This window comes from Salvelinus namaycush, chromosome 16, assembly GCF_016432855.1.
Source record: "Salvelinus namaycush isolate Seneca chromosome 16, SaNama_1.0, whole genome shotgun sequence".
NCBI classification, from domain to species: Eukaryota; Metazoa; Chordata; class Actinopteri; order Salmoniformes; family Salmonidae; genus Salvelinus; species Salvelinus namaycush.
In genome coordinates, this window is record NC_052322.1 from 29,319,837 (window position 1) to 29,391,925 (window position 72,089).

A 72,089-nucleotide genomic window follows, 5' to 3' on the forward strand; every position below is an offset into this window, starting at 1 on the left:
GGCTGATGCACAACCAAATTTAGAAATTACACCTTGTGTATTCTATTATTCCAACTCAATAGTAAATTGAGACCCCGACTGAAGGGGGGCCACGGACCGCCAGTTTCCCATCCCTGGCCTACGTGGAGACAGGCCATAGCAAAATAGCAACCTCTAAAATCCATTGTAACCTACTCGTGAACAAGCAATAATTATTCACTCCAAATAATTGTGAAACAAAAAGTGAGGCGGAACTATAAGGCATTCGGTCCATGACTACCGACGTGCACCACCCGCGGACACTGGAAATGGAGTGTTCATAGAAGTTGGTCCGTGCGGTAAACATTGTATTCAAGATGGAGACCGCCAGTAAAATGAGCCTAGCAGCTCTACAACAACAAGATCCGTACATCAACAAACTCCTCGATGTTACCGGACAGGTAGCACTGTACACCTTTAATTCCAAAGCAAATGAATGGGTAAGCTCGCCGGTTTCTTCTGTTTATTGAAGGTAGTTAGCGCGATAGCAGCTACGTAACGTTAACTAGCGAGCTAACTTTACCATATCTGATTTAGTTTATTATTAGCAATCTAGTACAGTAACATACTAGTTAGCGAGCTATATCAAGCGTGTCCCTGTGGGATTCTGTAACAAAGATAGTTTGCGAGTCATAAAATAGTATGCGAGCCTTTTGTTGTAACGTTAGTTGGGTTACTAACTTGTCTACTTAGCTAGTTAAGTTGCTAAGTGTTAGCTAGTTATCTGGGCTAGTTCGTTACGTCGTTAGCATGCCACTTCAGCTAGTCATGTTATACTACCAACACTGACCAATAATATAAACGCAACAGGTAAAGTGTTAGTTTCATGAGCTGAAATAAAAGATCCCAGAAATGTTCCATAAGCACAAAAAGCTTATTTCTCAATGTGTGCAGAAATTTGTGAGCATTTCTCTTTTGCCAAGATAATCCATCCACCTGACGGGTGAGATATCAATGAGCTGATTAAACAGCTTGATCATTACACATGTAGAGCTCCTACCAGAAGATAACTGACGTCATGATTTGACCTCATACTTTTCCGAGTTACCAGTTGTCTTGAAAGCACCATGTGATCATTGATCTCCTGAAGAAGCTATCCCTTTTCCTTTCTTTCTGTGACCCAAAATGTTTGGATATACTGGTAAAGTTTAAATGCCAAAAAAAAAAAAAAAACATGTTTTATGAATTTAAAATGCTGTCGCGGTGATCCGTTATAGGAAGAAAAAAAAGTGCGCCGGTAATATGGTTCAGATCTGTGTAAAAACGGCTAGCTGGAGCTCGTCTGAGCGGTCGGCTTTGAATGCCCTCACCCGCTAGTACTAAGATCTGCTCGCTATAGTGTTACAAACGTTGGTGGCAACGATTTAAAAGGAGCTATTTTTATTTATCAATCTCGACTGGTAAATTAAGGCGCGCCTCCCATTCGGCTGCATAGGGTTGCACCCTTAGCCTGCCTACCGTTAACTATCAGCACGTCACCCACCACTTGACTACTTTGCAATGTGAGCTTGAGGCAGTAGAAGTGTTTGAAACCTGAACGTTTTACTTTACTTCAAATAATGAGGCATGTCTTACCTTGCTTCAAATTAACTTTGTGAAAATCCATCCATAGAAACTTGGAGGCAATTCTTTTATAAAGACTTCCTCATGCAATTAATCAGCATTTCTCTCCTGTTCTATTGGTTTTCATATCAACTTTGTCCAGAATCCAAAGGCACAATTCTAGTCATATTAGCAACCCAACATAGTTGTTGCTATTAGATTCCCCTTCTTTCTGAGTTTCTAACAGTGTTCATCTCTGTCACATATGGAACTGCTTGTATTAGGTGTGCTGTTTAGAACAGTGTTTACCACAAATTGCATTTTGGCAAATGTTTGAAAATGATGTTTTATTAGCTGCTTCGTTACAGGAGTTGCATGTTCAATAATAGGCTATAGCCTTTTGACTGTAAGAAGATAGGACTGCTTTTGTTGCATGTTTCCATTAAGGACTTAATGAAAAATGTCTGGTCCATGTATGCATGCATAGTATCAGAGAGAAAGAGGTGAAGAGGAAGGTTTCACTCTCACCAAAATCTCTCCGAAATAAGCCCAATGTGTTTCTATAGGCTTATTTTAGGCCTAAGCTTGTCGCCTGCCTTCCCGCCTTGGGAAGACTCCCATTGTTAGGGCGGAAACATAAGTATCTCGTCATTATATAGTATTTTCTGTTGGTCACGTCATTTTACTGTTTGGGAAAAATGTAACAGTTTGTTGACCGGTAAATGAGGGTCAGTTAGTCGGCAACAAAATTGGCCGAAATTTGCATTGCTAATACCAACTAAGGCAGGCGGCTGCAATCCGAACTGGGCAGGAGACTGCAGACTTGCAAACGGGGCAGCTAACAACCCAGGATAGTCTGGACCTTCCAGAAATGCAGGGAACTCTAGACATACCGCGGAGGCCGGATACACTGGACCTACTTGAGGGGCAGGACACTCAAAGCCTGGACACTCAAAGGGGACTCTGACCTTACCGGGAAGGGGACGGGACTCTGACCCAGAACTAGCACGGTACTGGCAGGCAGGGCTGGAGAAGCCCCAACGTCCTGGCTGCACTTGACATCCGCGTTATCTGCAGGCTGATGCTCCATCCTAGGAGTGGTCGAAGAATCAACTGCTGCCTTGGTGGTAGAAGGTTCCAGGGCAGCAGACAGTCGGGGATCCCCACTGGTAGGACAGGATGACCCCGCCACCAGAACGGGCCCCATGGCAGCAGCTGGCTGTGGCTCCACGATTGGAGTGGGGGTCTCCTTAACAATGGCTAGTCAAAGCTCTTGCTGAGGGGGGTGCAGACCTTTGTGTGCTGGTCTGTGCTCTCTGGAGTTGTCTTCGTCTGATGGGGAGCTGGGCCTCTCTGGAGAGCAGAAGCGGACCTGGCGCTCCTGTGCCTATTGCCGGGTGGGCCTAGAGTACGCCCTCCTGATCTCTTCCCTTTCATAGAGCAGCTCCTCGTAGTCCCTCTGCAGCTCCCAACTAGAGAGGGTGTGGTCACTCCATGGCCACTGAGGAAGCCTGGAGCAGGGCTTGAAATATCTTGGATGAGAGAGGGGTGTAAGGCCTCGCAGCTCATCCTCAGGTGCGTGGCGGCTTTGTGTGGAGTTGTGGGCTGAGGTGGGGTACCTCAACATCTCAGCTATAGCAGGCCAGAATCCGGGAGATACGAAGGACCATGTAAAAATGTCTATCCGGAACTTGTCTGAGTGGTCAGCTTTGAATGCCCTCACCCGCTAGTACTGAATGCTGATTCACTAAAATCTGCACACTATAGTGTTGTCCTATCAGAACTTCACTACACTTTGTCACCACCTTGTCAGCTCAGGGATTTGATCTAGCAACCTTTCGGTTACTGGCCCAACGCTCTAACCACTAGGCTGCCTGTCGCCAATCATTAAGATTCAGAGTACACTAAATAAATATACATGCAATACAACAATAAGCAGATAAGAAAACGGTCATAATATAAACATATCAATGAATACAATAGTATAGCATCTACATGAAGAATATACAGCCAGAGAGGGAGAACTAACTTCTTACTTGGTTGGGGTACATTTAAATAAACAGTAGAGCTAACATTAGCCGAGCACTAGCAAACAATACTAACTTCTTACTTGCAAACGTATCTACACAGTTACTTTGCACAATAAGGTAACCATAACTCACTACTATTGCACCCCCTATTAGCACATTAACTTTCCCAACACTCAATTGTCAATGGATGAAGAGCACTTCAGTAGAAAGGCAGCATGTGAAGTCTGTCAGCATCAAACAGTTCTTCTTTCTAAAGACGGAAAAACACGCTTTAAAATAAGGTGTGTAGGGTTGGAGCGTGTCCAAGTTCCCTGATTGGTTGGAATTAGTGATTGATAGGTCTGAAAGCCAGTCCAATTGAAAGGAACAGAGTTTTTTACAACCTGGTTGGGCTACAATCAAGACGTTTTCGCTGTAGTAATGGTGCAACCATGACATTATCGAATCTGCACTCGTTTTTTTCTCTAGGGCACTCAAACAACGGTACAGCAAAGCCTTATCAACATGACAACGATTATTATCTCGGAGGTTGTTATCCTAGTTGCACAGTGCCCCCAAAATAAAACTCCTGGGTGCATAGCAACATCTTTTAGAGCCCTGGGTACCACTAGTACTAACGCTGTAAACTAGCCAGCTAGACATCAGGGCCACGTTCAGAAGGCCACAACGGTGTGCAAAGTTTGATTCCACGGAAACTGTGCTGTTCTGAACAACCAGTTTGTGTGGTCTCAAATACAAACGGTCACAACCCAAGAGCAGGGGCACGTTCCTCTGCCCAGGCGTTGCTGATGCCTGCCGGATCTTACAACGCCTGGATAGGTATTTAACGCATCAGCTAACCACATATGTTATAGCAATCTGTCAGTCAATGACGTGGCACGCAACCATTGGTTGATGCATGTAATGTCTGAGCAAGGGGACACGACCAATGATAGTGCCCAAAAGCCTGTTTTAGCATGGGCAGCGCCAATGAGGACTTCACCTTTTTGAAGTAATCAACTGGGTGGGACTTCTTATTGGTTAAGGAAGGATCACATAATTCCATCCAGGTCATCTGGAGGGATCAGCCAATGAAATATACGCCTGAGCAAACATTCCATAATTGCATGTGGCAGTAAATCGGCAAACTTTTCTTTATACCTGTTTTAACAACACCTTCCTGGTGGCAGCTTGCACCCTTTCAGCTCATAGAACGTTTAATGAACTGAAAGCACCCAGACCAAATATCAACTAAATTTTGCTTGTTGTGATTCTTCTTCTTTTACATGATGATCGATTCGTGTTCAGCAAGTTCAAGTTGTAATTTTTCTGCATTATTTCCATTTCAGGAAAAGACCGAAATTGAAGGCACCTTATTTGTTTATGCCAGGTAATTTATTTTTATGGTGACCTTTTTTGAAGGGGACACTTGCAACGATACTTAGCTAGCTAACTAGAGCCTATCCCCCTTCTTAACCTGTGGTTGTTGTCTCACCACCTGTTCTCATGTCTAAGCTTCCCTAATTGAGCTCTTCCTCTCACCTCCACCCTCCCTGTTGCTCTTTTCAACTTCAACACTCTTTTGCTTTTATTTCTTTCTTTTTTGTGACAAACACATTTAGCCTAATAGTCTTTCTCCATTGCTCTCCAATAACCTGTCCACAGGTGTGCATCCCCTCATCATGGCTTCACCATCATGAATCGCCTGAGCACAGAGAATCTGGTGGAGCCCATCAACAAAGACCTTGAGTTTCAGCTCCAAGACCCCTTCCTGCTGTACAGGAATGCTAACTGTGAGTAGGCTATTCCATAATAGTCCACTAGTCAGTCTGAGATTTCTACCCCATTGGCTGCTTTGCAATAACTTAATGATAGAGCATTTTTTTTTTCTTGTTACTGTCCATACCATGTAGCCTGCAGTAGTGATGTGCGGGTTGACTCATAATCCGCAGCCCACGTGGTTATATCGTGTGGCTGGAGGGCGGGTGGGTGGCAATAATAAATGTATAATTATTGTGAAATTTATATAGGCTACATTTTTTTAGGCTATCTGGTATTACTGCATGAACCTAAACTTTAGGGTTTAACTGTACATGTGCCAAATAGCCTGCAAAGCCAATCGCCAAATAATGCTTTTGGGAAGGGCATAAAAAATGTACGCAAAAACGATATTGTCGAACTTTAATTCATTAAGACAAAATCTGTGAATGGAGAGATGAAAATAAAGACAAGGGAGGGCCAGTAAAGTCATGTGTAGGAAAGATTTGTTGAAGTGGTAAAAGAGGATGATAGCAGTGTCAGCGATGTTATGTGTGATGTTATGTGTGATGATTGTGAGGCCCTATGCAAATTTGACAAGACGGGACTTCAAATAGGCCTATGGCATGTCAAGGGAACTGTAGCCTACTGTTTCAATGAGTTAAAGCGAAACTGAAGTCTGGACATTGACTAACCAGAATAACCTACTGTTTTTTTGGCAAAGTCCTCTGTTAATACTAGTCCCGTGCGAATCGACATCCCTGTGTTTTGAGAGAAATGTCTGAGTTTGACAGGTGTTGCTCGCAGCTTGAGCAATAAAACAATAACTGATTCGATAAATTGAACGAAGTCCTGCGCATAGCTTACAGTGCATTCAGAAAGTATTCAGACCCCTTGACTTTTTCCACATTTTGTTACAATGCAGACTTATTCTACAATTGATTAAATTGTTTTTTCCCCCTCATCAATCTACACACAATACCCCATAATGACAAAGCTAAACCAGGATTTTAGAATTTTGGCACACCTGTATTTGGGGATTTTCTCCCATTCTTCTCTGCAGATCCACTCACGCTCTGTCAGGTTGGTTGGGTAGCGTTAATGCACAGCTATTTTCAGATCTCGCCAGAGATGTTCGATCGGATTCAAGTCTGGGCTCTGGCTGGGCCACTCAAGGACATTCCAGAGACTTGTCTCGAAGCCATTCCTGTGTTGACTTGGCTGTGTGCTTAGGGTCGTTGTTGGAAGGTGAACCTTCGCCCCAGTCTGAGGACCTGAGCGCTCTGGAGCAGGTTTTCATCAAGGATCTCTCTGTACTTTTCTCCGTTCATATTTCCCTCGATCCTGACTAGTCTCCCAGTCCCTGCCGCTGAAAAACATCCCCAAAGCATGTTGCTGCCACCACCATGCTTTTTCTGTGGGGATGGTTCCAGGTTTCCTCTAGTCATGACTCTTGACATTCAGGCAAAAGAGTTCAATCTTGGTTTCATCAGACCAGAGAATCTTGTTTCTCATGGTCAGAGAGTCTTTAGGTGCCTTTTGGCGAACTCCAAGTGGGCTGTCATGTGCCTTTTTAATGAGGAGGCTTCGTATTTACAGATGGCGTACAAGTTTGTTATTAAGACACATGAAAGTTCACATGTTCCAGAAGGCATTTCTGCCAAAAAACGCATTTTGATAAAAAATATTTTTTTTACGTTCAAATGGCTCTTGTGAAGGGTGACATACACCTAGTTTCCTGAAATGAGTAACAAATGTATATATGAAGGGCCTACTTGTATTGACTTTCCCAGTGGATGCTTTTATTTATACGTTTTGAACATCGGTAAATGCATCATGAAAAAATATTGCTCATCTGGAATAACAGCATTTCTTGCAGTCAATTTATATACCAAATGTAGGCTAAATTTGGACTTGGGAACAGGAGTGGAGAAATGTGATTTATTTATTTCTGCATCTTGAGAGAATGCAATGCTCAGTTAGATACCATCTGTGGAGGTGCTGTCTTCATCATAAAATCTTATAGTGTTTCAACCACATCAAATATATGCACCGAAGCCAAACTGAAATCTTATCAGAAACACGTTGGGTCGTTTTCACAGCTTTCTTTTGGACATTTTGAACAATTTCTTTTTGTTTGTTTTTGTTGCTTTATTTTATTTTTTCCCCAGTCCGTAAAATGGCTTTGCTCCGTGAAAGATGAAAGAGAGAACTTCACCGATGTCAACTATATTGAAGCATTCATTCTGTCGATCAATTACATTATTTGGTTGAGTAAGGGTTTATTTAGTCTTCTTGGGTAACATATAATGACAAAAGAGAAGCTACATGTATCTAATTATAGACAAGTTGACTTACAAATGGATTACCAAAATGTCAGAAATTATAAGACGAAACATATCTAAATCAGACAACAACAAAAAATCCATGACCACCTGTCCAAAAATTGGGCTAGGGTTGGGTACAGGCCTCAGATGTTCACTTTATCACATACACTACCTGGTCAAAAGTTAACACCTACTCATTCAAGGGTTTTTCTTTATTTTACTATTTTCTACATTGTAGAATAATAGTGAAGACCTCAAAACTATGAAATAACACATATGGAATCATGTAGTAACCCAAAGAGGGTTAAACTAATCAACATACATTTTATATTTGAGATTCTTCAAATAGCCACCCTTTGCCTTGATGACAGCTTTGGACACTCTTGGCATTCTCTCAATCAGCTTCACCTGGAATTATTTTCCAACAGTCTTGAAGGAGTTCCCACATATGCTGAGCACTGGCTGCTTTTCCTTCACTTGCGGTCTGACTCATCCCAAACCATCTCAATTTGGTTGAGGTCGGGGGATTGTGGAGGCCAGGTTATCTGATGCAGTACTCCATCACTCTCCTTGGTAAAAAAGCCCTTACACAGCCTGGAGGTGTGTTGGGTCATTGTCCTGTTGAAAAACACATGATAGTCCCACTAAGCCCAAACCAGATGGAATGGCGTATCGCTGCGGAATGCCTTGAATTCTAAATAAATCAGTGTCACCAGCAAAGCACCCCACACCATATCACCACCTCCTCCATGATTTACAGTTGGAAATACACATGTGGAGATCATCCGTTCACCCACACCGCGTCTCACAAAGACACGGCGGTTGGAACCAAAAATCTCCAATTTGGACTCCAGACCAAAGGTCAAATTTCCACCGGTCTATTGTCCATTGCTCACGTTTCTTGGCCCAAGCATGTGTCTTATTATTGGTGTCCTTTAGTAGTTGTTTCTTTGCAGCATTTCGACCCTGAAGGCCTGATTCACAGTCTCCTCTGAACTAGAAGTCGACTGATTAGGATTTTTCAATGCCGATCCCGATTTATTGGAGGACCAAAAAAAGCAATAATAATGACAATTACAACAATACTGAATGAACACTTATTTTAACTTAATATAATACATCAATAAAATCAATTTAGCCTCAAACATGTTCAATTTGGTTTAAATAATGCAAAAACAAACTGTTGGAGAAAGTAAAAGTGCAATATGTGCCATGTAAAAAAGCTAACGTTTAAGTTCCTTGCTCAGAACATGAGAACATATGAAAGCTGGTTCCTTTTAACATGAGTCTTCAATATTCCCAGGTAAGAAGTTTTAGGTTGTAGTTATTATAGGAATTATAGGACTATTTCTCTCTATACCATTTGCATTTCATATACCTTTGACTATTGGATGTTCTTATAGGCACTTTAGTATTGCCAGTGTAACAGTATAGCTTCCGTCCCTCTCGTCGCCCCTACCTGGGCTCGAACCAGGAACACATCGACAGCAGCCACCCTCGACGCATCGTTACCCATCGCTCCACAAAAGCCGCGGCCCTTGCAGAGCAAGGGGAACAGCTACTCCAAGTCTCAGAGCGAGTGACGTCACCGATTGAAACGCTATTAGCACGCACCCCACTAAGTAGCTAGCCATTTCACATCGGTTACACCAGCCTAATCTCGGGAGTTGATAGGCTTGAAGTCATAAACAGCTCAATGCTTGAAGCATTGCGAAGAGCTGCTGGCAAACGCACGAAAGTGCTGTTTGAATGAATGCTTACGAGCCTGCTGCCTACCATCGCTCAGTCAGACTGCTCTATCAAATCATAGACTTAATTATAACATAATAACACACAGAAATACGAGCCTTTGGTCATTAATATGGTCGAATCCGGAAACTATAATTTCGAAAACAAAACGTTTATTCTTTCAGTGAAATACGGAACCGTTCCGTATTTTATCTAACGGGTGGCATCCCTAAGTCTAAATATTGCTGTTACATTGTACAACCTTCAATGTTATGTCATAATTATGTACAATTCTGGCAAATTAATTACGGTCTGTGTTAGGAATAAATGGATTTCACACAGTTCGCAACGAGCCAGGCGGCCCAAACTGCTGCATATACCCTGACTGCTTGCACGGAACGAAAGAGAAGTGACACAATTTCCCTAATTATAAGAAATTCATGTTAGCAGGCAATATTAACTAAATATGCAGGTATAAAAATATATACTTGTGTATTGATTTAAAGAAAGGCATTGATGTTTATCGTTAGGTTTGGTGCAACGACAGTGCTAAATCATCACCCGTTTGGCGAAGTAGGCTGTGATTCGATGAGAAATGAACAGGTACCGCATCGATTATATGCAACGCAGGACACGCTAGATAAATTAGTAATATCATCAACCATGTGTAGTTAACTAGTGATTAGGTGAAGATTGATTGATTTGTTTTTTATAAGTTTAATGCTAGCTAGCAACTTACCGTGGCTTCTTGCTGCCCTCGCGTAACAGGTAGTCAGCCTGCCTCGCAGGCTCCTCATGGAGTGCAATGTAAGGCAGGTGGTTAGAGCGTTGGACTAGTAACCGGAAGGTTGCAAAAACGAGTCCCCGAGCTGACAAGGTATAAGTCTGTCGTTCTGCCCCTGAACAAGGCAGTTAACCCACCGTTCCTAGGCCGTCATTGAAAATAAGAATGTGTTCTTAACTGACTTGCCTAGTTAAATAAAGGTGTAAAAAAAAAAAACGGCCAAATCAGTGTCCAAAAATACCGATTTCCGATTGTTATGAAAACTTGAAATCGGCCCTAATTAATCGGCCATTCCGATTAATCAGTCGACCTCTATTCTGAACAGTTGATGTTGAAATGTGTCTGTTACTTGAACTCTGAAGCATTTATTTGGGCTGCAATTTCTGAGGCTAGTAACTCTAATGAACTTATCCTCTGCAGCAGAGGTAACTCTGGGTCTTCCTTTCCTGTGGCGGTCATCATGAAAGACAGTTTCATCATAGCGCTTGATGATTTTTGCGACTGCACTTGAAGAAGCGTTCAGAGTTCTTCATGTTCTGTATTGACTGACCTTCATGTCTTAAAGTAATGATGGACTGTTGTTTCCCTTAGCTTATTTGAGCTGTTCTTGCCATAATATGGACTTAGCCCTATTTGTTAAGACCATCTTCTGTATACCCCCCCTATCTTGTCACAACATAATTGATTGGCTCAAACGCATTAAGAAGGAAAGAAATTCCACAAAATTAACTTTTAAGAAGGCACACCTGTTCATTGAAATGTGTTCTAGGTGTCCACCTCATGAAGCTGATTGAGAGAATGCCAAGAGTATGCAAAGCTGTCATTAAGGCAAAGGATGGCTATTTGAAGAATATCAAATATAAGAAATATTTTGTTTTGTTTAATACTTTTTTGGTTACTACATGATTCCATATGTGTTATTTCATAGTTTTGATGTCTTCACTATTATTCTACAATGTAGAAAATAGTAAAAACTAAGAGAAATCCTTGAATGAGTAGGCGTTCTTAAACTTTTGACCGGTAGTGTATATATCGGGAAGTTGCGGATGGGTTATTAACAATTGCGGGCTGGTTCGAATGAACAAAGCTGACCCGCCACTAGCTGACCCGCGCGCCACTAGCTGACCCGCGCGCCACTAGCTGACCCGCGCGCCACTAGCTGACCCGCGCGCCACTAGCTTGCACATCTAGAAGATTAAATTCTATATCCAGCATTTAATCTACAGGAATGATGAGAAGAAAGTGTTGGAATAAGAAGGGTCATGTTAAAATTCCTTTTTAGATTAGTAGTTAACCAACATTTTATGTTTTTATGGGTTATCTAAACATAAGGGCAATTCCATTGTGACAGAAGAATGCTGAGACTCACATTTTTCACTTTAAAATGTGCACCAAACAAAAGCCATTGATTTCAAAGTTTAGCAAACCATACAACTCTATGCACAAGGAATATTTTTAACAATTTCCACTGAAACTTAAAAAAAAAAAAAAAAAAACATTTACAGGAAGAACTGTACACATACAAAGTTTGATAGGAATGAAACTAAAATCCTGCACATTTTTTCCAGGGATTTTTATTTTATTTTTACTGAGTGAATTGTTCAAAGTAGTCATTGTATGGTTTGTTAAACGTATAAATAAATGTTTTTTGTTTGGAATACATTTTAAAGTGAGACATCAGAGATTTCTGTTTTTGTGGAACTGCCCATAACTATATTTCCATTAAAAGAGCTGCGGGTGTACATCTTATGTATTACTAGGCTAAATTTAGCATTGAATGTGCTATTTATGTAACTTTCCCCCAGATAAATAAGGAAGGTTGTCAACGTTTTCTAAACACATTTTTGGAATTAAGTTGCAAAGCACTGCTTGCACACAAGCATTAAAGATCTGTCAGGCCTCCCGAAGTGGCACATCTCCTCTGATAGGTCTCCTCCGCCCATGGCCTCACGCTAATGCAATTCTACCCAGCACAGGAGCTCTGCATCGCAGTGCTAGAGGCGTCAATACAGATCCGGGTTCGAGACCCATGAGGCGGCACAGGGTTAGGGGCACATCCGGGTTAGGGGAGGGTTTGCCCGGCCGGGATGTCCTTGTCCCATCACGCTCTATCGACTCCTGTGGCGGGCCGGGCGCATGCACGCTGACACGGTCGCCAGTTGTACAGTGTTTCCTCCGACACATTTGTGCGGCTGCCATCCGGGTTAAGTGAGCAGTGTGTCAAGAAGAAGGCAGGGTCGTGTTTCGGAGGACGCATGGCTCTCAACCTTCGCCTCTCCTGAGTCCGTACGGGAGTTGCAGCGATGGGACAAGACTGTAACCACCAATTGGCTATCACGAAATTGGGGATAAAAGGGGGTAAATAGAACCCCCCCCACAAAAATGTATAAAAATCTGTCAAACTGTGTGGAATTCAAAAAAGAACTTGAAAGCTTCCAGACCCTTTGACCATTGGGTTACGTATTTTACTGCAATCCCACCATACTATCTACTATTTAGTTTGTCTGTTTATTCCTATGGAAAAGAACACTACCCTGTCTGTGCAGCAGACACACACACATCAACGCATGCAGACATACAGGAAAATAACATACATTTACACATGCCCCCTAAACCATAATTCCACCACTTCAATCCCCTTCCAGGCTGACCCCTGCAAAGATATACATGCATACAAATTTACCAAACAGACATTGACACACACACTAAACACACTACCCCTCCAGTCAGACTTGCCTCTGAATGCACTCGGCAGACAACATCCCAGGGTTCTCTGGAAGATGGCCTTCCCCTTGTGCCGGAGGTCACGCTGAGGCTGATGGTGCGCAGTGAGCAGGAACATCTCCTCTGATAGGTCTCCTCCGCCCATGGCCTCACGCTAACGCGGTTCTACCCAGCACAGGAGCTCAGTCTGAGGGAAAGTATGTCTCCCATGCCCAAGGGTCTCTGGCCCAGAGCTGCCTGGAAACCACCTCATGGATGGGATGGATACAGCACGTCTGCTCTCAGTGGTAGTTCTGTAGGTGTCTGATCCAGTCATCCAGAGGAGCAGCGTTATCTGGAACCCTGTGACTCCTCCTCAGTCGTCTAGTGCCTGCAGGCCCCTGGGGGGGAATGCAAGACTATCCTGGAAAATGGCGTTCTTGGCTGTCTTTGAGACTCGTGAAGGGATGGTGACTTATTCTGTTTACCATGATTCCAAGGTTTGTGTCCTGCCTTCCCTTAGTGGAGGGTTGTATCAGTGCTTCAACAGGTTAGAGAATGTGAATGTGGCCTGTTTAGAGAGAGATACCTGTTTATACGTCCCAGGGATCCCCAGGTAGAGCACGAAACACTACTGTTGCTAGGTTACCAGCCTCTGAGGGAAACTCCTGTCACACACTGTTTCTTCAGAAAGTGTTGAACCCGCCAGGGTGGTGGGTTCAATTCCCACAGTGGACCAGTTTGAAAAAAGTCTGAAAATGTATGCACTCACTACTGTAAGTCGCTCTGGATAAGAGTGTCTGCTAAATGACAACATAATACATAGAAAATAGTTGCTGAACTTTTTCTTCAACTAAATATCCCTCTTCCTAAGGAATGCTGCTCCAGTGATCCCTTCTACCGCCCATTATCTCTTCTAGTCAGTCATATTTCCCTCTCGTCTTGGTGTCCCTCCTACAGTGGGCATATACAGCATCTGGTTTTACGATAAGAAGGACTGCCAGCGCATCGCTCAGCTCATGGTGAAGTGAGTATGTCCCGGTGACACACAACCTATAACCCAGATAGGAAAACTATTATCACCCACACCACTGGGGGAGCCATTTATCACTTTACAGACATGAGATTGTATTGTGTATTTGTGTTTTCCCACTATTTTCTAGTGTGTTTGTATCTTCATTATGTGTTTCTTTTGGTGTGTCTCTGTCCTCCAGGATTGTGAAGCAGGAAGCCTTGCAGACCCACCGGGGCTCCCCAGAGAGGGCTGACGTCCCTGGGAGGACCAATGGCTGCTCCATTGACATCCTGGAGCTCCTCAGCAAGGCCAAGGATGAGTTCCACAGGGTGAGAGACGGGAGCAGTCTTCACAGTCAAGTCATCGACCAGGAAATCTGGCCACACACGGACACGTGACCACAGTCCAGAGAAAAAACCACACACACATAAGGGACAAGAGTGTTTCTCTTACTCGGTTAACATCTCACTGTCTGTCTTAGTTACTCTCTATTTATGTCACTCTCTTTCCTTAGATCTTAGTCCTGCTGCACAGTGATTTTACTTGGTTTTAATTGCTGAGATTGCACACACCCCTCCCAAATTCCATTCATCTGAACACACTAGTAGGAATGTCAAAATAATAAATATGTCTGTGTTAACTAGACTCAGGCGGGGGAAACGGAGATGTCCGTTACTGCTGAGCAGAGGGTGAACACCGAGACGCTGAAATCAGCCGGCGACACTACAGAGCACGCTCACAGCGTCTCACAGCCAGAACAGGTACGTACCACTCTAGTTGAAATGACTGCACTGTCTGATAACACGCTGCCTGTAACAAGTGTTCTCTCACATGACTGAAATGGCTGTTACTTGTCATTGAATGTTTACTGTATAAGTATGTTTCATATTGACTGTGGTAACTGTATTTGCAGAGCTCCCACTCTGGCCAGAGGCAGATCACTGTGGAGGAGCTGTTTGGAAGTTCTCTACCGAAGGAGGCCAGCCTGCTGCCAGCCATGCCCACCCAGAGTTCCACAGACCCTGCTGCCACGGCCCCCGTCAGCTTCCTCCAGGCCCAGAGCTACGCTCCACCCATCCCCTTCCAGCCCTTACTGACCCCCTGCCTCACAGCAGACCCAGGGGGAAACAACCGGCACGTCACCCCTGGTCTGATCTCCCTTATGGAGGCCAGAGGGGGCCCTGGTCCAGGCTACGCCCTCTACCCCGTGTTCCCCGGTGGACCTTCAGGGGACCCCCAACCCCAGCACTCTGTGTCCCCGCTGTTGGTGACGCCATCTGGGGTTGAGGCTTGCGGTCCTCCCCCTGGCCCTCTGTCGGCCTACTTGGGGAAGGAACCGGCCTACCTGAAACCCAGCCCCTCTGATCTCCACAAACCCGCCCTCGCACCTAGCGTCTTGCCCAGCCCGCTGGCCACACCCCAGAGCTTCAGAGAGCCAATCACCAAGCCCGCTGCCCTCGGCAGCATGCCCACAGGCCGTGTGCAGGTAACCAGCTGTTCTTTTTTTCTGTTCTTTTTTTGTGATGCGTATTTAGTGTAATCTGTCATGTCTGAAGGACTCCCTTCTTTCTCAGCTGCAGAGTAAAGAAATGGATGTGTTCGCTCAATCTCAGAAACTGTCAAAAACCCAGCCAGTAAGTATGATTTTGTTATCACGATATAGATGGCTTTGATAGTTGAAATGAAATCTTACTATGTCATCTTCCTGCCCTCTCTCTTTCTCTCGACCATCCAAGGCTGTCCCTATGAAGGCGGGTCTTGTGGTACCGGGGGCGGGCACTTCACTTACGGGGGCAAAGCACTCCATTCTGCTCTCACCAAGCGCCTTTCAGCATTCTGTTGCCAAGACAACGGAACTGCAGAGGAAAGCTGCCCCTCCCTCCCCTCCGCCCGCAGCCACAGGGGTGGTGGAGCTCCCCCAACCCTCCTACAACAAGATCCAGTTACAAGACACACTCATCAACCTCATCAAGGTAGAGAGAGAGCTGAAGCCTTTTCGCCCCAGACCCTAGCCTTGTGTTTGAAGTCTTCGTCAAGTTCAGGGTTTTATACTGCAGACTTCAACTTGCGGTTGTTGACATTTTATAAAATGCTCATGAACTGGTTATGAAGTCCTTCTCTATGTGCCCTTCAAATTAAATGTTACCCAAACGTATTTACTTAAAAGAGATCTGCAATGAACTGAAGAAATTGTGTGAAGTCTGGAAACTTGTTTGCTACTGTTATCCAAAATTACTGGAAGATAACTCCTCTCTCTCCTGTGTTTGTGCAGAATGACCCAGCGTTTCTCAGTGCCATCCATGAGGCCTACCTCCACAGTCTTTCCAAGGACCTGAGCCACGTCAAGCTATAGTCTCAGTCCAAACCTGAGGCTGGTCCTGGACACGCCTGGACAGGGGCACCAGCCAACCTAACCTACAGGTACTGGACCACTGGGGGTTACTGCTGGCCATGTGCAGAGACACAAACACTCCTAACTTGAGGCTCTGTACCTCTGGAGCAGCTATGGGACTGCAGGAGGAGGACAGGACTCGAATGTAGGAGGCTCACATGGTTCTCCTACCATGTGTGGAGGAGAAGGTGAATGGGGAGATGTTACACGTCACAGTAGTGTCAAATCAAGTACGCACTCTAAGAAATATTGTTGATTAGAAATAAACCCCTGGGGAAGGATGATTAGGGTAAACCATAAACCCTCATATGTCTTGGGAAAGAGCCTCCGGCCCTCTCTGGTGGGGTCAGTGCTTAGGGACTTGCTGTGCAAGCCAAACTTCATTCAACTCCAGGTCCACTTCCTTGTTCTTCCTCAGTACAGCTGGGATTCTACACACATGCTCTCTATCGTACCCCCTCTCTCTTTCTCAATCTCTCTTGATCCTTTTTTCTGTCATTCCCTCACCCCATTCATGACCACCAGCCTCTGTCACTATGCCTGTTGAGGGATGTGTGCAATAGATTGCAATGCCTTTTGGGAGATTATAGTTTTTTTATATAACCAGGCTTTAGTGTGTATTTCCCAAGGGTTTAGACAGAGAATTGTTGTATTCATTTAGGCCCTATTATGTGGGGTGAGGCAGTAAAAGCTACTGCAAGACTGTACCTGAGCTAACTGCATTCATCAAAAGCATAATCTTGTTTAATAAGGTTGATGTCCGCGCCCCCGTGGAAATCCAATTGAATTTTAAAAAACCATAGAAATCAGTCAGTTTAAGCTAGAGATCCACTGCATCGGCCTAGATCGCACTTCCGCGTCTGGTGAATGGTGACAGAGATAGAGCGGTGTTTGTCAGATCATGAGACATCCCGAAAATCGGTCTTCTCACAAAATGGTCTGCAGTGTCCGAACAGTGACCCCTCTATGAAGGAAGGATTCTCTCACCAACACCATAGTGTTCTCCGTTTTGCCCGCCACACGTGTCAGGAGACTTGTCTGAAGTCGGTACAGATGATCTGCCAACTTCTGTCTGTAGCGTCCCAACAGTTTGGGCTACACACTAATATGACCCCTCTATGCAAAGGTGAGACTGTCACGAACATATACAGTACCAGTCAAAGATTTGGACACACCTACTTATTCAAGGATTTTTCTTTATTTTTACTATTTTCTACATTGTAGAATAATAGTGAAGACATCAAATCTATGAAATATCACATATGGAATCATGTAGTAACCAAAAGTGTTAAACAAATCAAAATATATTTTATATTTGAGTTTCTGCAAAGTATGCACCCTTTGCCTTGATGACAGCTTTGCACATTCTTGGCATTCTCTCAACCAGCTTCACCTGGTCATATTAGTGTGAATGGAAGTATATATGGAGACTGTTTAACCAAATATATGGCGTTAAATAAGATATTTCTTATATCTCTCAGATATAGGAGAGACACTTCAAAACAAACTTCCTTTTGATATTTTGGGGGCCTATCTGTTCCGTGTCGTGAATCTGTTATTCAATGTGTTTGTATGGGCTAATAGCAGTAAGACCCCAAAAAATGTTCATCAAAGAATTTGGGTATTTATTTAGTTTTTGATACTTCAAGGGGTCTTTAAATTCTAATCAAATAGCTAAATTATCCTTGGTATGACCTTCTTAAAACAATTCCATATAGCTTAGTAGATCCCTCCCCCAGCTTAGGGACCTGTATATTAGACACAGTATACTCTCTCACGTTCTCTGTTCTCCACTCTGCAACCAACAGCTGAAAGGGACTAGTATGTCATGACAGGTTGAGTCAATGTGTATATATCTTTGATCTTGTAGGTCAGTCAGTCAGTTTTTAATATTTTTGATAACGTCACCCTCCCATCTGACCATGTGCCACACTGCCAATCTACACTGAGTGTACATAACATTAAGGACAGCTTCCTAATATTGAGTTGCACCCCCCCTTTTGCCCTCAGAACAGCCTCAATTAGTCAGGGCATGGAAAGCGTTCCACAGGGATGCTAGCCCATGTTGACTCCAGTACTTCCTACAGTTGTGTCAAGTTGGCTGGATGCCCTTTGGGTGGTGGACCATTCTGGATACAGATGGGAAATTTTTGTGTGTGAAAAACACAGCAGCATTGCAGTTCTTGACACAAACCGGTGTGACTGGCACCTACTACCATACCCGGTTCAAAGGCACTTAAATCTTTTGTCTTGCCCATTCAGGGAAAGTGTATGGAGTAAAAAGTACATTATTTTCTTTAGGAATGTAGTAAAGTAAAAGTAGAAATTGTCAAAAATATATATGGTAAGGTACAGATACCCCCAAAAAAACAGTACTTTAAAGTATTTTTGCTTAAGTACTTTACACCACTGATGGACGAGCAGGTGTCAATATTTTGTGTTCTCAGTGCATGTTCACATGATTTGATCACGCACAGTATGTATTTCAGTTTGGCTACACTCAATCACACATTTAATTTCGATTGACAGACTTCAAGAATGGTGGAGTTCAGCTATAGACAACGGAGGAAATTGAGAACCTCATCTAAACAAGTAACTGATCAACACATTGTTGTCAAAGGAATTTTAGTTTTTGGCCTCGTCTCTTGATTTCTTTCAGCCAGAAAGTATATGTAAGTTTCTTCGTAGTGTAAGAAGAGAACCTCTTACTTCATGCACATTGTTTTCACGTAAAACCCCAGTCAGTAAACCCCAGTCAGTAAACCCCAGTCAGTAAACCCCAGTCAGTAAACCCCAGTCAGTAAACCCCAGTCAGTAAACCCCAGTCAGTAAACCCCAGTCAGTAAACCCCAGTCAGTAAACCCCAGTCAGTAAACCCCAGTCAGTAAACCCCAGTCACTAAAATCCAGTCAGTAAAACCCAGTCAGTAAAAAGCAGGTCATGAGTAGTTTGTGTCAATTTGGTTCCTCAATAATATTTTTTCTTCTTCTATAACACTGTTTAATTGGCTCAATGATACATGTTGTTTGATAGGTGTGTTTTCAGACAGGATATCAACGTTTACTCCCCTGTGTACATATTATTTAGTCACAGGCTCAATACTGGAGGAGAGAATAGATGAGGCCCAGAGATAAAAAAATAAAAATAAAAAAAGAATGTCTTTAAGGTTATTTTACACTGTGTTAAAGTATGCCTCTTATTTGTCAGTGTCAGTTTAATGAGTTAACTTGTCTAATGAACCACGTCATTTTTAAAGTTTTTTTCTGTCACTGTGCTTTTGTTTATTATATATATTTTGTGATATTAAAGATTAAGTGAAGTTTTCTCTCAAACGATTTCAATTTCTTGCTGAAATAAGTTACTTTTCTTAAATTATTTTCTGTTTTGGCTATTGCAGTCATTACACCCAGCAATGTCAAACTGAAAGGCAAACGCTATTACACCAGGGGTGCATTTCAGTATTCCAAGGTGGTTTCTTCTCCTCGTTTCCTCTCCATCCACTTTAACCTAACCAGTTTTTCATGTCAGTGAGAATGAAGGAAAGGAAACGAGAAGAAACCACCTTGGACTATTGAGATGCACCCCGGGTGTCATAGCATTTGAAGAGGTGGAGACAAGGAGGGGTGGCCATTTTTCATGATTGAGATGCAGCTCAAGGCATATCTTGAATAAGCCACTAGAGGGCAGCAAGGTTACTTTTGTTTTTCTTCAGAAAATTACATTTCTACTGCAATGTCTGTCCCAGTCGCCAGATGCCAGTGTTCTTTACCGCACTACACAGGGTACGCCCCATTCTTCCAGCCTTTGTTTTATACTGTATAGTAGTGGCCACATTTTCAATCAGCATATGGTGCCACTTTTGTTGACAGGTTCTTCCCCATTTCGCATAGCAGAAAGACTGAAGAGAGTGAGCATGGACATCCGGGGTGCCAGTTGGCAGATTTTGGTTATGGCTGGTGCAGTTGTGTAGTGTATTTGAATGAGTCAGGTCAATGCTGTGGGAGCATAGATTATAATTATTTTAGATTAGTACAGTGTAATTTGTGAACCCTCCCCTATCCATCCTTAACAGCCTCAGCACTGCAGTTCTACAATCCCATGATAGACTACACCTAATGGACTTTATATACCACACAGCCCTGGGAAAAAAATACAAAAATATTCAATTTTAAAAAAACACCCCCTTCTCCCCAGATGGTATCAAACATGTCATAAAAATAGAATGACAAGAATGTGTAGAATAGCAGGAAATTAGCATTAAAACTGCAGATTTTTTATCTCTCCCTCATTGCTAAATGTGTATAATAGCACGAGGTTAGCTAAATAATGGCACAATTTTCTCTCTGCCAAATGGCAATATGTATACAATTGCAGGAAATTTGCTTTAAACGTGGAACATTTTCTCTCAGCCTCATGGCAAAATGTTTAGAATAGCATGAGATTATAAAATGTTTTTCTTTGCCCCTTGTCAAAATGTGTAGAGTTGTAGGAAGTTGGCTGTTTCCCCTACAACAACAAAATATATCTGACTACTACTGTACCAATGGAGACCATATTATAGGTAATTACCTACAGTAGACCTGTATGCAATCATCCACTTTCCCCTGATCTTTGACTGCACTAGCAGAGAGTAGCCTACATCTCAACATGGCCGGCCCCCTGCTGTCCCCTGGCCCTGCCGTAAGAGCGACATCGTGGGAGGCCTGTGACGCGTAGTGGCGACGGGGGCGTGGCAGTTAAAGTCCAATCCACTTGGCCTTGGCAACTCCGCCTCCCCCATTTCGTCCATGCGTAACTGTTTGGGATGTAGCATACTTTGCACTCCTACATACGCACCCTCCCTCTCTGTGTTCGTTGAGCCCGTGTGCTGTCAATCTTCTTTTTGCTCTAGATTAGCCATATTCAATCATAGGTTTACTAACACGCCCCTCTCTCTGTCATTCTCTCTGCCTCTATCCCCCGCACATATTTCCTAGTCTTGACCCTGACATTGTTTGTACAGTATTTTATTTTTTAAGTGTAATTTTTACATAATTGCGCACAGATGGAGGACTATCACAAACCCGACCAGCAGACTCTGCAGGCACTTCGGAACGTAGCCAACCGGCTCAGGATCAACTCTATAAAGGCTACAACTGCTGCAGGCAGCGGGTAAGCGCCATGCTTCAATGCTTTAAATTCAAAAGAAAAATACATTTGTAATATGAGGTGTCCATCCGTGCAGGCTATGTGATGGGTTTACATGCGTAATAGCCATGGCTCGGACATTGTATGCCCATTTTATGCGCATATTACGCATTGTTCCAGAACAGGCTACTACTATTCTTAATTCTACCCTTTCAATGCCATCCATTTGGCATTAATCATTGACACGTCTTAAATGTGGGATGTAAACCATGCAGATACCATATAGATAAAATATGCAGAGATAACATTGTGAACTTTTGTTAATAATGTCGTAGCCTCTTACGTTCTAATAGACTAGGCTACTCGAAGCAGGTGCATTATTTTCGATTGTACAGTATCTTAATGCCCATTTATTTTTGAATGCATTTTTTGAGAGCAAACCCATTCATTATGATTCCGTAGAGAATGGGTCGTTACGCGTGGTGGCGACGTGGGCTTTTGAGTATGTGGAATGGCTCCGCGTTCGCCGCAACTAAAGAGACCGCGCTCGTTCCTGGTGCTCCTGAGTAAATTCAGCCTCCAGTGCCCATCCTCTTCGCAGAGCGAAACGATTTGCGACGGGCTGATGATACGTCAGGCCACCGCGACCAGGACAATCACTCCCCGGCCAATGCGCTCCCCTTTTTATTAATATTTTTCAGGCTTGTCCTTGGTATAGGGGTAGAATAAATGTTCTTTATATTTTGAGAGATTAATTTATTTCTTTTTCTTATTTCTTTTTTATTACAGTATAGTTAACAGCTCAAATAAAATATGCTATTGACGCATAATAACTACAATGTCTGAGGATACAACCTTTTAATAAATGTGTATACTTCCACCTCAACAAATAAGTCCAAGGCACAATTAAACTATACCTTTTTATGTGTTCATTCTTTCATCTGTTCATTGTTTATTTCATCCAATCAACATTTCATTTATTTTTTTTGTCTTTTTTGACCACCTTTCCGTTTCAGGTTGATTTAAAACGTTTCCGTTTCTGGTGGGTACCAGGCACCTGTGTTATAGTGACATATTACAACAGGCATGCTCTGTTTGGAATCTCATATGTTATAGATTCTTTAAAAAACTGTTTAAATATTGATGTCTTTTGCATTTAACATCAAGCATGGAGTTTTGGCAATAAAGAAGAAAGGAGTGTATTTGTGGTCTGCTATAATACAACTTTAAAGTGCAATGGAATGATCACAATGCTGTTCTCCAGCTCATTGCTTGAGGAACTGTCTAACCCTGACTGAATGTATGGAAGAGGGTCTGCCTTATCTAACAGACAGCAGATTGATTGTTGTGAATTAATTCACTAATGTGAAGTCAAAGGCAAAAGAGCGAAAATAACACGTTTCACATGCATTGAGTGTTAAAGCTTTATCACAACATAAAGGTTACAGTTGGCAGACAGACTAATATAGGCTAGCCCCTGCACTAAATGAAGAATGAATATCAGCGTTCAGGTCTGTATGATCAAGTTCCATTGAAGATGGATTTGTTTCCTCTAATGACATCACAGGACAGTGTCTGTTCAGTACTTTGTGTGTGTGTGTGTCTACTGAATATATGGGAGGGCAATGAAATAGTCTATAGTAAACTGATTGTAGGTCATTTATGGTGAGTGTGTGTGTTTATACTTTCTTGCTCTACACTGCAGTGTCCTGAGCGCATGGAGGTATGTGTGTGTGTGTGTGTGTCAGTCAGAGCCCTGGTCTGACAGCCTGTCCTCTGCCCTCCAGACACCCCACATCATGCTGCAGTGTGGCAGAGATCATGTCTGTGCTCTTCTTCAACACCATGAAGTACCGCCCTGAGGACCCCCGCAACATCAACAATGACCGCTTCGTCCTCTCCAAGGTACCACTCTAACCCTGTCTAGAAATACACTGCTCAAAAAAATAAAGGGAACACTTAAACAACACAATGTAACTCCAAGTCAATCACACATCTGTGAAATCAAACTGTCCACTTAGGAAGCAACACTGATTGACAATAAATTTCACATGCTGTTGTGCAAATGGAATAGACAAAAGGTGGAAATTATAGGCAATTAGCAAGACACCCCCAATAAAGGAGTGGTTCTGCAGGTGGTGACCACAGACCACTTCTCAGTTCCTATGCTTTGGAGTTACATTGTGTTGTTTAAGTGTTCCCTTTATTTTTTTGAGCAGTGTATAATTATTATTGACTTGAATGGGGATTATATTTCTATGGTCTAGAGACCAGGGGTATTCAGGATCTGGAGCATGCTGTTTTTCTGTTCTACCTGATAATGAATTGTACACACCTGGTGTCCCACGTCTAAATCTGTCCCTGATTAGAGGGGAACAATTAAAAAATGCAGTGGAACTGGCTTTGAGGTCCGAAGTTGAGTTTGAGGGGTCTAGACGTACCAGTCTCATTCCCCTGCCTTAATCAGTCCTGTCAGCCAAATCCATGTTCACCTCTAAGGTCAGACCTACTGTAGCAGCCCTGCCTCTTCCCTAATGGCCTCATTGGCCTCAGATACAGTTTAATCAAGTTTGTCAGTCAATCAATCAAAAGCCCTTTTTACGTCAGCAGTTGTCACAAAGTGATTATACAGAAACCCAGCCTAAAACCCCAGAGAGCAAGTGACGCAGAAGCACAGTGGCTTTGAAAAACTCCCTAGAAAGGCTGGAACTTAGGAAGAAACCTAGAGGGGTGGCCTGTCCTCTTCTGGCTATGTCGGCTGGAGATTATAAGAGTACATGGCCATTAAGGCCAGATCGTTCAGTAGTTTGAGAGAGTGGTTAGGGCCCTTAGCAAGCACTAGGGCATTGTATCAAACTAATCCCATTTTCAAAAAACAACCTGATGAATGGATGGACAGTTGTATATTCATAGGATTTTAACCAATCAGGTTGCTTTGGCTAGTCTGTGCTGGGAAGAGCGAGCCATATGATTACAGTTCTTAAAGGCCCAATGTAGAGTAAGCCTGTAATCTGGGACCTGGGATCCTTTAGGAACACGCTTCCCAAACCTTTTCACTCATGCCCCCCTTTCATCATTGGGGAATATCCCGCATCAACGTTAGCTGACATGAGCTAGATGGTCAACTGGACATTTCTGACAAGTTATAAATAGCTCTCTATGATTGACATGACGAGGAATATTGCTGTTGCACTAACCACTTTTGAAATTGCACCTTGTGCATTATATTATTACAACTTTCAAGAGTAAATTCAAAGCCTGACTGAGTTCCACAGTTTGGGAACCACTGCTTTAGGAGACAGACCGGGAGGCGTGGACGTAATCCTATTCAGACTACTGGAGTTTAATTCATTTGGAGGGAAGAAGGTTTGGGATAATGTTCCCAATCCCAGAACTGAAAGTGGTCCAGGCACAAAGTGTGATACTGTATGTAAGAGTGTAACAGGGAATAACAGCTCTGCTATGAAAGGTGGTTGTAGTAAATTATTGAAGTGTGCTTGCATTAGCTAAGGCACCATTGTGTATGTTCTGTCTGAATGTGGTCATGTCTGTGTGATGGTAACAAAGTCTCTTTCTACTACTCAATGAAGTCTAAGAGTGACTTTTATCTGTGAGACCGTTCTCTCTCTCTAACTGTGTCCCTCTCGCTCTTTCTCTCTCTCCTCCAGGGTCATGCGGCCCCGGTGCTGTATGCAGTGTGGGCTGAGGCAGGCTACCTGAAGGACAGCGAGCTGCTCAACCTCCGTAAGGTCGACTCCATCCTGGAGGGACATCCTGTGCCGGTAAGAACAGGAATAGGAAGTGACCTATCAATCCACAAGACACAACCCTGTTTGGTTCACAAATAACCTCTTAACTCTATTAACGCAGAGTGTCACTCTTCCACAAGCCTGGTTTATCTTTAGCCCTTTGTTCCTCACAAACCCATTCATCCACTACCGCTTGTTATCTGTGGTCTCTTATGAACTACAACTAACAGGGTCAAATTTGTCCTCATTTCCAAAGCCAGACATGTCCCTTTTTCAGGGCACTGGTATAGCTGGTATAGTCTGAGCACACAAGACCCACTATGTACTGTGGTGTAGACTGTATGTCACAAAGATGTGTTTGTGTGACAGAGACATGCGGTCCCAGGCCCTGTGTCTGAATGCACAGTAATTTCACAGTAATGCCATGCTCTGTTCACACACACGAGTAGCCCACTGATTCCCTCAACTAAGATTCAGTGCCTATTCACCTAATACTTACACATTGATTTGCCCTGTTGAGCAGTTACCATGAGCACTGAATGAATATGTATGTTTAGGAAGTGTGTTTGAGAGGAAGTGTGTGTGTGTTTTGTGAAAAGTATCTACCTCAAATACCTTCCACTTCTACACATTGATCTGGTACAGGTACTCCCTCTATATAGTTCCACATTGATCTGGTACTGGTACTCCCTCTATATAGCTCCACATTGATCTGGTACTGGTACTCCCTCTATATAGTTCCACATTGATCTGGTACTGGTACTCCCTCTATATAGCTCCACATTGATCTGGTACTGGTACTCCCTCTATATAGCTCCACATTGATCTGGTACTGGTACTCCCTCTATATAGCTCCACATTGATCTGGTACTGGTACTCCCTCTATATAGTTCCACATTGATCTGGTACTGGTACTCCCTCTATATAGTTCCACGTTGATCTGGTACTGGTACTCCCTCTATATAGCTCCACATTGATCTAGTACTGGTACTCCCTCTATATAGCTCCACATTGATCTGGTACTCCCTCTATATAGTTCCACATTGATCTGGTACTGGTACTCCCTCTATATAGCTCCACATTGATCTGGTACTGGTACTCCCTCTATATAGCTCCACATTGATCTGGTACTGGTACTCCCTCTATATAGCTCCACATTGATCTGGTACTGGTACTCCCTGTATATAGCTCCACATTGATCTGGTACTGGTACTCCCTGTATATAGCTCCACATTGATCTGGTACTGGTACTCCCTCTATATAGCTCCACATTGATCTGGTACTGGTACTCCCTATATATAGCTCCACATTGATTTGGTACTCCCTCTATATAGCTCCACATTGATCTGGTACTGGTACTCCCTGTATATAGCTCCACATAGATCTGGTACTGGTACTCCCTCTATATAGCTCCACATAGATCTGGTACTGGTACTCCCTGTATATAACTCCACATTGATCTGGTACTGGTACTCCCTCTATATAGCTCCACATTGATCTGGTACTGGTACTCCCTGTATATAGCTCCACATTGATCTGGTACTGGTACTCCCTGTATATAGCCCCACATTGATCTGGTACTGGTACTCCTTGTATATAGCTCCACATTGATCTGGTACTGGTACTCCCTGTATATAGCCCCACATTGATCTGGTACTGTACTCCCTCTATATAGCTCCACATTGATCTGGTACTGGTACTCCCTGTATATAGCCCCACATTGATCTGGTACTGTACTCCCTCTATATACTGTAGCTCCATTCTTGTGGATTTAATTGTATTGTATTAAGCATTTCACAGTAAAGTCTACACCAGCTGTATTCGGTGCATGTGACAAATAACATTTGATTTGTATATGATCATGTGCGTGCCAGAGACTGAATGTGGGTGTGTTATCACTGAGTAGCTCATCTTTGTTTGCAAATAGATGTCTGTGCAATGTTTAACGGCATAATTTCTGCAATGTTTGAGTTTGTGTAATGTGTCTTTGATGGTGTAATGCATGTTTATGCATGTTGTGTGTGCTGCCACGTGTTTGTGTAGTGTCTTAAGATTTGTGTATGTTTACGTGTGTTAACAGAAGCAGCAGTTTGTGGATGTGGCCACCGGCTCTCTTGGACAGGGTCTGGGTGCTGCCTGTGGGATGGCCTACACTGGGAAATACTTTGACAAGGCCAGGTGAAATACCATTCTCCCACACACACACACACCTCGGCACATAATATGGAATTTAGCACATGACTCCATTAGATGCTTAACACCTTTCTAAGTTCATGCTTTTGTTGTGTGATCGTACGCTGTCTGGCTAAACCAGAACACAGACAGATCGACCAACACACAAACACAAATAATGACATGCATTGGGAATATACAAAGGGGAGTATGCACAAGGAAATATGTGCAATTAGATAAATCAGACACACCTACTATGAACATGCACAGTGATACTTTCCAACACATAGGCATAAAGAGACCCATTCATAGACAAAGCTTGCATGTACACAATACACACATCTATACTCATGTTGCAAACAGTAAGAAGATCTGACGTTTCACCTCCTGTCAGGAGAGTAGACGCAGGCTGACAGCCATAGCTGATCTTGTATGTGGTGTCGTGGAGACAGGCTGGCTGGCTGTTTCATCACTGAATATGGTTTGGAAGCCAGCGTCTTTGTTGTGAGAAACGAGGTCTGTTCTAGAACGGCCACGTGGCAACACTGGCAAACAATGGAGCCTGGAATGCTGTCTATGGCAATCTGCATATGACAAGCAGATTCACCTTCATATCTGAATCCATATACAAATCTATAACAGTAGGATAGCTGGGCTGTACTTTGGGGTTAGGGAAATACTTTAAAATGGTTTATTAGAGATACTGGGATTTTTTGTTGTTGTTGCTATTCTCTGGTTTCATTTTTTGTCCGTATAACAGAGCAGTCTGACGTATAATGTATACGTGTGATGGGTTGGTTGCGCCTTCTCTGCATTTTGTGTTCAGTCAATTTTTCTGCTCTAATAATCAGGGCTGCGAGAGAGCCGCCATCTTCTCCCTCTCTTGCTCTTAACCCCACCTCTCTTCTTTTCTCTCACTACATCCCCTTGCTCTCTTCCTTGCACTCTCTCTCTCACTCGCACGTTCTCGCCTGCTCTCGCACGTTCTCGCCTGCTCTCGCACGTTCTCGCCTGCTCTCGCACGTTCTCGCCTGCTCTCGCACGTTCTCGCCTGCTCTCGCACGTTCTCGCCTGCTCTCGCACGTTCTCGCCTGCTCTCGCACGTGCTCTCTCCCGCTCGTGCTCTCTCCCGCTCGTGCTCTCTCCCGCTCGTGCTCTCTCCCGCTCGTGCTCTCTCCCGCTCGCGCTCTCTCCCGCTCTCTCGCGCTCACTCTCTCGCGCTCACTCTCTCCCGCTCACTCTCTCGCGCTCACTCTCTCGCGCTCACTCTCTCGCGCTCACTCTCTCGCGCTCACTCTCTCGCGCTCACTCTCTCGCGCTCACTCTCTCGCGCTCACTCTCTCCCGCTCACTCTCTCCCGCTCACTCTCTCCCGCTCACTCTCTCCCGCTCACTCTCCCCCGCTCACTCTCTCGCCCTCGCTCACTCTCTCGCCCTCGCTTTCTCTCTCGCCCTCGCTTTCTCTCTCACGCTCGCTCGCTCTCTCACCATATCCCGCTCTCTTCTCGCTCTCTCTCGCTCTCTCTCAATTAAATATCAATTCAATTTAAGGGGCTTTATTGGCATGGGAAACACGTTTACATTTGCCAAAGCAAGTGAAATAAACAATCAAAATTAACAGTAAACATTACACTCACAGAAGTTCCAAAATAATAAAGACATTTCAAATGTCCTATTAGGTTTATATACAGTGTTGTAATGATGTGCAAATAGTTAAAGTACAAAAGGGAAAGTAAATCAACATAAATATCGGTTGTATTTACAATGGTGTTTGCGTCATCAAACCATTTGTCATTGTTGTTAATTTTCTTAGGTTGTCTGCTTGCAATTTTTTGATTTGATAGGGAAGCTGAAAGGTCAAATATACTGTTTAGGATTTCTACTGCCAAGTTTAAACCTTCACTATTACAGTGGAACATTTTGTCCAGGAAATTGTCTAGAAGGGATTGAATTTGTTGTTGCCTAATTCTTTTTTGATAGATTTCCACACTACTTTCCTTCCATCTATAGCATTTCTTAATATTATTCAGTTACTTTGGCTTTGATGCCTCAGGATTGAGAGAAACTCTGTTCAAGTAGTGTGCTTTTGTTGTGATCTGATAGGGGTGTCAGTGGACTGACTGTGAACTCTCTGAGAGCGTAATACTCAGTCAGTTAGGAAAGCTAAGGCTAGATTTTTTAAACAGAAATTTGCTTCCTGTTGCACTAATTCCAAAACGTTTGGGGCACTGTAAAGTCCATGGAGAATAAGAGCACCTCTTCCCAGCTGCCCACTGCACTGAGGATAGGAAACACTGTCACCACCGATAAATCTACGCTAATCGATAATTTCAATAAGCATTTTTCCACGGCTGGCCATGCTTTCCACCTGGCTACCTCTACCCTGGCCAACATCTCAGCACCCCCTGCAGCAACCTGCCCCCCCCCCCCCCCCCTGCTTCTCCTTCACCCAAACCCAGAGAGATGATGTTCTGAAAGAACTGCAAAATCTGGATCCCTGCAAATCAGCTGGGCTAGACAATCTGGACCCTCTTTCTAAAATGATCCGCCTAAATTGTTGCAACCCCTATTACTAGCCTATTCAACCTCTCTTTCGTATCGTCTGAGATCCCCAAAGATTGGAAAGCTGCCGCGGTCACCCCCCTCTTCAAAGGTGGTGACACTCTAGATCCAAACTGTTACAGACCATTTAGAATCCCACCGTACCTTCTCCACTATGCAATCTGGTTTCCGAGCTGGTCATGGGTGCACCTCAGTCACGCTTAAGGTTCTAAACGATATCATAACCGACATCGATAAAAGATAGTACTGTGTAGCCGTCTTCATCGACCTGGCCAAAGCTTTCGACTGTCAATCACCGCATTCTTATCGGCAGACTCAATAGCCTTGGCTTCTCAAATGATTGCCTCGCCTGGTTCACCAACTGCTTCTCAGATAGAGTTCAGTGTGTCAAATCGGAGGGCCTGTTGTCCGGACCTCTGGCAGTCTCTATGGGGGTGCCACAGGGTTCAATTCTCGGGCCGACTCTTTTCTCTGTATATATCAATGATGTCGCTCTTACTGCGGGTGATTCTCTGATCAACCTCTACTCAGACGACACCATTCTGTATACATCTGGCCCTTCTTTGGACACTGTGCTATAACAAACCTCAAAACGAGCTTCAATGCCATACAACACTCCTTCCGTGGCCTCCAACTTCTTTTAAATGCTAGTAAAACTAAGTGCATGCTCTTCAACTAATTGCTGCCCACACCCTCCTGCCCGACTAGCATCACTACTCTGGATGGTTCTGACCTAGAATATGTCGACAACTACAAATACCTAGCTGTTTGGTTAGGCTGTAAACTCTCCTTCCAGACTCACATTACGCATCTCCAATCCAAAATTAAATCTAGAATAGGCTTCCTCTTTCGCAACAAAGCCTCCTTCACTCATGCCACCAAACATACCCTCGTAAAACTGACTATCCTACCGATCCTTGACTTTGGCGATGTCATTTACAAAATAGCACCCAACACTCTATTCAGCAAACTGGATGTAGTCTATCACAGTGCCATCCGTTTTATCACCAAAGTCCCATATACTACCCACCACTGCGACCTGTATGCTCTCGTTGGCTGGCCCTCACTACATATCCGTCGCCAAACCCACTGGCTCCAGGTCATCTATAAGTCTTTGCTAGATAAAGCCCCGCCTTATCTCAGCTCACTGGTTACCATAGCAACACCCACCCGTAGCACGCGCTCCACCAGGTATATTGCACTGGTCATCCCCAAAGCCAACACTTCCTTTGGCCGCCTTTCCTTCCAGCTCTCTGCTGCCAATGACTGGAACGGATTGCAAAAAATCTCGGAATATCTCACTCTAACATTAAGCATCAGTTGTCTGAGCAGCTTACCAATCACTGTACCTGTACACAGCCAATCTGTAAATAGCACACCCGACTACCTCTTCCCCATATTATTACTTGCCCTTTTGCTGTCACCTCCATGTACAGTGCCTTGCGAAAGTATTCACCCCCCTTGGCATTTTTCCTATTTTGTTGCCTTAAACTGAAATAAAAATAGATTTTGGGGGGATTTGTATCATTTGATTTGCACAACATGCCTACCACTTTGAAGATGCAAATAATTTTTTATTGTGAAACAAACAAGAAATAAGACAAAAACGGAAAACTTGAGCGTGCATAACTATTCACCCCCCCAAAGTCAATACTTTGTAGAGCCACCTTTTGCAGCAATTACAGCTGCAAGTCTCTTGGGGTATGTCTCTATAAGCTTGGCACATCTAGCCACTGGGATTTTTGCCCATTCTTCAAGGCAAAACTGCTCCAGCTTCTTCAAGTTAGATGGGTTCCTGCTGGTGTACAGTAATCTTTAAGTCATACCACAGATCCTCAATTGGATTAAGGTCTGGGCTTTGACTAGGCCATTCCAAGACATTTTAAATGTTTCCCCTTAAACCACTCAAGTGTTGCTTTAGCAGTATGCTTAGGGTCATTGTCCTGCTGGAAGGTGAACATCCGTCCCAGTCTCAAATCTCTGGAAGACTGAAACAGGTTTCCCTCAAGTATTTCCCTCTATTTAGCGCCATCCATCATTCCTTCAATTCTGACCAGTTTCCCAGTCCCTGCCGATGAAAAACATCACCACAGCATGATGCTGCCACCACCATGCTTCACTGTGGGGATGGTGTTCTCGGAGTAATGAGAGGTGTTGGATTTGTGCCAGACATAGCGTTTTCCTTGATGGACAAAAAGCTACATTTTTGTCTCATCTGACCAGAGTACCTTCTTCCATATGTTTGGGGAGTCTCCCACATGCCTTCCGCTCAGGAAGAAGACGCGTTCTGTCTCCTAGAGATGAACGTACTTTGGTGCGAGAAGTGCAAATCAATCCCAGAACAACAACAAAGGACCTTGTGAAGAAGCTGGAGGAAACAGGAACAAAAGTATCTATAATATCCACAGTAAAACAAGTCCTATATTGACATAACCTGAAAGGCCGCTCAGCAAGGAAGAAGCCACTGTTCCAAAACTGCCAAAAAAAGCCTGACTACAGTTTGCAAATGCACATGGGGACAAAGATCGTACTTTTTGGACAAATGTCCTCTGGTCTGATGAAACAAAATAGAACTGTTTGGCCATAATGACCATTGTTATGTTTGGAGGAAAAAGGGGGAGGCTTGCAAGCCAAAGAACACCATCCCAACCGTGAAGCACGGGGTGGCAGCGTCATGTTGTGGGGGTGCTTTGCTGCAGGAGGGACTGGTGCACTTCACAAAATAGATGGAATCATGAGGATGGAAAATTATGTGGATATATTGAAGCAACATCTCAAGACATCAGTCACAAAGTTAAAGCTTGGTCGCAATTGTTCTTCAATGACCCCAAGCATTCTTCCAACGTTGTGGCAAAATGGCTCAAGGACAACAAAGTCAAGGTATTGGAGTGGCCATCACAAAGCCCTGACCTCAATCCTATAGAAATGTTGTGGGCAGAACTGAAAAAGCGTGTGCGAGCAAGGAGGCCTACAAACCTACAGACTCCGTTACATCTGCTCTGTCAGGAGGAATGGGCTTAAATTACTTAAAAATCATACAATGTGATTTTCTGGATTTTTGTTTTAGATTCCGTCTCTCACAGTTGAAGTGTACCTATGATAACAAATTACAGACCTCTACATGCTTTGTAAGTAGGAAAACCTGCAAAATCGGCAGTGTATCAAATACTTGTTCTCCCCACTGTAGGTAGCACACATGAGGACAATTTTCTGTTGATCATTTCCGTATTAATTTCTAGCCAGATGTAAAATGTTCCTGTTTTGACTAATTTAATAGAATGGGTTAGGTCTGCTCTATACCAAATTAGCATACCCCCTGAGTTTCTTCCCTGTTTCACACCTGGTAGTTTGGTGGATGGGACTACCACCTCTCTGTAACCTAGAGGGCAACCAGTGGGTCTGTCTCCTTTATACCATGTTTCTTGTAGGATAACAATGTCTCTATTTCCAATTTCTTTGATGAAGTCTGGGTTCCTGCTATTTAGGTGAAAGGCAGATGACCTCAGGCCTTGTATATTCCAGGATGAAATAGTAAAATCATTGTGTTCCATAGTGTCTAGTGTTGGTTTTGTGTGGTTTAGGCCCTGACCATCACAGTAGGTGTGAGCGGAGCATGTTGAGCATCTGATACATACCTCTTAGGTTGCAGGATGGGACTTGGGCGGGTGTAATACTGGGGGTTGGGCCTGTTGCTCTGCTCACTGCCAGGCCGTATGTCCTTCTGTTTTGTTGAGTTCCTTGCCGCAGGGGTGGAGGGCATGGGGTGTGCAGAAGGAGCATAGGTCTGATATGAAGGCGCCTATATAAGGTGTGGCCAGGGTTTGCTTGGGGTGGTCTTAGCTGGTTAGTGTGTGGCTGGTGATGCTGTAGTCTGGGTGTAGGTCCTTGGCGTGGGTTCTCTCAGTGCTGGTCCTTCAGGAGGGGTCTTGCAGGTCTGGAAGGAGTGTCCATTACTCTGTTGCTCCTCTGTGAGGTGCTGGGGCTATGTTTGAGGGTAACGTCCTGGCTTAATTTGTGATTGCTACCTTGTAGAGGTGGACCTGGTTGTAAAGGCTGTTCAAGTCCAGGGTGGAGTGGTGGGCCAGGTAGACATTAGGTTTTGAGGCCCGGTCTCGCGAAATGCTTGCATTCACCCGCTGTATGGTTTGAAGAAGAATGCAAAAACCTAAGAAAGTAATTGAGAACCTATCCAACCAAAAACATAGAGACCCAGAAAACCTGAGTCTACGCCTTCACTATGGGGAATCCCTAAAACAATACAGAAATACACTACGGAAAAAGAAGGAACAGCATGTCAGAAATCAGCTCAATGTAATTGAAGAATCCATAGACTCTAACCACTTTTGGGAAAATTGGAAAACACTTAACAAACAACAACACAAAGAATGATCTATCCAAAATGGAGATGTATGGGTAAACCACTTCTCCAATCTTTTTGGCTCTATAACGAAGAACAAACAGCAAAAACATATACATGATCAAATACAAATCTTAGAATCAACTATTAAAGACTACCGGAACCCACTGGATTCTCCAATTACCTTGAATGAACTACAGGACAAAATAAAAACCCTCCAACCCAAAAAGGCCTGTGGTGTTGATGGTATCCTCAATGAAATAATAAAATATACAGACAACAAATTCCAATTGGCTATTCTAAAACTCTTTAACATCATCCTTAGCTCTGGCATCTTCCTCAATATTTAAAACCAAGGACTGATCACCCCAATCCACAAAAGTGGAGACAAATTTGCCCCCAATAACTACCGTGGGATATGCGTCAACAGCAACCTTGATAAAATCCTCTGCATTATCATTAACAGACACATACATGTCCTCAGTGAAAACAATGTACTGAGCAAATGTCAAATTGGCTTTTTACCAAATTATCGTACGACACACCACGTATTCACCCTGCACAAACTACTTGACAAACAAACAAACCAAAACAAAGGCAAAGTCTTCTCATGCTTTGTTGATTTCAAAAAAGCCTTTGACTAAATTTGGCATGAGGGTCTGCTATACAAATTGATGGAAAGTGGTGTTGGGGGAAAAACATACAACGTTATAAAATCCATGTATACAAACAAGTGTGCAGTTAAAATTGGCAAAAAAACACATTTCTTCCCACAGGACCGTGGGGTGAAACAGGGATGCAGCTTAAGCCCCACCCTCTTCAACATATATATCAATGAATTGGCGAGGGCACTAGAACAGGCTGCAGCACCCGATGATCTGGTGCTTCTGTCACCAACCAAGGAGGGCCTACAGCAGCACTTAGATCGTCTGCACAGATTCTATCAGACCTGGGCCCTGACAGTAAATCTCATTAAGACCAAATAATGGTGTTCCAAAAAAGATCCAGTCGCCAGAACCACAAATACAAGTTCCATCTAGACACCATTGCCCTAGAGCACACAAAAAACTATACATACTTTGGCCTTAACATCAGCGCCACAGGTAACTTCCACAAAGCTATGAGTGATCTGAGAGACAAGGCAAGAAGGGCATTCTATGCCATCAAAAGGAACATTAAAATTTGACATACCAATTAGGATCTGGCAAAAAATACTTCAATCAGTTATAGAACCCATTGCCCTTTATGGTTGTGAGGTCTGGGGACCGTTCACCAACCAAGAATTCACAAAATGGGACAAACACCAAATTGAGACTCTGCATGCAGAATTCTGCAAAAATGTCCTCCGTGTACAACGTAAAACACCAAATAATGCATGCAGAGCAGAATTCGGCCGATACCCACTAATTATCAAAATCCAGAAAAGAGACATTCAATTCTACAACCACCTCAAAAGAAGCGATTCCCAAACCTTCCATAACAAAGCCATCACCTACAGAGAGATAAACCTGGAGAAGAGTCTCCTAAGCAAGCTGGTCCTGGGGCTCTGTTCACAAACACAAACAGACCCCACAGAGCCCCAGGACAGCAACACAATTATACCCAACCAAATCATGAGAAAACAAAAAGATAATTACTTGACACATTGGAAAGAATTAACAAAATAACAGAGCAAACTAGAATGCTATTTAGCCCTTAACAGAGAGTACACAGTGGCAGAATACCTGACCACTGTGACTGACCCACACTTAAGGACAGCTTTGACTATGTACAGACTCAGTGGGCATAGCCTTGCTATTGAGAAAGGCCACCGTGGGCAGACCTGGCTCTCAAGAGAAGACAGGCTATGTGCACACTGCCCACAAAATGAGGTGGAAACTGAGCTGCACTTCCTAACCTCCTGCCAAATGTATGACCATATTAGAGATTACACAGATCCACAACGAATTTGAAAACAAACCTGATTTTGTGACCTGTTGCCACAGGAAAAGGGCAACCAGTGAAGAACAAACACCATTATAAATACATCCCATATTTATGTTTATTTTCCCTTTTGTACTGTAACCATTTGCACATCGTTACAACACTGTATATATACATAATGACATTTGTAATGTCTTTATTCTTTTGGAACTTCTGTGAGTGTAATGTTTACTGGTCATTGTTATTGTTTATTTCACTTTTGTATGTTATCTACTTCATTTGCTTTGGCAATGTTAACATATGTTTCCCATGCCAATAAAGCTCCTTGAATTGAATTGAATTGAATTGAGTGCGTCTCTCTCTGGGAATGAGTAATTAGTGAGTGAGTGTGCTCCAGTGCTCAAGAACAGCTTGTCAAAGTGAGCTACTGTAGCATCCAGCCCCAACCGTGACTTGTCTGTATGTATGACTGTTTTAATTAAAGCAATCTTCCTATTACAGTCCGTGACCCCAAAATCCACAGCCCTACATGCATAGGCCAGGGTCCCAGATAAAGAGAGTGTTCTATGAATCAAATGAGTGAATGTGTCAGATACACTTAGCAGGAGGATTAGCAAGTGAAAATGCCACATCATTACAGCTTTAAAGCCTCACGCTTACAGTACCCTGTTTAATTCACTGTGTTTATTTGATTTAGTAAATGGACAGTTTGAATATGATTATCCATGCTTTAGCTAAACAAAATCAAAGCAGAACGTAAAACAATTTGGCGCAGGTTCAGGAGGGTGTTTTTAAGACATTTCCCATTCATTGGTTCTATGTAAGCCAGACGAGCCTGAGGGCTCAGTGTGAGGTGTCAGTATGATGTGTTCTCTTCTCACCTCTGTAATATTCTCACCTGGCGAGAGGAGAGAGTGAATGAATGAATATTGGTTAATCTCAATTATGTACCTGTTTTTTAAATAGAAGCTTAAGTTATAGGTTAAACTGCATGGTTATCCTGGCACATGTTACAAGGGGCACTCAAAACCCGGCCTTATCCGGCCAGTGCCGGCCAGTGCTTTAGACCTGCAGCAGCCCAGTAATCCCTCAGAATGTGTAGGATACGTTCCCCAGTGTGTGTTGTTTTAAGCCACACACACACTCACCGGTATGCACATTTGAAGGGTTACCTCAGATCCCCTCCGTCACAGCTTTTGACTTAATAAATAGCTCTTTAAACAGTGTCATTCCTCCACAGCAATAGAACAACAGTCATTTATCCATTCATATTTAGATTTCTACTTTTGCCCTTCATTACCATATAATTAATGAGTTATATAATCACCATTATCATCAACTCATGTTTATAGCAAGCAGTCAGTCAACACACTGATATTGTATCAAATAACATCATGTAGCCAATTAGATTGTGTTGATTTGATTCAAATTGAATTGCAGCTCAGAGGTTTAAACAGTGTTTTGGTCCAGGGAAGTCTGTCTTTGTGTAGTGCGAGGTGCTGCGGCGAGAATAACCGGGAGAGTGGATGTTAAGCGGGATCTGGACCAGGTGTTTTGTGGGTCCCTCTGGGCTCTGGAATGCTTTTTTCCCCGGGCGGTCTGGCTCGGAATCCGTGCCATAATGCGCCATGTCTCAGTCTATCTTCTCGCTTTAATGACAATGTGTCTATTTGAGTGGAAAGCTGTCAGACCCTGTTACCATGCAGGATGATTGGAGCTCCGAGCCAAGGGTGGGGTCAACTGTTCCTGTTCGCTCTGTGCGGGGAGGGAGGCTCATTTTTAAGATGAAGGGAGGGGGTTGTGTGGAAAATGTTATTCTGCGAGGGGAGGCAATTGTGAGGGAGAGATTATTATTATTGTTCTGCTCTGTTGTGTTGCGTTTCATCCCATTAGCCATTAGGTGGCAATCAAGTGGCAATGAATTGAAAGTTGTGGGTTAGTCATTTATATTAGTCATAACTTGTTTATTACTTTTTATGAAAGCTTAGCTGCTGTGATGTTGCAAGCCTCTAATTGTCTGTCTGTTTTTCCCTCTGTCTGTTTGTCCTTCTGTAGCTACAATGTGTACTGCCTGCTGGGTGATGGGGAGATGTCTGAGGGCTCTGTGTGGGAGGCCATGTCCTTCGCCTCTTACTACCAGCTGGACAACCTAGTGGCCATCCTGGACATCAACCGTCTGGGTCAGAGTGACCCAGCTCCCCTGCAGCACCATGTGGAGAAGTACCAGAAACGCTGCGAGGCCTTTGGGTGGGTACTGGGAGAAAGCCTAGAAAATGTGTGGCCTAGAGACCATGATTATGAGCCTGAGCGTGTAAATTACTCCCACTAGGTATTGGCACCAGTAAATTAAGTGTGTGTGTGTAGGTGGAATGCCATCATTGTGGACGGGCACAGTGTGGAGGAGCTGACCAAGGTTCTGAGCCAACCCCGTCACCAGCCCACCGCCATCATTGCCAAAACCATCAAGGGCAAGGGAATCTCAGGTACCTACAGAAACACACACACATTTCTACAGGTACCCAACCCCATGCTCCTCTATAGGTACATGTACTGATACACTAGTACAGACAGGTACACCCAGAGACTAACCAAGCCCTAATACTATGCCAGCAGCAGCGCCTTTCATGCATACACAAATGTACCAGCACAGCTTCATTGTGATACTGACAGACTCCCCTCTACCCTTCACATTCAAACATATCTGTGGTGCTCCGGAGCTGCTTTGTCATGAATACCTACTACCAGACCACACTAATCCTAAAATCACAAAGGTTTAGTCTGTGCCTGTCCCTTAAAATGGGTAAAGTCTAATAGACCCAACTCAGCCCTCCTGTCTTTTCTATGAAGGGCACCTAAACCTATGGTAATCTAGGCAGTGTTTTAGAGCTTCTGCTGCAGCAGCCTAGTAATCACTCAGAATGTGTAGTATATACTCAGATCACTGGCCTTTGTCTGCCTATTGTCATAAGCATATGGCTTTTGAAGTGGAACCCTGACCTATAGAATGGTATTTGATGACCACACGTGTAAGGCTTTGTGATGAGAGAGAGGAGTGTTGAGCAATATGTAACTTATGACATTTTGATACTGATATCATGTCAACTAGATATAAAACAAAAGCAGATTTCCTCCAATTTTTTAATTGCTGATATACTAAAGGTATATTTGCTATGCGTGAGGAAGTGTGCCATCTCTGATAAATGTCTCTGTGTGTGTCTCTGTCTGTGTATGTATTTCATCATGTTCTTTGTGTGTGTTGTAGCTGCAGAGGACAAGATGGGCTGGCATGGGAAGCCCCTGCCCAAGGAGATGGCTGAGGGGGTGATGAAGGACATCCAGGCGCGCATCATGAACACCACCAAGCGCCTGTACCCCGCAACGCCCACCGAGGACTCACCGCCAATCAGCCTGCGCAACGTCCGCATGCCCAATGCACCCAACTACAAACTCGGAGAGAAGGTGTGTGTGTGTACGTGCGCGTTCATCTGTGTACTTGACAGAAAGAGCAAGAGTGTTTGAGAGAGATCCTTTAAGTCCTGGAACAAGACACGGAAAATGTATATAGACTTGCTCATGACCAAGACAGATAGCATGAATGGTGGTGGGCTGCTATATTGAACTGTGTTTTAAATGAACTAACCCATTGGTTGTGTTTGGCTGCAGATTGCCACGCGGAAGGCCTATGGCATGGCTCTTGCTAAGCTGGGCCGCTACAATGAGCATGTGGTGGCTCTGGATGGAGACACCAAGAACTCCACCTTCTCTGAGCTCTTTAAGAACGAGCACCCCGAACGCTACGTTGAGTGCTATATCGCTGAGCAGAACATGGTAAGCTCAGCTGACACCCAGTGCCACATATCTGACCTGAGTCTAGGTCTAGTAGGGTGAACAAAAGTGTACTGATCACAAAATCTTTTTAAAAAGTACTAAAAAACAATGATAAGCTGTTGTTGATAGCACTATGTGACGTCAACCCAAAATGACCATCAAAGTTCCATTCATACTGTAGGCCTACGTCTTTGTATTTGAACCACTGTAGAATGACAAACATTTAATTCCACTTTATCCATCACTATAGTCTAAAGCGGCTTTTTCTGCTTCTTTCCACCCTTATATCTAAATTATTCACCTCTGACACACACAGTATCACACACCTCTGATACCCCCTCACTTCTAGGGCATGAATCCTTCTACTCCTCCTGCCTGGTTGCCTAAGAGACCAGGTCCCTTATCCACAAAGTGTCTCAGAGTAGGAGTGCTGATTTAGGATCATTTTGGCCTTTTAGATCATAATGAATAAGATTGGACAAATCCTAGATCAGCATCTACTCTGAGACGCTTTGTGGATATGGGCCCTGACCTCCTCATCATTAGTAATGTCTCTGCTGTATTCCAGTAGAAGTTCTTTGAGGCATCATTAGCAGGTTTAATGAAGCCGTGTTGTGGCCTGTGTCTCATTGTGACTCCCACACAGACAATAGAGGAGTCAAATATAGTTCTGATGTTATTTAGATGAATTAATTACCCAAGTCATGCTGTCACATCAGATATGAATATTGTTAAGGGATTGGGGCATTTAATGCTCTGTTGGCTTTCAAGTATCTTGTTGGTCAGTGACAACAATGATGCTCTATGCTAGCTGTACTTAATGTAGATGGTATTGTTTAAACAAGTGTATTTTATTGAGTAAAAACTCTCACTGACAATGATTGTTTTTAACTACTCACACAGGCCCCATCCCCTTAGCAGGGCCTCATGGGGAACAGGGGAAAGGGCTTTCTCAGGGCTAACAGGAAATGAAATGGCTCAAACATCACATTTCTCCCATATGAATTGTAAGATGATGGCTCCCTCCTTTTGTGTCTAAGGAATGTGAGACACAAGTTACTCAGGCTTTTACTCTCCTTTACCTATCCTCTCTCTCCTCTTCTGTCAGGTGAGCATTGCGGTGGGCTGCGCCACGCGGGATCGTAACGTGGTGTTTGCCAGCACCTTCGCCACCTTCTTCACACGTGCCTACGACCAGCTCCGCATGGCTGCCATCTCTGAGAGCAACATCAATCTGTGTGGCTCCCACTGTGGCGTGTCCATCGGTCAGTCCGCCCACTGACCTTTGACCACCCCCCCACCCCCGGTGACCTGTCTGTGTAGTAACCCGTGACTTCCTCACTGTGATCCTAACCTGACGTAGCTCTCAGCGCTTGTTCCTCTTGGACCGATTCAGCCCACTGCAGAAGACTTATCTCACTGTCATACAGTGTTAACACAGTGCTTCCCCTAACACTGTTTAGTCGAGGAAGGTCTTTGCCTTCAGTTGGTTTTGATTGCAAATTTTTGTAACACTCTTGCAGTGGGTTGAATCGTTTCCTTGTAGTTGGCCTCACGTCTTGTAATCCTGTATTATTTCCTGAATCCTGAATTTAGATTTTGTTTCTTCACATCTTCCGTCCATCTACTACTGTATCAGTGTGGCTCCGGCCAGCACTCGTTTCCTCCCTCCCCCTCTCTCTCTCTGTGTCGTGGTGGTGGCGGGGCGGCCAGGTTTCCTTTTGGTTCCTCAGGTACATTGCATGCCCACGCCGACTCGCCCCACTGAACGCATGCCAGTCCTGTAGATTTTACTTTTAGCCGCCCCATACACCCCAAATGCTATTGTGTGTGACTTGCATGCGTGTTTGTGTGTATGTGTGCATGTGTGTGTGTTCTAGGAGAGGATGGACCTTCTCAGATGGGCCTTGAAGACATTGCCATGTTCAGAGCCATTCCCACGGCAACTGTTTTCTACCCTAGCGACGGTGTCTCCACTGAGAAAGCTGTGGAGCTGGCTGCCAACACAAAGGTACCCAGCACACAGGTTGACATTTATTGTCATGAGTTTTGTCCTGGAGGCAAAACCTAAACCATATTGTAGTTATATTGTAAATTGCTATATTGTAAAAATTAATGAAAACAAACATGTGCTTTTTGGTCTTAATTTAAGGTTATGGTTAGACAGAGTTAGCAGTGTGGTTATGGTTTGATTTAAAATCTGATTTGATCAATTACAATTTTATTTGTCACGTGTTGAATACAAATACTTAATTATGAGCCCTAAACCAACAATGCAGAGATCTTGAAAAAGTAAGTAAGAAAAATTTGCAAAAAAACCTCTAGGAAATATAGTAACACATTAAAATAACAACAACAAGGCTATATACCAGGAGTACCGGTACCGAGTCAATGTGCAGTGGTACGGATTAGTCGAGGTAATTGAGATAATATGTACATGTAGATAGGGGTAAAGTGACTATGCATAGATAATAAACAGAGATTAGCAGCAGCGAGAGTGTGTGTGTGTGAAAATTGTTAGGGCCTGGTATAGAGGTCCTGGATGGCAGGAAGCTTGGCCCCAGTGATGTACTGGGCCGTACGCACTACCCTCTATAGCATCTTACAGTCGGATGCCAAGCAGTTGCCATACCAAGCGGTGACGCAACCAGTCAGGATGCTCTCGATGGTGCAGCTGTATAACTTTTTGAGGGGGAATAGGTGTTGTCGTGCCCTCTTCATAACTGTGTTGGTGTGTTTGGACCATGATAGTTCCTTAATGATGTGGACACCAAGGAACTTGAAGCTCTCTACCCGCTCCACTACAGCCCTGTCAATGTGAATGGGGGTGTGCTCAGCCCTCCTTTTCCTATAGTTCACGATCAGCTCATTTGTCTTGCTCATGTTGAAAGAGAGGTTGTTGTTGTTGTCCTTGCACCACACTGCCAAGTCTCTGACCTCCTCCCTATAGGCTGTCTCATCGTCGTCGGTGATCAGGCCTACCACCGTTTTGTCATTGGCAAACTTAATGATGGTGTCGGAGACGTGCGTGGCCACTCAGTCATGGGTGAACAGGGAGTGCAGAAGGGGACTAAGAACACAGCTGGTCAGCGCATGCGCTGAGTACACATCCTAGTAATCTGTCTAGCCCTCCGAACCTGTGTAACAGATGTGAAATGGCTAACTAGTTAGCGGGTACGCGCTAATAGCGTTTCAATCGGTTACGTCACTTGCTCTGAGACTTGAAGTAGGGTTTCCCCTTGCTCTGCAAGGGCCGCGGCTTTTGTGGAGCGATGGGTAACGATGCTTCGTGGGTGACTGTTGTTGATGTGTGCAGAAGGTCCCTGGTTCGCGCCCGAGGTCGGGGCGAAGGGACGTAGTAAAGTTAAACTGTTACACCTGCTTAATGGTCTTACTCACATCGGCTACATACAGTTATGATCACACAGTCTTCCAGAACAGCTGGTGCTCTCATGCATGGTTTCGTGTTGCTTGCACAGAAGCTAGCATAGAAGGCATTTAGCTTTCCTGGGTTTCCATTTATAATTTGTGAAGTTTGCAAGCCCTTCCCCATTCTACGAGCATCAGAGCTGGTGTAGTAGGATTCAATCTTAGTCCTGTATTGACGCTTTGCCTGTTTGATGATTTGTCGGAGGGTTTATCAGGATTTCTTATAAGCGTCCGGATTAGTGTCCCGCTCCTTGAAAGCGGCAGCTCTAGCTTTTAGCTCAGTGCAGATGTTTCCTGTAATCCATGGCTTCTGGTTGGGATTTGTACTGTACGTAAGTCACTGTGGGGACGACGTCGTCGATGCACTTATTAATGAAGCCGGTGACTGATGTTGTATACTCCTCAACACTATTGCATGAATCCCGGAACATATTCCAGTCTGTACTAGCAAAACAGTCCTGTAGCTGTGACTTTGTGGCTGTGCCAGCTAGTAACCACTCTGCAGAGCTGCCTCCAGAACAATATTCATAACAAAATATACTAACCTGCACCCAGAACCCTCTCTATCACATCTGCCTCATGCTATGTGCTCACTTTACAATATCTTTGGTTCACACAGCTGCTGAGTATGGCTGAGTCGCTGTTTAATAAACCTGTCTGATAAATGACAAGGTAATGAAAGTCCAGAGGCTGATTGACATGTTTCATCTCTGTTTCAGGGTGTGTGTTTCATCAGAACCAGTCGCCCAGAGAACACTGTTCTTTACAACAGCAACGAAGACTTCCATGTGGGACAGGCGAAGGTATGGAGACAATGATATATGAGATGTACTATACACAATGTCTAATGAAAGTCTTACAGTATATCACTTTCTTATAGTACTAACATGCTTGCTAAATGATTTTAAATAGAAATATGCCTAGATAATAGAAACCTCCATCCCATGTCCGTCAGGTTGTGTACAAGACCAACGATGATCATGTGACAGTGATCGGAGCAGGCGTGACCCTACATGAGGCACTGGCAGCTGCTGAAATGCTAAAGAAAGGTACAGAACAGTCATTTCGGGAAAGTTACATAGATCCTTCACTGGAACTCAATATTCTATATTCTACATTAGCTGTCAGGAAATGTGCTCGTCACCCAGGGACTGATGGACATCAACGTCATCCGAGTAATGCACGCACACACACACACACACACACATGCACACGCATACTGAGACTTTGTTGTGAGACTTGTCCCACTAAGGCATTGGACCATTCATCATGATCTGGGGTTAAATGTCAACCGTGGTGGCTGATGGTGGCACTCTATTAATAAGCATGTGCACCCCAACAACAGATTCAGAGTACTTCTTGCATCTTTCTCTAGCACTGTAGAAGTCTGTTGATTCATCTCTATTGTTTATCTGGTGTTGGCTGAATAGATGAAACACCATAGTTCGAACTGAAGAAATTTGTACTACGAGTATTGTATAACATGCTCTGTTTCTCTCTCAGAGAGGATCAACATTCGAGTGATTGATCCTTTCACCATCAAGCCTCTGGACTCCAAGACCATCATCGAGCATGCCAAGGCCACCAGGGGCCGCATAGTCACAGTAGAGGACCACTACTACGAGGGTGGGTACTCTGCACACACAGGCTGCTTTCTGAACTCAGGTTATCTTATTCCAGTGGAATACAATATATAGCACTGGGCACTGAGGTATGCAGTTTTAGATAGTTATGCAGTTTTAGATAGTTATGCAGTTGTGAGACATTCATGTGATTTGTATCAGTTGTTAAATCTCTAAGCCTGCAGACTAATTATTTCTCTGAAATTGCGAAGTGTCAAGACTGCAGTATTTGAGCATGTGCAGGAGGAGGAGAAGAGACTATCAACCCTCAATGTTTTTTTAATTTCAGCTCTGCTCTGGCCATTGGGCATTCACTGACCTAGATAACAGCAAGTCCAAAAATGTGTGGGTGTTTATTTTGGCACAGTTGCCTTATTTGTCCCTTGGTATTTATACTGTCTGTTGAAGGAACTAAACAAAGAAAAGAATAAGCACAGCCGTGCCACAGTCAGCATCTTAACATTAACTAACCCCCAACCAGCAGAAGCCATGCCCTGACAACCCCCACCCCCATTCCCTGTCTACACATGAGCATGAATAGTGCATTATGACAGGTGTGCATGCACGGGCGACGTGGGCGGGCTGGGCGTCCACTCAAAGCCATAGGGGGTGGGAAGACGGTGTGTGAGGGAGAGGAAGGGGGGAGGCTGTGATAGGGGGCTTAGAGGGGGCTATATGGAGAGGCCCAGGCTTCAAGGACCCCCATTGTGCAGATGGCTACTAAAGTAGAGTGGAGGAACGCCCTCTCTCGCACCCGGCCCCCCTTCGCCACCGCCGGCCTGATGGTCAGTCAATGAGAAGGTGGTGGCTGGCCTGTCAGGGAGGATCAAGACTCAGTGGGCTGTGGAGGTGACAGTGTTACAGTGTCAGTGAGGTGGAAGACAAAGATGATGTATAGATCGGACTGACTGGCCAGCTACTGTACATTCTGTACAGCACAGTGGGGCTAAACTGCACAAACAAAGACAGCTCAGCAAGACAGGCTCAAAGGAGTTAGAGGAGGAGAGTGGATGTGACATATGAAGTCTTAGGACAAACTTCTGCACAAATACTAAGACCCAGAAAATAGAACTCTGCACTCTTGCATTTTAGGTTTTATTTAGTTGTAAAAAGGCTGTATAGATGTGATTGACTGACATGTGGTTGTAATTCTTTAGGTGGCCTGGGGGAGGCGGTGTGTTCTGCCGTGGTGAATGAGACCGGCTTCAACGTGCACCGTATGGCCGTGGCCCACGTCCCCCGCAGCGGCAAACCCACTGAGCTCCTCAAGATCTTCGGCATCGACCGTGACGCCATTGCGCAGGCTGTCCGCAAGATGCTCAGCAGCTCCGCCAACGCCAAATAGACCACTACCAGCGCCACTGCAACATGCCGTTGTCATGGAAATGTCAACCCGAAAACACTTCTGGCAACACCTGCTCTCCGAGAATAAGAATCAAAGGATTCTAAAAAAGCAAATATGGTATTTCTGTTAACTGTCATTGATGTGGTTTTGACCCTTCACCCATTGAGTTGGCCCCTTGTAAGTTCAGTACTCCACTCCCCCACAATAGACCCCATCCTAGAGAAAGTAATGAGAACTGCTATAGTCTGAGTGAGGTGAATGTTTTTTTGAAGAAAAAAAATGTCTGATTCTCTCACATTTTGATGCGACACACCCTGTACCCCGCGTGAGCGAGTGTGTGAGTGGACATGGGTCTGGCGTAGAGCACTGTTTTTAACCCCTCATCCTGACTGGGACTTCACACCAATAAAGGAATGGTTTCTTCACACCCCTCCAGTCTGATAGTTGTTTCATACGTATTGACTTGTTCTTTCATGATTTCATGTCCATAATCAAATACCATCATACACACACCTACACAGCATAGCCTACATGGCAACACACAGACACAGAAAAGAGACAGAATGCGATCGGACCATCATCTATATGGCCTTCACATAACTCTAACAGAATTTCCACATGGACAGGGATATTGGAAATGTAGTCAAAGTCTACTGGAGGACAATTTATTCTTAACTAAGCCAAAATAATTTATAGCTGAATTTATCTATTACAAAAATAAAGAAAACTAGATGGAATATGGAGAAAAATGCACCAAAATCTTCCTGCATCTCCAACACAGGAACGCTACCAAAAATAATTAGCAGAAACTCGTTACTAAAGAGAGTCATCCATGATTCTCCGAATTATATTTTAAAAGAGGAAGCTTAATATTTTAAGCAGATGTTCTCTTTTCCATCTCATTCTCACCCTCTGAATGACGATTACTTTAAGGAATTTTTTTCAAATAATACAAAAAATGAAAAATTAACAAATGCACAAAAAGATCAGCGTGAAGGCCAAATTACAGAGGAATAACGGTTTGAGGCTATTAAGTCCTTTGTCTGGAATAACCTCAGGGCTTGATGGCAAACCGGTAGAGGTAAATCAAGCCTTTTTGTATATTCTCAAAGCTTAATCATTAGCTTGTTTTACTACTCCTATAGAAATGGTAGTCTGTCAGGTACTCAGCAGGAAGGTCTGATTTCTCTATTATTAAAACAAGACCCAGATGGCAAATATAAAGACCCAGTCTATCTAAAAAACTGGAGGCCCCTTACACTTCAATGTTGTGATGCAAAAATACTAGCGAAATGCATAGCCCTCAGAATTATAAAGGTTTTACCAGGTATTGTTCATCCTGATCAGACCGTTTTTTACATGGACAATACATTGGAGATAATATACGACAACTACTAGAAATAATAGAACACCATGAAACATCTAAGAAGTCAGGCTTGGTATTCATATCAGATTTTGTAAAGGCCTTTGATAAAGTAAGACTGGATTTTATTTATAAATGCCTGGATTTTTTCTATTTCGGTGAGTCTCTTATTCAATGGATAAAAGTAATGTGTAGCAACCCCAGGTGCAATAGCGGTTTCTTCTCAGAGAGTTTTAACTGTTGGAGTTAAACAACGGCGTCCACACTCATCATATCTATTCATTATGGCCATCGAAATGTTATCAAAACCTCTACGGGATCGGTCCCCCCCCGTGGGACAGTTGCGCTACATATATGACATATATGATATGGGCAGAAAGCTTAAATTCGTGTTAATCTAACTGCACCGTCCAATATACAGTAGCTGTTACAGTGAAATAATACCATGCTATTGTTTCAGCACAATTATGAACTTGAAAATGTATTGATAAACCAATTAGGAACATTTGGGCAGTCTTGATACAACATTTTGAACAGATATGGTTAGTTGGATCAGTCTAAAACTTTGCACATACACTGCTGCCATTTAGTGGCCAAAATGTAAATTGTGCCTGGGCTGGAATAATGCATTATGGCCTTTCTCTTGCGTTTCAAAATGATGGTACAAAAAAAATAATATTTGTATTATCTTTTACCAGATCTAATGTGTTATATTCTCCTACATTAATTTTGCATTTCCACAAACTTAAGTGTTTCCATTCAAATGGTATCAAGAATATGTATATACTTGCTACAGGTCCTGAGCTACGGGCAGTTAAATTTGGGTATGTCATTTAAGGCGAAAATTGAAAAAAAGGGTCAGATCCTAAAGAGGTATTAAAATCAGATCAAATAACAACATTAGATGATTAGAAATCCAAGGCATAAAAACATAGGTATCCATGTAACTAGTCCGCAAGCGAGATCCCTGCAATGTCTCATTGAAGATCTAGTTCACTTTTCTGGCCTCTCTGAATTTGAACCTAATTATGATGTGTAACATATTATGTATTGGATCTTTAGAAAATACAACTTTTACATTACCCTGCAGTTTACCTATAAAATGGGCTGATGGTGAAGTAGACATAATTGGTATTCATATCACAAAATATATAAATGAGCTCTCCACAATGAATTTCAATAGAAAACTTGTAAACATAGACAAGATCCTGCAACCATGGAGAGGTAAATACCTGTCTATTTATGGAAAAATGACACTGATTAACTCCTTAGTCATATCTCAATTTACTTATGGCGCTTCCTACTCCTTATGATTCGTTTTTCAAATCATATGAGCAAAAAATATTTAGCTTTATCTGGAATGCTAAGCCAGACAACATAAAGCGTGCCTATCTATATAGTGAATATGAACTGGATGGTTTGAGATTAAATATAAAAGCACTAAACCTCTCTTTAAAAGCTTCACTTAAACAAAAGTTTTACTTGAACCCAAAATAGTTCTCAAGTAGATTACTAAGAAAAGCTCACCCATTGTTAAAAATTGCCTTTTTGCCGATTGCCATGTCTCATTTTTGATTAATTAGAACAAATATTACAACATATTATGGTTGAACTCAAATGTGGTGGTTGATAAAAGACCTATATTTATGGAAAATATGTTTGAAAAGGGTATTTTGTTTTTAAATGATATTGTTATGATACTGAGTTACAGTACCAGTCAAAAGTTTGGACACCTACTCATTCAAGGGTTTTTTGTTATTTTTAATATTTTCTACATTGTAGAATAATAGTGAAGACATCCAAACTTTTGACTGGTACTGTATGTCTTTCATGAAGTTATCGGATTTGTTTGGGAAGGTCTGCTCAATCCAAGATTACCCCGAAAATGGAGGAGGCAGGTGGCAGTGGGAGGAGGTAGGGAACTGGTCTGTCTGCCCAATATAAAGGATTAAAACTGACAGAGGAATAAAAATAGCATAAATAGGAAAGTATACCAGTTTAATTTGAGGACCAGGATGTTGACAGCTGTGCCATACAGACTGCAAAATAGCTGAGAATCGGTGTTTGATGTACTGATTCCATGGCACAGGGTGTATGAGTTGATATATAAAACAACGCAAAAATGATTGTACAGAATTCCTTGGGGGAGTGGAGGGAGAGTTTTTTTTGGGGGGGGGGGGGCTTGGATGGTCGAGGGGCAGCTCTCGGGGAACTGTGGGGGGGATCTTGGATGGTTGGTGCCCTGGCGGTTGGGAGATGGGCCGGTGGCCGATAGGTCGCTGATTTGGGTCCCCGATTTGACTTGGTGGGAGATCTGTCGACGTGCCCTTGGGCAGGGCACTTGACTCTGGTTGCCCCTGTGGATCGCTCCGCATGGGAGTCTGCTTGATGACTGAATGTAAATGTTGATCGGCTTCACTGCAGGTATATTGAATGTTTTAATATTCAATAAAAATACCAAATAACACACAAACATTGACTTGAGCCACACCTGATCAATCTGGTGCAGTGTGTCTGCTGATAGTCTGGACTATGGGCCCTGTATGCATGCTGCATTGAGAGCTGAACATACAAGGACATATCCACCACCCACCTCGTGCTGTGCATATTTCATGTGTTTTAATAATTAAAAAGCCTATTGAAAGATTCAAGGGCACATCAGCATGTGTGTGTGCATGAAACTGCAGACAGAGATGCTCTTTAAACATAGGGTCATCCAACAAGATGAGAGAGAGGACAGCTGATAGATACACAGTAGCCCACCACAGAAATATAATACCAACCACACATGGCTGCTGTCACACTAACCTGAAGACCACTGAGCTGGGGAAAACAAGGTGTTTAGGGCCTAGATTTAATCAGATCAAGTGTTAACTGACAATAGCGATGCGGATGTTTTGGCGGAACTGCGTTGAAGACGTCAAATCTTTGTCACTAAGCCACACCCGCCCCACTCACATTAGAAGTTCAGAACGAGATAATTACGCTCAAATTGAAAAATCATTCAACTAAATAATGAGGATTTCTATCAGCCTAATGGACGTGTAGATTACATCTCACATTCCACTGTTTGAACTTGTAAACAAGGCTGCATGGGATTTCTGTTAATACGACCCTATGCAGGCAATGTCTGCTTTACTGTAGGTATAATTCCAAGAGTCACTTGTGGATTTGTCAGCTCTAATGTAGTTCCACCTCCGACACTGCCAAAACAACTGCTATGCTGATATTGGTTCAAGCGGATCTAATTGAATTAAGCCCTTAGTCTGAGGCACACTGAAGCAGGCTAAACTCAGTCCCTTGGTGAGAGACTGTAATTTTACTGGATGTCATAGTACTGTACTATACCCTAGTGTGTTTCCCCATAGTGGAGTACATGTGATCTTGTATCTGACCTTTAACCCCAGGCTGTGGGTACCCTCCCTGTGAGTTTCAGCAGCTGCGATAGTGGCAGTCTGGGGGAATCATCATGGTCATTAGAGCGTCTGTCTCTTGTACAGTATCAATGCCTCATTACCACAGTTACAAGAGATGGAAAGACCCCCCAAATACCCCTGCTCCTGCCCCCCAGCTGGCACCCACCCCTAATCTTCTAGCCTGTCATCTAATTGCCCCTCAGTGCTACCCCCACCCCAAATCTTCCTCTGACCCCTCCTGTTTGCGTATATCCAGACCCTTGAGTGAACAGCCAGTCAGCTAGCTCTGTCAAGGAACATCAGAGGACTCCACCATGATCTACTTCCCTAGTGAAACTCTTCCCAGTGTTCGTCAGACAGGCCTACCCACATCTTCCACCCTAGTAATCCTCAAACAAACACACACACAACACCAGCATACTGCAAACAAAGGCCCACCACAGACCACCTCAAACACAGAGACATTTCCCTCTTTTGAGTAATGTAACAGAAATAAATATTTTCTCCTTGTCTGAAGGGATGTCATGAAAGAGTACAGGAAGAGGATTTTTACAAAAAATATCAATAACTATTGTGCGTATTGTAAATTAAACAAGCTGCTTTAGGTCAATATCTTATTTTACTTAAAAGCTCTTTCCATACACAGAGACATAATGATGCTATATACATTACATTCTTAATTATATGGGTACAGGGTAACATTTATCACACGTTGACACTATTTAAAAAAAATAAAAGTAAAAGGCTGTATATCTGTGTGCCCTGTCATAGTTCAGGCTGTCATTCCCCCTCATGCCCCTCCCATCTGTCATTTTCAGTTTCAGCCCCCCCAGGCCTTCTCTTCCCACCACATTTCCTTCTACTCCTGCCATCCTCTAACTTCCCACCATCATCTATACACACATTTATTCACACATTTACATGTTCTTCCTCCAGTACCCCATCTCAACTTCCCTCCAACCCAGATGCTCTGGTCCATCTTCTCTTTTCTCCTCTAGTTCCTGTACTCGTCTCCACAATCTCCGATGAGGCTCATGAGGTCACGCGAGCGCTGCAGCACGCCGTCTATGGTGCGCAGGTCTTGCGCCGTGAGCTCCAACTCTGGGCTGCAGCTGTGCAGGCTGTCCTTGATGTGTTCCGCCCCAGCAACGCCGAGACGACAGCCCACGATGACTCCAGCCACTGCTGGCCGGTCCAGAATGTAGCGGGTAGCCACGTTGGCAATGGAGCAGCTGTGGCCCTGGGCAACACCGTCCAAGACAACCAGCAGCTCCTGGAACAGCCCCCATCCTCCCCAGCCATCAATCACCTTCTTGTATTTACTGAGGGAGGCAGTGTTGAGCTCCACCCTGCTTGTAGGCTCTGCCTTCCCCAGATAGCGCTCTGAGAGTAGACCACCAGCTGAGAAGTAGAGGGGGGACCGAGCGATGGAGGTTTAAAAAGATGGAGGGAGGGAGGGAGGGGTTGGATACAGAAAGAGAGACAGAGACAGGGTAAAGATGAAGAAGGGAGGAGATTGGGTGAAGAGGGAAGCAGAGAAACAGCAGAGACGCATCGTCAGTTTGGACTCCATCTTAGATTGCCACCATTTTATATCACTACACCCCACATTGCAAGAGTCAATACGGAAAGGATTTCTAAAATCGCTAACACTATATTAAATGACTTGCTAATTTCAGTAATACTAATAACCATAATGCATCAAAGCAAAGCATGCAGTATCTCAGATTTTTCCCCCAACATATCTGGCGAGAGTACGTTATGTTTTTCATTACGACTTATGCGAGAGAGTCAGTCATTTCCAGGCATTATCAGATCAGAATATCAAGTGGTCCATGACTAGAATGAGCGATTATGGGTCTGTCTAAAGTTATGTGATTTACGATATAATATCGTAAGTCACATAACTTGAAGAAAACAGACCATAACCGGTCACTAAGGTTGCAACAGTAACTGTGAGCTAGCCTGGTCTAGATCTATAGGTCAGATGGGTAGGCTAAACCCCATACAGACCTGGGCCAGGCTAACTGGGACCTAATCCAACCCTTCACCACTGACTCTCTCAGTGCAGTGACATGAATGCTTGTGCTTCTTCATCCTCTTAAATGGCTAACCCCTGATGATCTAGAGCAGCCAAATAGTAGCAGTAGGAGTAGAGCAGTGGCCGTGATGACTTAATCCCATATGACCTCAGACCGGTCCTCACCCAGAGTTCCATAGGTGAGGAGCTGGATGCCGTGAGACAGGCAGACCGCCTCCATCTTAACAGCGGGCCGCTGGTCAATCAGAGAGTACTGCACCTGGGAGGAAACATCACTGGTCATTAATACTGGACATACTGAACGCTGACGCAGACTAATGTACTGAACATGCACAGATTTCACAATATTCTATAAGGCACAAGGAAATTGCCTCCCATTAAGCTAGTGAGAAAGCGAGAGAAAGATGGGGAAAACAAATGAGGGAATGAGGGAGCAGGCACTGTACCTGGTTACTGGAGACTCTGATCCCTTTGTTTGTGATCTCCTCAAGCCTCTGAGTGTCAAAGTTGGTGAGGGCCAGCTCTCCTGAAGAGTAAGAAAATAAGGAGTACATCTAAACTTGACAAACAGGCACAGCTCATCAACAAGTACACAAGGTACATGGCTGAACTGTGAATCTTAACAAAGAGCTTGTGTGCATGGGATTAGTAAATGGTTATATAAGATGACCTACGTATGAGTCCATCCTGCTGCAGGTCAGACAGGTGCCCCAGGGCATGCAGGTATCTATTATCGCTGTAGTTCCACCAGTGGAACTGCACACAGTCCAGAGAATCCACCTGCATACGGGCCATGGAACGCTGCAATGCCTTCTCCACAACCTAGTGACGAGACATATTAAAGATGTCTACACCAGGCGTGAGTTATCTTACCCTGTTATGGCTGGTGAGGGTGCAGGCTTTTGTTGCAGCCAAGTGACATAGGTGAACCAGAACAGACACCTCAAAATAGAATTAGATAAGGGAGTCTCTCACAGAGCTGAAAGTTGTCCTGAGACACTGCCCTCAAGCAGTTCTAATTGTTAATTGGTGGGTGTGATATACAGTATTTAGCTTTCAGATTTTAATGGATGGTAGACAACTTGCAGGATGATTTTTCACACACTAGTCTGTATTAAAGACTCACCTTGCGGTCCATTGGTCCAGGTCGTGGCACCCATTTGGTCAAACCCTGCAGGGTTGGTGCAGCATCATAGCTGGGTTTCGATTTCAGCTAGAAAACAGAATGCTACAATTACATTCCATGCCATCTGTGAAAAGACACTGAAATGTATTCACAAAATGTACTCATTCTGGTTGTGTACCACACTTTATATAATAACACCCTCAGTCCACATAATCCCCTCAAAGATCTCAGACACTTTTCAGTCAGACGTGAGAGACCATATAAATCTCTCCGTTTCACACGTGAGAGCAGAGCAGATGTGTCTAGTTACAGACAGGTGATTCAATCCTCAGAGAGGTTGGTGTTGGGAAGCATTCTCGGAGGACATTATTCCAGGTGTCAAAACACATCCAAGTCAAAATCGTGTGAGATGCAGCGTGCCTGGGCACTGACAAGGTCTGAAATCCAAAGGAATCAATAAATGAAGATGCAAATTTTAAAAAATCTTCAAATTAAAAAAAATTATTCATATTAAAACCAATGTTAATGGTGAAAAAAAGAGTGTGGGTGTAAGAGTGCATCTGACAATGTGTGTATGACTATGGCTTGAGGTGTAAGGGCTTTTTCATGTGTGTGTGTATAAGTGAGAGTGAGAATTTACTGATCTTCCATACACCATCTCTCCCCTGATTCTTGAGAGCGAGACTAAGCAGCCCAACCGCCGAATAGCAACTGTGCTACATTAGCTCCCTCCTGTGCCAATTCAGGGGTACTGCTCCACTTGCACACACATCTGAGATCAATGTTCATACAATCTACAATATGTACATACACTTTCAATCCAACAGGTTCATAATCTGGAGTTTGTGTGGTGTAGGTTACAACAACAATTCATACCTGGCTGTTGAAGTGTCCAAAAATCTCCTCCGCTGGTCCATAGATATCTGCCATGTCAAAAGTTGTTAGCCCAGCATCAATATAGGCTTGCATCGCCTGCACTGGAATAGGAAAAGGGGGTTTGATAATAACTGTTAGGGAAATAAAAATTGTGTGTAAAAAAATGCTATAATAGGCAGCATCATCTATTTTTTTTATTTATTATATAGTACCCATTTTTCCATTGATACTGTATGGAACTGATAGGCTATAGCTATAGCCAGCAGCCTACTACCCTGCATCTCACTCCTGGCTTACTTCTGAAGTTAAGCAGTGTTGGTCCTGGTCAGTCCCTGGATGGGAGACCAGATGCTGCTGGAAGTGGTGTTGGAGGGCCAGTAGGAGGTACCCTTTCCTCTGGTCTAAAAAAACAAACATCCCAATTCCCCAGGGCAGTGATTGGGGCCATTGCCCTGAGTAGGGTGCTGTCTTTTGGATGGGACGTTAAACGGGTGTCCTGACTCTCTGTGGTCATTAAAGATCCCATGGCACTTATTGTAAGAATAGGGGTGTTAACCCTGGTGTCCTGGCTAAATTCCCAATCTGACCCTCATACAGTCACCTAATCATCCCCAGTTTACAATTGGCTCATTCATCCTGTGACTGTTCCCCAGGTTGTTGCTGTACATTAGAATTTGTTCTCAGTTAAATAAACTGGACAAAATATTGTGTGGGGCACTCACTCAAGACATTAGCTAGACGCTTAAGGTCTAAAAACGTGTGAATAAATTAGATTTTGGAGTGAACTTTTACCCTACTTTCAGTTTACCTGCTTTGGGATGATCCACCGGACCATGAGCACCTGATACCTGCCACATGCCGTTCAGGATGCGGCAGATCTCCAAGCCCCCTGCCAGCTTAACTTTGGGCACTTGAGCCATCCTAAAAAAAAATGCAGGATAGTAAACAGACTGCATTCCATTCTAAATTAAACCAATATCTAGATCAAATGCTTTCAACATTTCGGGTTGTGTACTCATCTGTTGAACTGACATCATAACTAATACAGAAATTAGCTGGTTCATTTAAACTCGACATTCATCGTACGGTTGTTGATACTTCCAGCAGCTTAGCTGTTATCAAAGTTAACTCCTTCGACGCTTAACGTTAGCTGTTATCAAAGTTATATATTTCGTCGAAGGAGTTAACTGGGGTATGCAACATTTTGGACTAAAATATTATTTACCTTTCTTTGCGATGTAGTTACTGTGTAGACGGTTTACACGGTTTACAGCCTCGGAGTATGTTTAGCTAACTACTGCTAACTGTAATAAAAAAAACATTACAAAACATATTATGCCGTTTATGCAAGACTCTGTCGTTCTTCTGCTTCTTCTTCGATGCTGTTTAACCGCGGTTGGCATCCAATAAATGTTGCATTACCGCCACCTACTAGACTGGAGTATAACTCCCTTAAACTTTGCTTAAAAAAAATATATATATATATACTACAAATACCCTACCATCTAACACTACACTCACAAAATAATAATAATAATTACCATTCTCCACTATTTAAATCTATTTAGTCCTACTTCAGGCCAACAACCAGAATGGATGGGACACCGCTACTTAACACACCCTGTAACTCTTCCGATGTCAAGTCTCACACACCCAAATACCTCTCTGCAGCTGCCACCACAACCTCTATTTTCTGTGACTTACGTTCCATCCCTGCAGTATAGTTGATAACCATTGCTATAAATGCCAAAAATCCAATATTACTGAAACATACAGTAGCAGTCAAAAGTTTGGACCCACCTACTCATTCAAGGGTTTTTCTTTATTATAACAATTTTCTACACTGTAGAATAATAGTGAAGACCTCAAAACTATGAAATAACACATATGGAATCATGTAGTAACCAAAAAAGTGTTAAACAAAAATATATATTCTATATTTGAGATTCTTCAAAGTAGCCACCCTTTTGTTTTATACTTTTTTGGTTACTACATGATTCCATATGTGTTATTTCATCATTTTGAGGTCTTCACTATTATTCTACAATGTAGAAAATAGTAGATTTTTTTATTTTTTAATGAGTAGGTGGGTCCAAACTTTTGACGGGTAGTGTATATCACTTGTTGGTTTATCCATCTGTACTGGTACAGATCTACTACTCACACCACTCCTCTCATGATCCCCCCTTGACCCATCCTCCTCTACTATCTTCACTGCCTCATCATATGACAACTTCTGCACTACTCTAACCCTGGAAATCTCAACCTGTCTCTCGCACAGGACATTTCTGTCCCCCAGTCCCATAGGCACTCCTAAAATTAACACGTACTGTACCACTACTTTCCCCAATGCTACACATTCCTTTGTCTCAAGCCCTTGTGCACACTTCTCACACCTAGGAACTTCCCTCCTACACACTGCTGCCACATGCCCATAAGCTTGACACCTGTAACAATGTAATGTATTAGGCACAAAAGCTCGTACAGGATCACTTTGTCGGGCAAAGACCCGGGATCTTCCCCTTCAGTTGGTCAGCTTTCACATTTACCGCTACCCCAGTAATCACTCCTTTCAATGCCACCCTTTTCTTGAGAGCAAAACAATTCACATTTCTTTCCCCCATTCGTTTAAAGTGGAGAGCTCTGTTATTCTCATCCAATGGTTGGTTTATCAGCATCTCGCCAGCAACACCAAAAAATTACTTAGGAAATGTTCAAAATAAAAGTCCCCCATGTAGCAGTAGAAATGTGTCAATACCCTGTATTTATTCATAATATATTGAAAACTAGTTCATATTTGTTCATATTTAAGTTTCATTTGCATTAAATGTGGGTTCTACAATATGTTCCAAGGTCAAAAAATTGGCCACAATCCAAATCACTGTATATGGATTAGCCTACACACTGTACTTGTCAGCGGTGCAGGCCTACCAATGAGAACTTTTTAAAATACCTACCACTTCTTTCTGGGTGCAGGCCTATCAATGAGAACTTTTTAAAATACCTACCACTTCTTTCTGGGTGCAGGCCTACCAAAGATAGCTTTTTTTAAAGACCTACTACTTCTTTATGAATGGACCGTCTCCCTCTCCGCCCATTCATCGCCATTTTACCTGTTGTTGTTGTCTTAGCTAATTAGCTGTTGTTGTCTTAGCTAGCTCTCCCAATCAACACCTGTGATTGCTTTATGCCTCGCTTTGGCTCTCTCAAATGTCAATATGCCTTGTATACTGTTGTTTAGGATAGTTATCATTGTTTTAGTTTACTGCGGAGCCCCTAGTACCACTCAACATGCCTCAGATACCTCCTTTGTCCCACCTCACCCAGCATAACTGCATCCAGAGATGCAACCTCTCTTATTGTCACTCACTGCCTGGGTTTACCTCCAATGTACTCGCACCCTACCATACCCGTCTGTACATTATGCCCTGAACCTATCCTACCACGCCCAGAAATCTGCTCCTTTTATTCTCTGTCCACAACGCACTAGACGACAAGTTTTGATAGCCTTTAGCCGTACCCTCATCCTACTCCTCCTCTGTTACTCGGGTGATGTGGAGGTTAACCCAGGCCCTGCATGTCCCCAGGCGCTCTCATTTGTTGACTTCTGTAACCGAAAAATCCTTGGTTTCATGCATGTTAACATCAGAAGCCTCCTCTCTAAGTTTGTTTTACTCATTGCTTTAGCACACTCCGCCAACCCTGATGTCCTTGCCATGTCTGAATCCTGGCTTAGGAAGGCCACCAAAAATTCAGAGATTTCCATCCCCAACTACAACATTTTCCATCAAGATAGAACTGCCAAAGAAGGAGGAGTTGCAGTCTACTGCAGAGATAGCCTGCAAAGTTCTGTCATACTTTCCAGGTCTATGCCCAAACAGTTCGAGCTTCTAATTTTTAAAATGAATCTCTCCAGAAATAAGTCTCTCACTGTTGCCGCCTGTTATAAAACTCTTCAGCTCCCAGCTGTGCCCTGGACACCATATGTGAATTAATTGCCCCCTATCTATCTTCAGAGTTCGTTCTGTTAGGTGACCTAAACTGGGATATGCTTAACACTCCGGCAGTCCTACAATCTAAACTAGATGCCCTCAATCTCACACAAGTTATCAAGGAACCCACCAGGTACAACCCTAAATCCGTAAACATGGGCACCCTCATAGATAATATCCTGACCAACTTGCCCTCCAAATACACCTCTGCTGTTTTCAATCAGGATCTCAGCGATCACTGCATCGGTCAAACGGTCAAACGACCACCCCTTATCACTGTCAAACGCTCCCTAAAACACTTCTGCGAGCAGGCCTTTCTAATCGACCTGGCCTGGGTATCCTGGAAGGATATTGACCTCATCCCGTCAGTCGAGGATTTCCTCATCATCTTAAATAAGCATGCCCCTTTCAAAAAATGTAGAACTAAGAACAGATGTAGCCCTTGGTTCATTCCAGACCTGACTGCCCTCAACCAGCACAAAAACATCCTGTGGCGAACTGCACTAGTATCGAATAGTCCCCGCGATATGCAACTTTTCAGAGAAGTCAGGAACCAATACACGCAGTCAGTCAGGAAAGCTAAGGCTAGCTTCATCAAACAGAAATTTGCATCCTGTAGCTCTAACTCCAAAAAGTTTTGGGACACTGTAAAGTCCATGAAGAATAAGAGCACCTCCTCCCAGCTGCCAACTGCACTGAGGCTAGATAACACTGTCACCACCGATAAATACACGATAATCAAACATTTCAATAAGCATTTCTCCACGGCTGGCCATGCTTTCCTCCTGGCTACCCCATCCCCGGCCAACAGCTCCGTACCCCCGCAGCTACTTGCCCAAGCCTCCCCAGCTTCTCCTTCACCCAAATCCAGATAACAGATGTTCTGAAAGAGCTGCAAAACCTGGACCCGTACAAATCAGCTGGGCTAGACAATCTGGACCCTCTCTTTCTAAAATTATCCGCCGCCATTGTTGCAACCCATATTACCGGTCTGTTCAACCTCTCTTTCGTATCTTCTGAGATCCCTAAAGATTGGAAAGCTGCCGCGGTCATCCCCCTATTCAAAGGTGGTGACACTCTAGACCCAAACTGTTACAGACCTATATCCATCCTGCCCTGCCTTTCTAAAGTCTTTGAAAGCCACGTCAATAAACAGATCACTGACCATTTAGAATCCCACCGTACCTTCTCCGCTGTGCAATCCGGTTTCCGAGCTGGTCATGGGTGCACCTCAGCTACACTCAAGGTACTAAACGATATCATAACCGCCATCGATAAAAGACAGTACTGTGCAGCCGTCTTCATCGACCTGACCAAGGCTTTCAACTTTGTCAATCACCGCATTCTTATCGGCAGACTCAACAGCCTTGGTTTCTCAAATGACTGCCTCGCCTGTGTCAAATCGGAGGGCCTGTTGTCCGGACCTCTGGCAGTCTCTATGGGGGTACTACAGGGTTCAATTCTCGGGCCGACTCTTTTCTCTGTATATATCAACGATGTCGCTCTTGCTGTGGGTGATTCCCTGATCCACCTCTACTGAGACGATACCATTCTGTATACATCTGGCCCTTCTTTGGACACTGTGTTAAAACCTCCAAACGAGCTTCAATGCCATACAACACTCCTTCTGTGGCCTCCAACTGCTCTTAAACGCTAGTAAAACTAAAAGCATGCTCTTCAACCGTTCGCTGCCCGCACCCGCCCGCCCGACTAGCATCACTACTCTGGACGGTTCCGACTTAGAATATGTGGACAGCTACAAATACCTAGGTGTTTGGCTAGACTGTAAACTCTTCTTCCAGACTCATATTAAACATCTCCAATCCAAAATGAAATCTAGAATCAGCGTCCTCTTTCGCAACAAAGCCTCCTTCACAACACCGCCAAACATACCCTCGTAAACTGACTATCCTACCAATCCTTGACTTCGGCGATGTCATCAAACAAAATAGCCTCCAACACTCTACTCTGCAAACTGGATGCAGTCTATCACAGTGCCATCCGTTTTGTCACCAAAGCCCCATACACCGCTCTCGTCGGCTGGCCCTCGCTACATATTCGTCTCAAGACTCACTGGCTCCAGGTCATCTATAAGTCTTTGCTAGGTAAAGCTCCGCCTTATCTCAGCTCACTGGTCACGATAACAACACCCACCCGTAGCACGTGCTCCAGCAGGTATATCTCACTGGTCATCCCCAAAGCCAACACCTGCTTTGGCCGCCTTTCCTTACAGTTCTCTGCTGCCAATGACTGGAACGAATTCCAATAATCGCTGAAGCTGGAGACTTATAATTCCCTCACGAACTTTAAACATCAGCTATCTGAGCAGCTAACCGATCGCTGCAGCTCTACATAGCCCATCTGTAAATAGCCCATCCAATCTACCTACCTCATCCCCATATTGTTTTTATTTACTTTTCTGCTCTTTTGCACACCAGTATATCTACTTGCACATCATCATCTGCACATCTATCACTCGTGTTAATTTGCTAAATTGTAATTACTTCGCTACTATGGCCTATTTATTGCCTTACATCCTCATGCCATTTGCACACACTGTACATTGACTTCATTTTTTTCTATTGTGTTATTGACTGTACGTTTGTTTATTCCATGTGTAACTCTGTGTTGTTGTTTGTGTCGCACTGCTTTGTTTTATCTTGGCCAGGTAGCAGTTGTAAATGAGAACTTGTTCTCAACTAGCCTACCTGGATAAAAAAAGGTGAAATAAAAAATGTAATTTTCTTTGTCACGAGTCAACGTAAACACACTATTATTTGGAGTGGTAAACCTGAACTCCCCAAAATGTGCCTCGTCTGACAAAACACACTTCAGTGTATCCTCACTTATTTTGACGTCCAACTCTCCAGTTACATTTGAAGTCAGAAGTTTACATACACTTAGGTTGGAGTCATTAAAACTCGTTTTTCAACCACTCCACAAATTTCTTGTTAATAAACTAGTTTTGGCAAGTCGGTTAGGACATCTACTTTGTGCATGACACAAGTACTTTTTCCCAACAATTGTTCACAGACAGATTATTTCACTTATAATTCACTGCATCACAATTCCAGTGGGTCAGAAGTTTACATACACTAAGTTGACTGTGCCAAATGAGGATGGCTTTCACTTCAGCAGTAATAAATTCATGAACTTCTTTGAGGAAAAGATCATGATCATTAGAAAGCAAATTACGGACTCCTCTTTAAATCTGCGTATTCCTCCAAAGCTCAGCTGTCCTTAGTCTGCACAACTCTGCCAGGACCTAGGATCAAGAGAGACACTTAAGTGTTTTAGTACTATTTCTCTTGACACAATGATGAAAATAATCATGGCCTCTAAAACTTCAAGCTGCATACTGGACACTATTCCAACTAAACTACTTAAAGAGCTGCTTCATGTGCCTGGCCCTCCTATGTTGAACATAATAAACGGCTCTCTATCCACCGGATGTGTACCAAACTCACTAAAAGTGGCAGTAATAAAGCCTCTCTTGAAAAAGCCAAACCATGACCCAGAAAATATAAAAAACTATCGGCCTATATCGAATCTTCCATTCCTCTCAAATATTTTAGAAAAAACTGTTGCGCATCAACTCACTGCCTTCCTGAAGACAAACAATGTATACGAAATGCTTCAGTCTGGTTTTAGACCCCATCATAGCACTGAGACTGCACTTGTGAAGGTGGTAAATGACCTTTTAATGGCGTCAGACTGAGGCTCTGCATCTGTCCTCGTGCTACTAGACCTTAGTGCTGCCTTTGATATCATCGATCACCACATTCTTTTGGAGAGATTGGAAACCCAAATTGGTCTACACGGACAAGTTCTGGCCTGGTTTAGATCTTATCTGTCGGAAAGATATCAGTTTGTCTCTGTGAATGGTTTGTCCTCTGACAAATCAACTGTACATTTCGGTGTTCCTCAAGGTTCCGTTTTAGGACCACTATTGTTTTCACTATATATTTTACCTCTTGGGGATGTCATTCGAAAACATAATGTTAACTTTCACTGCTATGCGGATGACACACAGCTGTACATTTCAATGAAACTTGGTGAAGCCCCAAAATTGCCCTCGCTAGAAGCCTGTGTTTCAGACATGAGGAAGTGGATGGCTGAAAACGTTCTACTTTTAAACTCGGACAAAACAGAGATGCTTGTTCTAGGTCCCAAGAAACAAAGAGATCTTCTGTTGAATCTGACAATTAATCTTGATGGTTGTAAAGTCGTCTCAAATAAAACTGTGAAGGACCTCGGCGTTACTCTGGACCCTGATCTCTCTTTTGACGAACATATCAAGACTGTTTCAAGGACAGCTTTTTTCCATCTACGTAACATTGCAAAAATCAGAAATGTTCTGTCCAAAAACGATGCAGAAATATGTATCCATGCTTTTGTTACTTCTAGGTTAGACTACTGCAATGCTCTACTTTCCGGCTACCCGGATAAAGCACTAAATAAACTTCAGTTAGTGCTAAATACGGCTGCTAGAATCCTGACTAGAACCAAAATATTTGATCATATTACTCCAGTGCTAGCCTCCCTACACTGGCTTCCTGTTAAGGCAAGGGCTGATTTCAAGGTTTTACTGTTAACCTACAAAGCGTTACATGGGCTTGCTCCTACCTATCTTTCCGAGTTGGTCATGCCGTACATACCTACACGTACGCTACGGTCACAAGACGCAGGCCTCCTAATTGTCCCTAGAATTTCTAAGCAAACAGCTGGAGGCAGGGCTTTCTCCTATAGATCTCCATTTTTATGGAATGGTCTGCCTACCCATGAGAGAGACGCAGACTCGGTCTCAACCTTTAAGTCTTTACTGAAGACTTATCTCTTCATTGGGTCATATGATTGAGTGTAGTCTGGCTCAGGAGTGTGAAGGTGAACGGAAAGGCTCTGGAGCAACGAACCGCCCTTGCTGTCTCTGCCTGGCCGGTTCCCCTCTCTCCACTGGGATTCTCTGCCTCTAAACCTATTACAGGGGCTGAGTCACTGGCTTACTGGTGCTCTTTCATGTCGTCTCTGGGAGGGGTGCGTCACTTGAGTGGATTGAGTCACTGACGTGATCTTCCTGTCTGGGTTGGCGCCCCGCTCTGCCGTGGCGGAGATCTTTGTGGGCTATACTCTGCCTTGTCTCAGGATGGTAAGTTGGTGGTTGAAGGTATCCCTCTAGTGGTGTGGGGGCTGTGCTTTGGCAAAGTGGGTGGGGTTATATCCTTCCTGTTTGGCCCTGTCCGGGGGTATCATCGGATGGGGCCACAGTGTCTCCTGACCCCTCCTGTCTCAGCCTCCAGTATTTATGCTGCAGTAGTTTATGTGTCGGGGGGCTAGGGTCAGTTTGTTATATCTGGAGTACTTCTCCTGTCTTATCCGGAGTCCTGTGTGAATTTAAGTATGCTCTCTAATTCTCTCTTTCTCTCTTTCTTTCTCTCTCTCGGAGGACCTGAGCCCTAGGACCATGCCTCAGGACGACCTGGGATGATGACTCCTTGCTGTCCCCAGTCCACCTGGCTGTGCTGCTGCTCCAGTTTCAACTGTTCTGCCTGCGGCTATGGAACCCTGACCTGTTCACCGGACGTGCTACCTGTCCCAGACCTGCTGTTTTCAACTCTCTAGAGACCGCAGGAGCGGTAGAGATACTCTTAATGATCGGCTATGAAAAGCCAACTGACATTTACTCCTGAGGTGCTGACTTGCTGCACCCTCGACAACTACTGTGATTATTATTATCTGACCATGCTGGTCATTTATGAACATTTGAACATCTTTGCCATGTTCTGTTATAATCTCCTCCCGGCACAGCCAGAAGAGGACTGGCCACCCCTCATAGCCTGGTTCCTCTCTAGGTTTCTTCCTAGGTTTTGGCCTTTCTAGGGAGTTTTTCCTAGCCACCGTGCTTCTACACCTGCATTGCTTGCTGTTTGGGGTTTTAGGCTGGGTTTCTGTACAGCACTTTGAGATATCAGCTGATGTACGAAGGGCTATATAAATACATTTGATTTGATTTAAACAGCTTGGAAAATTCCAGGAAACGATGTCATGGCTTTAGAAGCTTCTGATAGGCTAATTGACATAGTTTGAGTCAATTGGAGGTGTACCTGTGGATGTATTTCAAGGCCTACCTTCAAACTCAGTGCCTGTTTGCTTGACATCATGGGAAAATTAAAAAAAATCAACCAAGACCTCAGCAAAAAATTATATACCTCCACAAGTCTGGTTCATCCTTGGGAGCAATTTCCAAACGCCTGAAGGTACCACGTTCATTTGTACAAACAATACTACAGAAGCATAAACACCATGGGACGACGCAGCCGTCATACCGCTCAGGAAGGAGACGTGTTCTGTCTCATAGAGATGAACGTACTTGGTGCGAAAAGTGCAAATCAATCCCAGAACAACAGCAAAGGACCTTGTGAAGATGCTGGAGGAAACAGGTACAAAAGTATCTATATCCACAGTAAAACGAGTCCTATATCGACATAACCTGTGTCACGAACGTCGTCAGGGAAATGACCGGACCAAGGTGCAGCGTGGTGAGCGTACATTTCTTTTTATTTAAGAATGTCGCCAACAAAAACAAGAAACAACAAAAATGAACGTGAAGCTTATTAGGGCTATACAGGCCACTAACAAAGTCAACTACACACAACTAAGGAGGCAAAACAGGCTACCTAAGTATGATTCCCAATCAGAGACAACGATAGACAGCTGCCTCTGATTGGGAACCACACTCGGCCAAACACACAGAAATACAAAACATAGAATGCCCACCCCACATCACACCCTGACCTAACCAAATAGAGAAATAAAACGGCTCTCTAAGGTCAGGGCGCGACAACCTGAAAGGCCGCTCAGCAAGAAAGAAGCCACTGCTCCAAAACCGTCATAAAAAAGCCAGACTACAGTTTGCAACTGCACATGGGGACAAAGATCATACTTTTTGGAAAAATGTCCTCTGGTCTGATGAAACAAAAATAGAACTGTTTGGCCATAATGACCATTGTTATGTTTGGAGGAAAAAGAGGTAGGCTTGCAAGCCGAAGAATACCATCCCAACCGTGAAGCACCGGGTGGCAGCATCATGTTGTGGGGGTGCTTTGCTGCAGGCGGGACTGGTGCGCTTCACAAAATAGATGACATGAGGGAGGAAAATCATGTGGATATATTGAAGCAACATCTCAAAGACATCAGTCAGGAAGTTAAAGCTTGGTCGCAAATGGGTCTTCCAAACAGACAATAACCCCAAGCATACTTCCAAAGTTGTGGCAAAATGGCTTAAGGACAACAAAGTGAAGGTATTGGAGTGGCCATCACAAAGCCCTGACCTCAATCCCATAGAACATTTGTGGGCAGAACTGAATAAGCTTGTGCGAGCAAGGAGGCCTACAAACCTGACTCAGTTACACCAGCTCTGTCAGGAGGAATGGGCCAAAATTCACCCAACTTATTGTGGGAAGCTTGTGGAAGGCTACACGTAACGTTTGACCCAAGTTAAACAATTTAAATGCAATGCTATCAAATACAAATTGAGTGTATGTAAATGTATGACCCACTGGGAATGTGATGAAAGAAATAAAAGCTGAAATAAATCATTCTGTTTACTATTATTCTGACATTTCACATTCTTAAAATAAAGTTGTGATCCTAACTGGCCTAAAACAGGGAATTTTTACTAGGATTAAATGTCAGGAATTGTGAAAAACTGAGTTTAAATGTACTTGGCTAAGGTGTATGTAAACTTCCGACTTCAACAGTACATGTTTCTCATCTGATTCAGTTTTCATAGAGCTTACAATTTCCTCATCTGATAAACCTCTACTACAACTTTATGTCTCTAAGTGGTAGTAATAATTCCCAATATCCTGGGTGTCTGAGATTTGATTGAGCTGCACCACTGACACTCCATCATATGAAGATCATATGCATCACCAAGAACAGGGCAGGCCAGGGCTATCCATTGCAGTGTGTAATGCAGTGTAGCCTAGTTTTATTTACAACTTCCCAGCACCGCAAAAAAAACTCGGGAAGGAAGTTAATTTTCATACAAATATAACTTTGCCCTGTGGTTCTCCAAGCACGCACTACGTATAGCCTAGGCCTATAGCCTAGTATAAACTATGGGTAATTTGATTGAGACCACATTAAATATAGGCACACTTGATATTGCACACCCAGCAGGGAATCAGGTATGATGGGCAGCACACACATCGCCATACATCAATTTTGCTTCGGCACCTAGAATATTTTTCACTCTATAATCCCATATGTAATTTATAAGCAGGCGTGTAGTGTATTGCATTGGGACCAATGGAGTGGGTGGACTCAATGTTGCTGCCTGGACAATGTTGCTGCCATAACACTAATATGCTGACCAGACCACTCGTGTGCATGTTGATTTTGTCCACCCACACCAGACACAATCAGGACACGCAGGTTGAAATATCAAAACAAACCCTGAACCAACTATATTAATTTGGGACAGGTCAAAAAGCATTAAACATTTATGGCAATTTAGCTAGCTAACCTTCTGTTGCTAGATAATTTGTCCTGGGATATAATCATTGGGTTGTTATTTGACCTGAAATGCACAAGGTCCTCCACGCCGACAATTAATCCACAGATTAAAGCATAAATCGAGTTTGTTTCTAGTAATCTCTCCTCCTTCAGGCTTCTTCTTCGGACTATATATGGAAGTTGACAAACAACTTTAAGGTGCATTACCACCACCAACTGGACTGGAGTATGGACCTCAGTTCATCTTTCGATCACCCACGTTGGTAAATGCTCCTAAAAAAACAATGAGATGGGAGAGGCAGGACTTGAAGTGCATCAAGCGTCACAAATAGAACCAAGTTCTATTTTAGGGCATGATTACACAAACGCTCGTTGACGTGCACTAGCAGTGTGGATGAAATGACTGAATAACATCTGTACAGCGGTGTAAGTCCGAGGAATGTTCACATATTATATTATATTTCAACCTGATATTTCAATGTTCACAGCATGCGCGAGGGACTGCCCTCTGAAGGTTGATAGTAACCTAATCTCTCTTGGATAGACTACGTAAACATAAATGGTAATCAAGCATTACACAAGACTTTAGTAATGGGTTAACCGAGATTAATAGTAACCTGTCAATAATTGTGTACTCAATGCTGAACACAACTTTTAGATGTGCATTCATCAATAGGCCTATACATACATAATTCATGCAGACAACAAAAACGAGAACCTGTAAAATGCAGAAACATTGAGTGTCTTTATTTTCCATACATTCCTCAGACATTTCAATCTGGTAGAGGTAAACCCAACTAAAGATAGCTGTTCATGAGAGGTTGGCAATTGGACAGAGCTCAAAATGAAGGTTCAGAAAGCAATACCAGTAGCTCATGTGAAATCGAGAGATTTGCATTTGTTTAACACAATCCCCCTCAAAATAAGACCAAAGTCTCAAATCCATTACATGATTGGAGTAAATTGCATACATTCAAGGCATTGTTAGTTTAAAATGACTAGAATAAATACACAGAGAAATTATTGTTGTGTGGACATTTCATTATTACATACTTTATGGATTTTATCCACACTGTTTATTTTTCACAAAATTCTTAAGTATGTAATAGTGAAATGTACAGGCATAACGTCAGGAAAAGAACATACCAGATATAGGCTAGGGCAACAAAAACACCAACTGCTCAACCCAGTTGCATACAGTATAGGTATCTTACCTTTTCATTATTCATCACTAGTTAACATTAACTCTCCCCATAGGTTATCTGTACTGTACATTCAAATTCAATTCCAAGGCAATTTATTTCAGTACACTTACAACTGACAGAAATTCTCTCTCATTCCAAGGTGATCCAAATTAACCTATTTGTGCAACTGTAACGGTAGTCTTCGTTCTCCTCGTTTGAGGAGTAAGAAATGTCGGACCAAGATGCAGCGTGGTGAGTATTCATATTTATTACGAATACTTTCAAGAACGAACAAAACAATAAACTGAACAAAAATAACCAAAGACGCTACAGTCCCGAAATAGTGAACACAGGAACACATGAACAGGAACAATCACCCACAACCCACAATACAAAAACAGGCTACCTAAATATGGTTCCCAATCAGAGACAATGACTAACACCTGCCTCTGATTGAGAACCATATCAGGCCAAACGACAAACCCAACATAGAAACACAAAACATAGATAACCCACCCAACTCACGCCCTGACCATACTAAAATAAAGAAAATACAAAAGAACTATGGTCAGAACGTGACAGCAACTTCCATATAAAAGCAGTTTATCTACTACTCCAACACTATTTGCTATGAGATTTGTCCCCAAGTAAGAGTTCACAGCGACAAGCAACTGAAACCTCACAGTATTAGAGATATAAGAGGTATAGAAAAGTGCATATTTCTATCGGTGAAATGTCAACCTGCATAAGACCCATTTACAGTAATATGCAAACAATGTCCATTTTGATTAAAAGTTGTTTGACCAAACAAACCAGAAAATTATTTTAAAAACACCATTCAATATGAACTTATTGGTCACTTTATAACACAGGTTCCCTGCTCGCTAGTTGATCCTTGAAGAAAAATGGCAAATACACAGTAGTAAACTACAGTAGGTAATGACAAAAAAATGCTTGTGTAGAACATTTAATTTATGTTATCTATTTACGGATTCAAACCCCAAACAGAAAAAAGTTAAGAATAGTTGCCAGGATATTTGTCCATCTGGCCCATTACAAGGTATACCAAACATGTTCTTTCCAAAATGTTCCATGATAACCAATATTAATTAACTTCTTAATTACAAAAATAACATATTATTCATGAATTAGAGGTATTATTTCTGTTGTGTTACATTTCATGACATGACTCAGCCCTCAAAGCTCAACCCTTTGTCACGTTCGTCGTCTGTAGAAAGAGAGGAGGACCAATGCGCAGCGTGATATGAATACATCGTTACTTTTATTAACGAATAACACTGAATAAACTTACAAAACGAACGTGAAGCTATATATATTAAGTGCAGACACAAGCAACTAATACATAGACAATAACCCACAAACTAATTGGGCAAATGGCAACCTAAATAGGATAACCAATCAGAGACAACGATCAACAGCTGCCTCTGATTGGGAACCAATCTAGGCCACCATAGACCTACATATGCCTAGACTAACTACACACACCTAGACATACATAAACCCTATACAATACCAAAACCCCATAGATATATAAAACCCCTAGACAAGACAAAAACACACATGCCACCCTCGTCACACCCTGACCTAACCAAAATAATAAAGAAAACAAAGATAACTAAGGTCAGGGCGTGACACCCTTGGTATGCAGGTTTCTGTTCCGGCTCATTGTTCAATCATGTCAACTTGGATGACAATCGCCTAACGGGGCAGCAGGTAGCCTAGTGGTTAGAGCGTTGGCCCTGTAACCGAAAGGTTGCTAGATTGAATCCCCGAGCTGACAAGGTAAAATAAATCTGTCGTTCTGCCCCTGAACAAGGCAGTTAACCCACTGTTCCTAGGCTGTCATTGTAAATAAGAATGTGTTCTTAACTGACTTGCCTAGTTAAATAAAAGGTTAAAAAAAACAAGTAGGCCATGTTTGTAAAATAAATAAAAAAATGTAACTGACTTGCCTAGTTAAGTAAAAGTTAAATATAAAAAACATTACGGTAAGAGACCCTGCACAAACAGGACTGATAATGGATCTCTGAGAAGTCCTCTGTGGGCATCTGGTCGCCCAGGAAGACCAGCATCTCCTCCTCGTTTGGGTCGCCTCACTGAGAATAGCACATGATCCTATAGTCGCAGAAGAGGTCATAGGCAGCGATGGTGTGCTTGGCCTCTTTGGTGATGATGTAACTCATGTTGTTGGGGAACAGGCCGTAACTCAGCAGAACGGCCTCCAGCTCCCGAGCCACGGCCACGTTCAAGTTCTTGTAGCCGATGTGGCGGAAGGCCACGGTGGGCCGGTGGATGTGCCAGTCGTCATCCAAGAAGTGCAGCTGCACGGCGACAATGGGGTCGGCATAGGGGCTGGCCCAGAGGTCCAGAGTGGCGTGGATCACAGTATTGCCTGCGCTGGCCGCCAGGCAGTTCTTCAGGTTGCGGATCAGATGGGGCTTGATGGCCTTCTCCACATCATCGTACAGCCGGAGGCCCACGGCACGCTGGGACAGCCTCTGATACTGGGGGCCGATCACAGACATGAACCTCCTGAAGCCTGAGCCCTCGACGAAGCTGAGGGGAAGCATGCCCTCCGATATCATCCGCAGTACGGCTTCTGTGATGCTCTTCTGACGCGACTGGTGGGTTGTGGGGACACCGCTAGAGCAGGGGCTGTTGGAGTCCCTCTTGGCTGAGACAAGTGGAGACACCACCATCTTTGGCCTGGCTGGGTGAGAATCCCTTTTTGGCCTAATTTTTTGAGTGAGGGCCATAGCCTCTCTATATTGCCTCATCTACAGAGAACAAAGAGAATGGATAAAACGGTTTGAATGTTTCAAGATTATACTGTGAAGAAATTCTCAAGTGTCTCCACTTGGTTATAATAATACAGTGCATTTGGAAAGTATTCAGACCCATTGACTTTTAACATTTCTTTACATAACAGTCTGAATCTAAAATGGATGAAATAGTTGTTTTCCTCATCTACACACAATACCACATAATGACAAAGCAAAAACAGGGTTTTAGAAATATGTTAAAATAAAAAGATATCATATACTGTATACATAAGGATTCAGACCCTTTACTCAGTACTTTGTTGAAGCACCTTTGGCAGCAATTACAGCCTCGGAAGTCTTCTTGGGTATGACGCTACAAGCTCGGGAACACCTGTATTTGGG

The 72,089-nt window shown here is 43.4% G+C and overlaps 3 protein-coding genes across 4 annotated transcripts; 2 read left to right on the forward strand and 1 right to left on the reverse strand.

Annotated features, from left to right (window-relative positions):
* Positions 1–299: 299 nt before the first annotated feature.
* On the forward strand, positions 300–17,483 carry LOC120061285 (mRNA-decapping enzyme 1A-like). Its single transcript, XM_039010989.1, has 10 exons — positions 300–458; positions 4,919–4,959; positions 5,235–5,362; positions 13,830–13,896; positions 14,084–14,213; positions 14,529–14,645; positions 14,798–15,370; positions 15,459–15,518; positions 15,621–15,857; positions 16,157–17,483. Exons 1-10 carry the CDS (start codon positions 336–338, stop codon positions 16,235–16,237), a joined length of 1,557 nt encoding a protein of 518 aa, XP_038866917.1. The 5' UTR covers positions 300–335; the 3' UTR covers positions 16,238–17,483.
* On the forward strand, positions 16,203–46,819 carry LOC120061284 (transketolase-like). 2 transcript variants are annotated; one of them, XM_039010988.1, is made up of 15 exons: positions 16,203–16,305; positions 21,321–21,427; positions 23,191–23,308; positions 25,072–25,185; positions 27,233–27,330; positions 38,221–38,412; positions 38,530–38,648; positions 39,428–39,624; positions 39,829–39,993; positions 41,102–41,258; positions 41,874–42,004; positions 44,142–44,225; positions 44,378–44,471; positions 44,926–45,048; positions 46,202–46,819. In XM_039010988.1, the coding sequence occupies exons 2-15, from the start codon at positions 21,321–21,323 to the stop codon at positions 46,387–46,389; spliced, it is 1,887 nt and encodes a 628-aa protein (XP_038866916.1). In that variant the 5' UTR covers positions 16,203–16,305; the 3' UTR covers positions 46,390–46,819. The 2 variants fall into 2 exon arrangements, with proteins under 2 accessions (XP_038866916.1, XP_038866914.1); XM_039010986.1 differs by lacking the exon at positions 16,203–16,305 and having other exon boundaries at positions 21,139–21,427.
* A 4,949-nt stretch (positions 46,820–51,768) lies between these two features.
* LOC120060745 (pyridoxal reductase, chloroplastic-like) lies at positions 51,769–56,590 on the reverse strand. Its single transcript, XM_039010153.1, has 8 exons — positions 56,437–56,590; positions 56,020–56,132; positions 55,212–55,312; positions 54,336–54,422; positions 53,884–54,031; positions 53,656–53,735; positions 53,375–53,468; positions 51,769–52,569 (listed from the first exon to the last, which is right to left on the reverse strand). The coding sequence occupies exons 2-8, from the start codon at positions 56,129–56,131 to the stop codon at positions 52,163–52,165; spliced, it is 1,029 nt and encodes a 342-aa protein (XP_038866081.1). The 5' UTR covers position 56,132; positions 56,437–56,590; the 3' UTR covers positions 51,769–52,162.
* Positions 56,591–72,089: the final 15,499 nt, after the last annotated feature.

Coding starts and splice junctions, on each gene's coding strand:
- LOC120061285 (XM_039010989.1), top strand. CDS start 336: ATGGAGACCGCCAGTAAAATGAGCCTAGCAGCTCTACAACAACAAGAT. Junction 14,214..14,528: donor CCAAGGATGAGTTCCACAGG/GTGAGAGACGGG, acceptor TGTGTTAACTAG/ACTCAGGCGGGGGAAACGGA. Junction 14,646..14,797: donor GCGTCTCACAGCCAGAACAG/GTACGTACCACT, acceptor CTGTATTTGCAG/AGCTCCCACTCTGGCCAGAG.
- LOC120061284 (XM_039010988.1), top strand. CDS start 21,321: ATGGAGGACTATCACAAACCCGACCAGCAGACTCTGCAGGCACTTCGG. Junction 27,331..38,220: donor AAATACTTTGACAAGGCCAG/GTGAAATACCAT, acceptor GTCCTTCTGTAG/CTACAATGTGTACTGCCTGC. Junction 38,413..38,529: donor AAACGCTGCGAGGCCTTTGG/GTGGGTACTGGG, acceptor GTGTGTGTGTAG/GTGGAATGCCATCATTGTGG.
- LOC120060745 (XM_039010153.1), bottom strand. CDS start 56,131: ATGGCTCAAGTGCCCAAAGTTAAGCTGGCAGGGGGCTTGGAGATCTGC. Junction 55,313..56,019: donor GGTGGATCATCCCAAAGCAG/GTAAACTGAAAG, acceptor TTCCTATTCCAG/TGCAGGCGATGCAAGCCTAT. Junction 54,423..55,211: donor TTGGACACTTCAACAGCCAG/GTATGAATTGTT, acceptor TCTGTTTTCTAG/CTGAAATCGAAACCCAGCTA.